General features: G+C 37.8%; 4 protein-coding genes, 1 long non-coding RNA gene and 1 pseudogene across 13 annotated transcripts; 3 read left to right on the top strand and 3 right to left on the bottom strand.

Annotated features, from left to right (window-relative positions):
• Positions 1 to 8,287: 8,287 nt before the first annotated feature.
• LOC131660286 (probable nucleoredoxin 2) lies at positions 8,288 to 11,720 on the top strand. The gene is made up of 3 exons (XM_058929495.1): positions 8,288 to 8,647; positions 9,965 to 10,465; positions 10,930 to 11,720. Exons 1-3 carry the CDS (start codon positions 8,507 to 8,509, stop codon positions 11,545 to 11,547), a joined length of 1,260 nt encoding a protein of 419 aa, XP_058785478.1. The 5' UTR covers positions 8,288 to 8,506; the 3' UTR covers positions 11,548 to 11,720.
• Positions 11,721 to 20,733: 9,013 nt separating this feature from the next.
• On the top strand, positions 20,734 to 21,734 carry LOC131654902 (uncharacterized). Its single transcript, XM_058924827.1, has 5 exons — positions 20,734 to 20,913; positions 21,000 to 21,110; positions 21,216 to 21,297; positions 21,391 to 21,486; positions 21,572 to 21,734. The coding sequence occupies exons 1-5, from the start codon at positions 20,801 to 20,803 to the stop codon at positions 21,668 to 21,670; spliced, it is 501 nt and encodes a 166-aa protein (XP_058780810.1). The 5' UTR covers positions 20,734 to 20,800; the 3' UTR covers positions 21,671 to 21,734.
• Positions 21,735 to 22,794: 1,060 nt separating this feature from the next.
• Positions 22,795 to 23,301, bottom strand: LOC131657530 (uncharacterized). Its single transcript, XM_058926916.1, has one exon. The coding sequence runs from the start codon at positions 23,299 to 23,301 to the stop codon at positions 22,795 to 22,797; it is 507 nt and encodes a 168-aa protein (XP_058782899.1).
• A 7,104-nt stretch (positions 23,302 to 30,405) lies between these two features.
• LOC131657529 (uncharacterized) lies at positions 30,406 to 68,206 on the top strand (annotated as a pseudogene).
• LOC131660282 (uncharacterized) lies at positions 50,149 to 57,263 on the bottom strand. 2 transcript variants are annotated; one of them, XM_058929494.1, is made up of 3 exons: positions 56,868 to 57,263; positions 54,345 to 54,413; positions 50,149 to 52,008 (listed from the first exon to the last, which is right to left on the bottom strand). In XM_058929494.1, exon 3 carries the CDS (start codon positions 51,961 to 51,963, stop codon positions 50,275 to 50,277), a length of 1,689 nt encoding a protein of 562 aa, XP_058785477.1. In that variant the 5' UTR covers positions 51,964 to 52,008; positions 54,345 to 54,413; positions 56,868 to 57,263; the 3' UTR covers positions 50,149 to 50,274. The 2 variants fall into 2 exon arrangements, with proteins under 2 accessions (XP_058785477.1, XP_058785476.1); XM_058929493.1 differs by lacking the exon at positions 56,868 to 57,263 and having other exon boundaries at positions 54,345 to 55,295.
• LOC131660285 (uncharacterized) lies at positions 61,177 to 67,443 on the bottom strand. 8 transcript variants are annotated; one of them, XR_009300786.1, is made up of 10 exons: positions 67,124 to 67,443; positions 66,803 to 66,903; positions 63,248 to 66,515; positions 63,065 to 63,167; positions 62,854 to 62,955; positions 62,613 to 62,725; positions 62,442 to 62,535; positions 62,281 to 62,346; positions 62,125 to 62,198; positions 61,177 to 62,017 (listed from the first exon to the last, which is right to left on the bottom strand). It is a non-coding gene; the product is annotated as an uncharacterized LOC131660285 (long non-coding RNA). The 8 variants fall into 8 exon arrangements; XR_009300787.1 differs by having other exon boundaries at positions 61,178 to 62,017; positions 62,613 to 62,719; XR_009300788.1 differs by having other exon boundaries at positions 61,178 to 62,017; positions 62,854 to 62,919.
• Positions 68,207 to 72,089: the final 3,883 nt, after the last annotated feature.

The raw sequence follows: 72,089 nt of genomic DNA, 5'->3' as shown, positions 1-72,089 counted from the left end.
ACTGCGTTTACTTCAGATTTCGACCTGGTAATTCATTTGTTATTTTGTTGCTTTATGTGGATGATATTCTCATAGCAAGCAACAATGTTGAAGATGTTACGAGGGTGAAGGCTGAACTCAATAAGGAGTTCGATATGAAGGATCTGGGAGCTGCTTCCAGGATTCTTGGAATTGACATTCGAAGAGATAGAAAGAAGTCGAAGTTATGCTTATCTCAAGAGGCATATCTACGGAAGATTCTCGAAAAGTTTGGTATGTTGAATTCGAAGCCGGTTGTGACTCCAACAAACCCTCAATTCAAGCTGAGTATTGATCAGTGTCCCAGTACTGATGTCGAAAGAGCCTATATGAATAGCATCCCATATGCTAATATAGTTGGTTCTTTGATGTATGTTATGGTCTGTACTAGACCCGACATAGCATATGCAGTATGTCTTGTAAGCAGGTACATGGCGAACCCTGGAAAGGCTCACTGGCAAGCATTGAAGTGGATTTTAAGGTACATAAATGGGTCGAGTCCTAATTTATGGTGGAGCCTTGGGTGAAGATAGTAAAGTAGTAATAGAAGGATATGTCGACTCTGATTATGCAGGTTGTATGGATTCCAGAAAATCTATTTCTGGATATGTTTTCATTATGTTTGGCACTGCAAATAGTAGGAAAGCAACACTTCAGAAGGTTGTTGCTCTATCAACCACTGAAGCGGAGTATATTGCCCTAACTGAAGCTGTGAAAGAAGCATTGTGGCTTGAAGGTTTTGCGAAGGAGCTGAAACTTCAAGGTCGAGGTATCACTGTTAAATGTGATAGTCAAAGTGCAATACACCTGTCGAAGAATTCAGCCTATCATGAGCGAACTAAGCACATTGATGTGAGGCTGCATTTCGTCAGAGGAGTAATCGAGCATGGAGAAGTCCAAGTGCTGAAGGTTTCGATTGAAGACAATGCTGCTGATATAATCACCAAGACATTGCCGAGTTGCAAGTTTTTCCACTGTATGCAGTTGATAAAGCTGCACGAAGAAAGCTAGTTTGTTTCCTTGATGTTGTAGAGTTAGATTCAAGGTGGAGATTTGTGAGATATTGGATCGAACTCTAGTATGGCCGAAGGGTAGCTTCTTGGTTTGAGAGGGTTAAGCATGAAGTCGAAGGTTGTTCATATGCTTTTGTCGAAGATGCTAGGGTTGTTAGCATGTTAAATTAGGTTTTAGTGTTTAAACCCTAATTTGTTAAGTTAGCTTGTTTATTAAGTTGACTTGTGTAATGAGCCTTGTGGAAAAAGCCCATTAGTTAGTATGTTAGGTTTTATTATAAATAGCATACTAGTCTCTCATCATTGCTAAGATGCAAATCCTAATTTAGGGTGAGAGAGGTTATTTGTTATTCTTGTAAACTTGTAATCTTGTTTTAAGAGAAAGTAAAAGAATAGCAGTTATAACCAATATTTGTGTTCTCCTCTTCTACCTTGTCCTTTATTCATCCCTTATTTTATACTTTGTTCATGGCATTGAATTCACAACAGGCCTAATTATTGGTTGCTAGTCACGGGTGCCATAGATCATGTGTGTCAATCCAAGCACGTGTTCACTTCTCTTAACACAATTTTTCCTATCTACATATGTCTCCTCAATGAGACTTTAATCACCACTGATAAATCTCGATCTGTACATATTTATGATAATTTTCATATCCATGACGTTCTTTACATCCATACGTTCTTTACAAACATTATATATGTTTCCAAGCTGTGTAGCTCTTTAAACGGTACACTGCAATTCACTTCCATTCGTATTGCCTCATACAGGGGGTCCGTACCCTGATGATGATTGGTGCAGCTAGGATGCATCACAAGCTTTACTCCCTCTTATTACCTAGCTTATAGAATAATTTTCCCATTGATCATGTTCCCCACCCCCATAATCAATCGCTAAACTCTCTCTGGCACAATCATTTAGGTCATAATTATGAAACATTGCAACATATTAATAAAAGTTTTCAATTTGCCTCAATTATCTAAATCTAAACTGCCTTGTGATGTTTGCTTCCATGCTAAACAAAACGCATATCTTTTCTTGATAGTCACACTAGTAGTGATAAATGTTTTGATCTTGTGCATATGGACATTTGGGGTGCTATCTCGACCGTTTCCCTTCAAGTACATACATTTTTTTACTGTCATTGATGACTATAGTAGATTTTGTTGGATATTTCTCATACATAATAAATCCGGTACTTCAAATTTAATACGTTAAACTCATACAAACTCAATTTAATAGCACTATCAGGATTCAAGACGATTTGATAATGGCCTCGAGTTTTTTTTGAAACACTTTTACCAAACATAGGGCATTCATCATCTAACATCATGTGTCCACACTAAGGGTGACAAAACTGACTCGGCCCGCGGGTAAAGCCTATTTTGCCCGCATTTTTTTGCAAGGCGGGACAAGGTTTTAGGCCTGCTCTCTTTAATGTGTCTGCCTCGCCCCGCCCTGTTTTTTGCGGGCTTTTACGGGCATGCATTTTTTTCATACACTTTTACTATTTGTATGCCTAAAAGGTTCAATGTATTGAAGAGTAATTCATATTCAGAAGATGAGCATCAGAAGTTATGATGTGGGCTGATCTTCTGATGGTTACTCAGAAGATAGTGTTGACTAGAAGTTCTAGCTTCTGGGTCCAGATAGCGTAGCTATTTATTTAGAGGGTACTTTAGTATTTGTTAGTTTTGTACTATGTGTACCTTTAGACTTGTTCACTAAGTTTACTCAATTAGGGCTTATGTGGCAAGATTTTCTTTTATATAAATAGCCTTGTAGTAGTTATCTTTTATCATAACAAGCAGTAGAATATACAAAACATTTATTCTCTCATTCTCTTTGCGCTGTTATTCTTTTATTTATTCTCTTTGTTATCATCTTTGATTCCTGTGCACCAACAATTGGTATCTAGAGCTCTGGTTCCAAACACAGGGAAACTCGAGTGAACGTGAGTTTGTGTGACTGTGTGATTGATTTTGTTTCTGGGAAACAAAGTTGTGTTGAATCACATTTTTCTTGGTTGTTTGTGGGTTGGGAAACACTGTGTGATTGTGAGTGAAATCTATTTTTCTGCACAAGTTTAAAGATGAGTGGAAGCAACTTGAATACCAAACTTCCAGTTCTTGATGGTAAAAACTAGAATAGATGGATGATTCAAATGTGTGTATTATTTGGTGCTCAGGATGTTCTAGATCTTGTCACTAAAGGATATGCTCCGGTTGCAGCGAATGCAACGGAAGTACAAAGAGAAACACTAAGAAAAATGAACAAGAGAGATAAGAAGGCGTTGTTCTTCATCCACTAGTGTGTGGATGTAAATGTGTTTGAGTAGATTTCTGATGCTATGACGTCAAAGGAGGCGTGGGATATACTGGTCAGGTGTTACGGTGGTGACGTATCTGTGAAGAAGGTGAAGCTTCAATCCCTGAGAAAGCAATATGAGAATCTCAACATGAAGAACAATGAGAAAGTTTCTGAGTATATCTCTAGAGTGATTGTGATCACTAATGAGATGAAGGCTTGTGGAGAAACCATTTCTGAACAAGTAATCATAGAGAAGGTAATGAGGTCACTTACTCCTCAATTTGATTATATTGTTGTATCTATTGAACATTCTAAAGATCTGGAAACCATGAGAATAGAAGAGTTGCAAAGCAGTTTAGAAGCCCAAGAGTTGCGTCTGACTGAGAGAACTTCTGAGAGAGAAGTTGAGCAAGCTATAAAGGCTTCTTTTGTCAAGAAGGACCAGAAGCATAGACGTGGTGATAGATTCCATAAGGAAGCCTCAACTTCTTATGAGAAGAGATATCATAAGGGAAAGGATAAGAAGAAAGTTCAATGTTACTGTTGCAAACAGTTTGGCCATTTTGCTAGAGACTGTTTGCCAAACAAAGGAAGGAAATCAGAAGAAGTAAACATAGCCAGAGGTGATTCAGATGATGAACTTGTGCTATTGATGGCTTCAGAGTCTGACGGAAGATGTTTGTCAGAGTGGTGGTATATGGACACTGGGTGTTCAAATCACTTGATTGGAAATAAACAATGGCTGATAGATTTTGACTCTGAAAGGAGGACTAAGATCAGATGTGCTGATGACAAGTACCTTTATGCAGAAGGTATGGGAAATTTCAAAGTCAAAGTGAAGAATGGAAAGACTTTTCTGATCAAGGATGTTTGGTATGTTCTTGGAATCAGAAGCAATCTGATGAGTGTAGGTCAGCTCATTGAGAAAGGTTTCTCAGTTGTTATGAAGAACAGTCTCTTGAAGTTGTATGATTCCAATCAGAAGTTGATTATGCAATCTGAACATGGAAGCAACAGAACATTTAAGGTGAATGTAGAAACAGTTGAAACAGAGTGTCTAAATGCTGAAGGCTCAGAAGGTGATAGTAAGTTGTAGCATAAGAGGTTGGGGCACTTGAACTATAGAAGCCTGGGGAATCTAAGTTCTAAGAAGCTTGTACATGGCATTCTAAAAATTGTGAAGCCTGAGAAGTCATGTGAGGTATGCATGAAAGGCAAACAACCCAGATTGCCATTTGTATCAAAAGTTGCTCCAAGAGCAAAGCATGCTCTGGGAGTAGTGCACTCTGATGTGTGTGGACCATTTCCAGAACCTTCACTTGGAGGAAATAGGTATTTTGTGTCTTTTGTGGATGAGTTCACAAGAATGACGTGGGTAACACTTATCAAGTTTAAGACTGAGGTGTTCACAGAATTCCAGAAGTTCAAGGTGAAGGCTAGGAATCAGAGTGGTCAGAAGATAAAGATTCTCAGAACGAATGGTGGAGATGAGTATAACTCTACAGAATTCCAGAAGTTCTGTGATGATAATGGAATTGAGCATGAGGTTACTGCTCCTTATACTCCTCAACACATTGTTCTGGCTGAACGTAGAAATTGTACTTTGCTTGATATGACGAGAAGTATGCTAAAAGAGAATAAGCTTCCTCACAACCTCTAGGGAGAAGCTGTTGCTACTGCAGCATATGTGCTCAACAGGTGTCCAACGAAGAGGCTGAAGGAAATTGTTCCTTTAGAGAAGTGGACTAAAGAGAAGCAAAGTGTTAGTCATCTGAAGGTTTTTGGTTCTGTGTGTTACAAACACGTTCCAGAAGCTAGAAGGAAGAAGCTGGATGATAGGAGCAAAGTGATGTTATTGGTGGGGTACCATAGTACAGGTGCACACAAGCTCTATTGTCCAGAAACTAATAGAGTTGAAGTCAGTAGAGACGTCATTGTGAAGAAATCAGAATGTTGGGATTGGAGAGAGTCTCAACCAACTTCTGATGTAGAGATAACTTTTGAAGAAGAGTTAGAGTCAGAAGATGAAGAATCTTTTGAAAATGAGTCAGATGGTGAATTTGATTTTTATCCAGATTCTGATGATGATCCAGAGTCTGGTGGTAGTCATGATTCTGGAAGGGAAAACTCTGAAGATGTAGAGTCTGAAGGACAAGCTTCTGGAGATGATCATGAAGGTGGTGACTCTAGAGTAGTTGACTCTAAAGTAGCTCAAAGGCCACAAAGAGTCAGAACTATACCTTGAAGGTTTGCAGATTTTGACATGTTGCAAGACACAGAAGTTGACTCAGAGGGAGATGTCATTCAGTGTGCCATGTTAGTAAACTCTGAACCAGTGAGTATTGAAAAAGCACTCAAGAAGAAAGTCTGGCTGAATGCCATGAAAGAAGAACTTAAGGCTATAGAAAGAAACAAGACTTGGAAGCTGACAGAACTTTTAAAGAAGAAGAAACCCATCAATATCAGATGGGTTTTCAAGGTAAAGCTGAAGCCAGATGGATCTGTTGGTAAGCAGAAAGCAAGGCTAGTGGCCAGAGGTTTTCTTCAAAAACCTGGACTAGATTACTTTGAGGTATTTGCACCTGTAGCTAGACATGAAACAATCAGACTGGTGATTGTGTTAGCTGCAAACAGAGGTTGTTCCTTGATGCATCTGGATGTAAAGTCTGCATTTCTGAACGGTCCATTACAAGAGGAGGTATACATGTCACAACCACCTGGCTTTGTGAAAAAGAATCAGGAAGGGATGGAGTACAAATTACACAAGGCTCTATATGGATTAAAGCAAGCACCCAGAGCTTGGAATTTGAAAATTGAGTCATTTTTCAAGAAGCAAGGGTTTCAGAAGTGTGAGATGGAATATGGAGTTTATGTGCAACATTCTGGAAGCAATATGATTCTGTTGTGTCTTTATGTTGATGACATATTGCTTACAGGGAGTTATCCAGAAGATCTGATGAAGTTCAAGAAGGTGTTGATGAATGAGTTTGAGATTACAAACCTTGGCAAAATGTCATATTTTCTAGGGATAGAGATTCTGTACTCAGAAGATGGTATCATTCTGCATCAGCTGAAGTATGAATTAGAACTTCTGAAGAAGTTCAAGCTGGAGAATTGCAAAGTTGCTGTTACACCGTCAGAAACGAATCAGAAATTGGACTCTGACTCTGAAGGTGAAGATGTTGATGCTACGATATTCAAATAGCTGGTTGGTTCTCTAAGGTATTTGTGTAATACCAGACCTGATATATGCTATGCAATTGGATTGGTTAGTAGGTTCATGAGTAAACCTAAGTGGTCCCATTATCAAGCTGTTGTCAGAATCTTGAGATATGTCAAGGGAACTCTGAAGTGTGGCATATTGTTTCCTTCTGGGAGAAAGGAAGAATCAGAGTTATTGAGTTACTCTGACTCTGATTGGTGTGGAGACAGAGTTGATAGAAGGAGTACCTCTGGATATTTGTTTATGTTTCTGGGAGGTCCTATTTCTTGGAGTTCCAAGAAGCAAGCTGTTGTTGCTCTATCAACATGTGAAGCTGAGTACATTGCAGGCGCTGTAGCTGCATGTCAAACTGTGTGGCTTCTAAACTTATTAGAAGATCTGAAGATTAAAGTGAAGAAGCCTCTGAAGCTGATGATTGATAACAAGTCTGCAATCAACCTTGCCAAGAACCATGTGTTACACGGAAGAAGCAAGCGTATTGAGACTAAGTATCATTTATTGAGAAGCCAAGTACAGAATGAAACATTAGAGGTTGTGCACTGTAGCACCCAGAAGCAGATGGCAGATGTTCTGACGAAGGCAATCAAGACGGATCAATTTATGCTCTTAAGGAATGGAATTGTCGTTGTCAGCTTTGATTGAAGAATATGAATTAAGGGATGGTATTGAAGAGTAATTCATATTCAGAAGATGAGCATCAGAAGTTCTGATGTGGGCTGATCTTCTGATGGTTACTCAGAAGATAGTGTTGACCAGAAGTTTTAGCTTCTGGGTCCAGATAGCGTAGCTGTTTATTTAGAGGGTACTTTAGTATTTGTTAGTTTTGTATTATGTGTACCTTTAGACTTGTTCACTAAGTTTACTCTATTAGGGCTTATGTGGCAAGATTTTCTTTTGTATAAATAGCCTTGTAGTAGCTATCTTTTATAACAAGCAGTAGAATATACACAACATTTATTCTCTCATTCTCTTTGCGTCGTTATTCTTTTATTTATTCTCTTTGTTATCATCTTTGATTCCTGTGCACCAACACAATGCTCGCAGACTTTTCTCGCCCCGCCCTCATTTTTTTGCAGAGCAAGACAAAGTTTTAGACTCGCACTATTAAATATGTCTGTCGCGCCCTATTTTTTTGCGAACGTTTACGGGACATGCATGCCTGTTTACACACCTCTGGTCTTCATTTTTCGTAATGTTGTGCATTTTGAAACCATATTTTCCTTTGTCACGTCCACAGGTTCGAATTCCCCAGTCCCTTAAACCTATACAAAAACTTTATATTAAATGAAATTACCTAGTTTTGTGGTTGTTAAAAAACACATTTATTTTTGGGTAGCAAAAAAACACATGTATATATATTTAACAAATTTAAACCAACTATTTTTGGTAGTATGAAATATGAAATCAATTTTGCAAGTAGGTGTCACAATAATAAGGAAAGAAGGAATAGTCCCTACACACAACACAATACAACATAGTACGGCATGGGGCATGTCTTGACAGCAATGAAAGCTTTGGCAGAAAAGAAAGTAAAGAAGTGACCAGGTGTCGATACATTGAGCCTTGCCGTATCAAGCACAATATTCAATCATTCAAAGGTCTTTTATGACAGCACGAACCTTCCTTTGAAAAATCACAACCACACACGTGGCACATTCTAGTAGCTACTCTTCATGTGGATGCGTTGTATATTAGTATTATCTCTAGGAATGCTATATGCTACGTGTGAAGGTTTTGTTTGTGGACGTATATCGATGTGGAAAGAATGTGATTCTAATGAATACTGCTATATGTGTCGTTGTGTGAGTGAGTGACTGAATATGAGTAGTGTACTATACTATCACAGACTCTTGTTGAGTTTTGGTTCTTTTATTTCTTCACTCGTATACATAATAATAGTAATAGTATAAAGAAAGAAAAAGAGAGAAAAAAAAGAGGTTCATGAAGATGGAGATGAAGCATGGAACTGAAACTGTGGTGGTTAATAATGGTAATTTTGTGGAAGAAGAAGAAGAACGTAAATTCTCACATCTTCTTGCTTCAAAGGATCGTGATTTTCTTCTATCACCAACTGGAGCTCAGGTTTTTTCTCCTCTTTTTTCCTTCTGTTACTTGTTAAGTTGTTAATGCTTCTGATTTTGTTTTGGTTAGGATCTGTTGAAAAAAATTATTTTTTATTTTTTTTTAATATAACTTATTTTGTGTACTTTAAATTGTGTTTAGTATATACAAACAAGAATAGTTATATTTTTTTAATAAAAAAATATTGATTCTTCTTGTGTCCTCATATTTCTACATATTCATATATTATTTGAACATGTAACTTGTCCACAGATTTCTTGACATCAATTTTCTGAATGAAAAGAAATTACACAAGTTTTAGGGTTTTTAGAATTTAAGTATAAGTTAAGTTATAATTTTAAACTTTAAATTTGCAACCGTTGTTCTAAGTTCTAACTATCACAATTGTTGTGTCGGATTCCGACACAACAATTGTGATAGTTAGAACTTCGGATTGTGTTAAGAATTATATTAGTTAATAATTTCACCGGACAATATATAATTTGAAAATGAGTTTATAAGTGGGCATAATTTTTACCTTACAAGTGTGTTAAACTTAACATGATATCAAGAGTATTCGATCTACTATTTGATTTTTGCTATTGAGTCACCTAATATTTATTTCTATATTCCAGATGTCTAAACCTATATCTGAGGGGTGTTAAAGAGTCTCAATATATGTTAACAGTATCCGGATTTGGGACCATCTTTGAGGATGTATAAGACGATCTATAGGATTAAGTTTCTCACTTTTACATGATTAAGTTATAGAAAAAAATAACTTTGATACACGTATTCCACAATTTTACAGTTAAATAGAAACTTCTAAAAAATTTCAAGAGTCGACCGAAGTTAATGTCAGATTTGCTCTTCCAATAGGAGTATCATTTAATGTTAGTTATGTTAGTTCAATTTTGTTCACAAAAATTTAAAAATTTCAACCATTTAACTTTATAACTAGTGTATATATTCTTGTTAGCTTATGAATTTGTTAGTTAGTTAGTTAGAAGAATATGAATTCATATAGATGGCAAACATTCACGAGCTACACATTGCAAATGTTTCCGTCACTTTCAATGTTTGGTTGTCGTGAAGAATCAAACTTCTCAAACGAAGGACAAGTGTCACCTAAAACCATTCTCTCTCTCTCTACCCTATAGTTCTATCAATTACCTTTAACACTACACACGTGTCCCATTAGCCCCTAAAAAGTGGGCCATTTTGGTGGCATGTCCATCTCATAATTCTATTCTCTTCCTACTATTTCTCTGTCGGTGTGATATCTTGTTATGTAATTTTAGAACTCTAATTCTATTTATATTTGATTTGATTCCAAAGGTAAAAGTTTCAGAACTTGAAGGAAAAGTAGTGGGACTATTATTCGCTGCCAACTGGTACCCACCATGCCGTGGATTCACCCAATTGCTCATTGGAATATACCAACAACTCAAAACAAACATCCCTCACTTTGAAATAGTCTATGTATCTTCTGATGAAGACTTAGATGCTTTTAATGGATTCTACCAAACCATGCCATGGCTTGCTGTTCCTTTCTCTGATTTAGAAACAAAGAAAGCGTTGAACCGAAAATACGACGTCGAAGGTATTCCATGTTTGGTTATGTTGCAACCTGATGATAGTAAAGGCGAAGCAACACTTCGTGATGGTGTCGAGCTTGTTTATCGATATGGTGTTCAAGCTTTTCCGTTTAGTAAAGAGAGGTTGGAGGAATTGCATGAGGCTGAGAGAGAGAAGCTTGAGAATCAGACTCTAGCTAATTTGCTAGGAAATAATCATAGAGATTATGTTTTGAGTCATACAAATGGATTACTCACACAGGTAAAATGTTTCATTCATCTTACTCATTTGCATGCTACTGTTTTCCACTATTCAACTTATTATATCATGTAAGCATTCAACTTGTTTTATACTATATTAATTTGTTAAGAATGGCTCATAACCATAGAGGAGGGCGAATGAAGGAGACGAAAGATAGCGTTGCGACGCGAGGCCTCCTCCTCCCTTTGCCCTTGCGTTTAGCCCAAATGCGCGTTAGACTCAATTGTTTGGTGTATCTCTATCACAATATCTTCACTGATAACGTTGAAACCCTAATTCATTTAAATGATAAGACGGATTTATAGATGCTATGTAGTTGCAGACGCAGGTGCATTTGACCGATATGCATAAATAAATATCATGTTCGATGTTTGCGCTCTAGGTTTATTCTCTTTTGTTACTAGTTGTTTTTTAATCTAATTTATTTATTTTGAAAAAAACCTATATTGTTTGTTTTTTTTCAGGTACCTGTTGCTTCTTTAGTAGGCAAAACTATTGGACTATACTTCTCAGCTGGATGGTGTGTCCCATGCACCAAATTCACTCCCAAATTGATATCTGTTTATCAGAAAATCAAGCAAGAGATAGCTAAGAAAGAAGATAATGAAGAAGGTTTCGAAATTGTGCTTGCATCGAACGATCGCGACCAAGAATCTTTCGACTCTTACTACAACATCATGCCTTGGTTAGCATTACCTTTTGGTGACCCAGAGATAAAGAACCTTGCAAGACATTTTGACATACAAGGGATACCTTGTTTGGTAATTATAGGTCCTAATGGTAAAACAATAACAATACATGGAAGAAACTTGATAAATTTGTACCAAGAAAATGCTTACCCTTTCACTGCTACCAAAGTGGAGCAGCTAGAGAAACAGCTTGAAGAAGAGGCTAAGGATCTACCAAATTTGGTGCATCATGAAGGGCACCATCATGGACTTAATTTAGTGTCTGATGGAAATGGTGGAGGACCCTTTATTTGTTGTGTTTGTGATGAACAAGGGTCCAATTGGGCTTATCAGTGTCTTCAATGTGGCTATGAAGTGCACCCAAAGTGTGTCACAACTGTGCATGGGACGTGACAAATTAAAGATGTTTGTGAGAATCAATTACCTAATGTAGACAAGGGGTTGGAATTCCCTTCACATTCAATTAGGTGGTTACATATTTAATGGCTTTCTACTTGTTATATGACTAAAAGAAAATGTGTGTGACAAATTATTGAAAGGGAAAGGAGACTAAAAAATTACATTTATGTTACCTCTTCAATATTCACTACGCCAAATATGATCTTTTGCAGCACCCCTACGAGAGCGCTTTTAGGGAAAAGCGCTCTTATAGATTTCGCTAAAAACAAAACAAAAAAAACAAGGGAAAAAGCGCTGGTAAATGGTGGGGGTACGAGAGCGCTTTCTAGAAAGCGCTGGTAAAGGGGGGGGGGGGGTACGAGAGCGCTTTCTAAAAGCGCTCTTATAGGGGGTGGGTATGAAAGCGCTTTCTAAAAGCGCTCTTATAGGGGGTGGGTATGAAAGCGCTTTTAAAAGCGCTCTTATAGGGGGTAGGTACGAAAGCGCTTTTAGTAATAAAGCGCTGGTATAAAGGGGCATATGAAAGCGCTTCTGAAAAGCGCTCTAGTAGCCTTTTTTTAAATTTATATTTCATAAAATTAAAACACCCTATTTGTTTCAGAAAACAAAAAAGGGTCTTCTTCTTCCTCGCTCATCACCCAGTCTCTCACATCTCTCGTTGTCTCTCACAAACCTTTAACTCTCTCTCTACAACACATCTCTCGCCGTCTCTCACAAAACAACTTGCCGCCGCCTCCGTTCGTACTCCCTCCGCCGCCCACTGTTCGTATTCCCTCCGACGGTTGCAGTTGCAGAGCTGCCGTTCGTACTCCCTCCGTCGTCGTACTCCCAAAACAACTAGCCGCCGCCGCCGTTCGTACTCCCTTCGAGAAAAAACGCAGGTTCGAACCCTATCCCTATGAACTGATTTTGGATTTGTGTTTGGTATTTCATACCTTGTTACTTTCTGATGGCAATGTCAAAAAGAAGTTCTGCTATTGTGGTTTTGTGGATTGTACTGCTATTGTGGTTCTGCTATTTTGGATTTGTATTTGGTTTTGTGGATTTGTATTTGTGGATTGTACTGCTATTGTGGTTCTGCTATTTTGGATTATACTGTTTTGGAATTCTTGCTGGCTAGAGTTGGAGGACAGATTTTTGTTTGTTTGAAGGGTAGAGAGTGTTTCTAATGCAGGTTGATTGTTGTTTGTGGTACTGCATTTGGGATAAATTCAATTCTATCTCTTTGCTCACTTATTTCTAATGTTTGCAACTTTTCCTATTTATACTTTAGAGTTGAGCATTTGAGTGCAGTATTTCAGACTTGTCCTCTGTTGTTTTTTCCACTACTTTTAACTCATAAAAATGCTTTGAAATGTGGTTGTACGAAGGTATATAGATGCAGGAATTTTGGTGTTGCTTTAGTGATTGATAATGTGAATTGTATTGCTTATTTGGTGGACATTTGATGCTGGAAATTTCTATGATGGTTGGTGGTGTTGTTAACATGTAAATTGAGAGAATGATGAGTTTCAATGGTGTTGAAATGCTGGAAATTAAATGGACAATTGATAATAGTGTTGTTTTGAGTTCATTGCAACTTGTTAGAGCATGAAAAATGGTAATGACATTAGTGTTTTGGTGCTAATTAGAGCAGGTCGAGCAGCTGAAAATTAATTGGTACCATGTTTATGTGAATTATTGTGCATTTTAAATAATTGAGTTCTAGATTGGGTTTATTTTGATATTTGTTAGTAGTGGTGTATTTAACTGCATCGTGTATATGTTTAATTTTACAGTTACTTTGAAGTCTCTGGTTTCTACTTGTACAACGCCGATTCAAACCTACCCATCTCCCACATCAAGTCTAACTCAGGTTACTATCCCTTTCTTCTTGCTTATAATTTGTTGTTTTCTGCTTAATTTCAATTTCAATTTATATGAGAACCATAACTTGAAGATGATGGATTATTATATTAGAGGGTATTTCTCAACTGTTTCTACTTTTTATTTTTAAAAAAATAATCTTTTATACTATATTACTTTCATATTTTATGATATTTTTGTAGTTTAACAAATATATCATTTTTTTCTTACGCTTTCCATTCAATCATGTAGGAGAGAGAAAGTTCAAACTTTCTTGAAAAACAATATTGATTAGATACTAATTTTAACTAAACAATCGATTTCAATTAAACAAAATTATTATATTGCTTATAAAAAATTATTATTATATCAATTACAACTAAATTAGTTATACAACTATCAATTTCTTCCTATCTAGATTTCCTCTTTTATTTATTTTTATAGATTTTTGAGCAAACAATTTGCTTTGGGAGATTTGACCCAGTTTTGACGTATTTTTTGCAATTTAGTGTCTCTCAATCCATTTTTTGGTTTGTGAACTTATATTACCTTGAAATAAGGTAATGTCTTCTTTAAGAAATCGGGTATTCTGATTAGGTATTCTGATTAGGTATTCTATTATTCACACTTTATAGGATCTCACTAGGTATTTTGATCAAGACATAATGATGATAGCTATTTATTATCTTGACAGAATTCCTTAGTACCTGAGAGAAACCAAGAAGCATTTGTTTAGCTTAATTAAGTCATGGATAAGACATGGATGAGATCAAACCGATTGTCGAAAGAGTACGAGAAAGGGGTATGGAAATTCGTTGAGTTTGCGGTTGCGCACTCCGAAGACCCGCTTCGAATGCCGTGTCCTTGCTTGGGTTGCTGTTATGGGGATAAGGTTGACGGGAAAAAGTTGGGATCCCATTTACTAAGGTTTGGAATTGATAGAAGTTATACATGTTGGACAATGCATGGTGAGAAAAGTAACGGGAATGCTGGGTCGAGTTGTAATAGGAAGTATGCTTCAAACGACGATTGCACAGACACATACGATTGCGATCGAGTCGAAGAGATTGCAGAAGCGCTTGAAGAAGATCTTGCGGATTGTCCCAAAATGTTTGAGAGGTTGGTAAGCGATGCAGAGAAACCGTTGTATGATGGTTGTTCAAAATTCACAAGATTGTCTGCGGTGTTAAAGTTGTACAACTTAAAGGCGGACAATGGATGGTCGGATAAAAGTTTCACAGAGTTATTAGCCCTTATGAAAGATATGCTACCAGAGGATAATGTTCTTCCCAATCGAACGTATGAAGCCAAAAAGATGTTGTCCTCTATTGGCATGAGCTATGATAAGATACATGCATGTCCAAACGATTGCGTTTTGTTTCGAAACGAGTATGCAGCGTTGAATGAGTGTCCTAAATGTGGTGCCCCTCGATATAAGAAAAAGTTGTCTCCTGCTAAAGTCTTATGGTATTTTCCTATAATTCCGAGATTTAGACGCATGTATCGTAGTGAGACCGATTCAAGACACTTGACTTGGCATGCAGATGAAAGAATTATTGATGGAAAGTTGCGACATCCGGCAGACTCACCACAATGGATGAAAGTTGATACTGAATATCCTGAATTTGGAAAAGAAGCAAGAAACCTTCGGTTGTCATTGTCTACTGATGGAATGAACCCGCATGGTATTCAAAGTATCTCGCATAGCACATGGCCTGTGATTCTTATGATCTATAACCTACCTCCGTGGCTATGTATGAAGCGTAAGTACATGATGTTATCTATGCTAATTTCTGGGCCTAAACAACCAGGGAATGACATAGATGTATACTTGGCACCCTTAATCGAAGATTTAAAGTTTTTGTGGGAGAACGGTGTGGAGGTTTACGATGGGTATAGGAAGGAAAGTTTCAACTTGAGGGCGATGTTGTTTGGAACAATTAATGATTTTCCAGCATACGGAAATCTATCCGGGTACAGCAATAAAGGTCAAAAGGCGTGTCCCGTTTGTGAAGATGAAACCGATACGACACGATTGGAGCTTTGTCAGAAGAATGTCTTTCTCGGCCATCGTAGATTCTTAAATTCTAATCATCACTACCGTGGGTGGAGAAAAGCATTCAACGGAAAGGCCGAACACGGTACAGCCCCGCCTTTTTTGTCAGGTGATCAAATTTTTGAAAAGGTGAAAGATGTGAGCACTCAGTTTGGCAAGCCTTTTGCACATTCACTTGTCAAGGGTGGGTGGAAGAAGAAGTCAATTTTTTTTGAACTTCCATATTGGAAGACGTTGTACGTAAGACATTTCCTAGATGTTATGCATATTGAAAAAAATGTATTTGACAGCGTCATAGGTACGTTACTCAATATACAAGGAAAGTCTAAGGATGGCCTTAACATAAGGAAGGACATGGTAAACATGGGAATGAGAACTGAATTGGGACCCGTGACGAAAGGAAGACGAACATATCTGCCACCTGCTGTTTACACTTTATCTAGAAAGGAGAAGAAAACATTGTGTAAGTTTCTCAGTGAAGTTAAAGTTCCAGAAGGCTACTCTTCAGATATTAGAAGACTTGTGTCCATGAAAGACCTCAAGTTAAAGAGTTTGAAGACGCATGATTGTCATGTTATAATGGAACATTTTTTACCAATAGGTATACGTTCTATTCTTCCAGAAAAAGTAAGAAGCGCAATAACTAAGCTGTGTTTCTTCTTCAGGTCAATTTGCAGTAAGGTGGTCGATCCCGCGATCTTACCAACATTGCAAAAAGAGATAGTTGTTACTTTATGTGATCTTGAAATGTATTTTCCTCCCTCGTTTTTTGACATAATGGTTCATCTAGTCGTGCATCTTGTGAAAGAGACACAATTGTGCGGACCAGCTTATATGAGATGGATGTACCCTGCTGAACGTTATATGAAAATATTAAAAGGGTACGTGAAAAACAGAAGTCGACCGGAGGGCTGTATTGCGGAACGATACGTTGTTGAAGAAGCGGTTGAGTTTTGTACTGAATATCTGTCAAATGTTCAATCTATTGGACTCCCTAAGTCTCATATTGTCGAAAAAAAAGAAGGAAAAAGGCTAATTGGAAATAAAGTTGTGACAGTATCAATGGTCGAACGGGATCAAGCGCACTTGTATGTTCTGCACAATGAGATTGAGGTTGAGCCGTATGTTGAAATGCACAAGATTGTTCTCCGAGATTTAAATCCAAATAGAAATGAGAACTGGATAGTACGAGAGCACAATCGAAGTTTCATACCGTGGTTTAGGGATCATATTTATTCAAAGTATCGTTCAGATCCTGCTTCAGTAACAGAAAGGTTGAGATGCTTAGCCTATGGTCCAACTGTAATTGTGCTTTCTTATAGCGCATACGCAATTAATGGATACACATTTTATACCAAAGAACAGGATGATAAAAGTACTATGCAAAATAGTGGTGTTACCTTGGTGGCTGAAGCAATGCACATATCAAGTGCGAATGACTTAAATCCGAAATTTGCAAATTTGTCATATTTTGGGGTTATCGAGCGCATTTTGGTGTTTGATTACGCGAAGTTTCAGATTCCTGTATTTGGTTGCAAGTGGGTTGAAAATAATAGTGGCATACGAATGGATAAGTCAGGATTTTTACAAGTGGATCTCAATAGGGTAGGGTACAAAGATGAGCCTTTCATTCTAGCCTCTCAAGCTAAACAAGTGTTCTATGTCAATGATCCTTCAAGTACGAAATGGTCTATAGTGCTTTTATCTAACAAAATAGTTGATGAAAACATTGAAGATCAAGGTGATATTGGTGTTGGCATTGATTCTTGTACAAGAAGCGATCAAAATGAGAATGAATCTTGTACTAGAAATGATCATAATGAGGGTATTTGGATTAATCCAACCGTCCGTGTTGTTAAGAGACGCGTTGAACACAATCCTACCAAGAAAAGAAAGAGACGTTAGTGATAAAGGTAATAGTTTTATTCACTTTGTACCGATTGTTTTATTCAATAGTATAGTACTTATTCAATTTGTTTTATTCAATTTGTACCGATTGTTTTATTCAATTTGTACCGATTATTTTATTCAATTTTTACCGACTAATTTGTTTTGAACCATGTATCCGTTTGTCGACTTCTTTACATGTAAATATACTATTTTGACGACTCCGGAGCTGCTCATGCACTTATCTTTACATTTCGGGACTGTTTTTTTATCGGTTTTGCTTCTGCCCGTAATCAAAAGTCGGGCTTAGGGTCTGAATTTCGGAAAACCGACTTTATTTTTGAGTCCGTGGGGACGTTTTACCATAGCCATGTAAATTTCGTTCAATTCCGACAACTTTATTTTTTGACGCTTATTTTGATTTGTACCGATTTCGTTTCCGATTTACTTGTACATGCATGGTTTGACTTCCATTTTACTTGTATAGATTGTTAGCTTATTAATAGTGTACTAATGTGCTTTAGTTTGTTTGATACAGGTTAAATGGCTCCGGATAGAGATGCTCCACCTGAAAACTCACAAGAAAGAGATGCTCAAGAAAGAGATGCCACGGATACAAATGCTCCACCTGATACTGAAGCAAAAGAAGTTGCACGAGGCATCACTATCATGAAGGGAATCGTTCGACATAGAGACCAAGGATTAGTATACCGATTGGAATGGAATTCTGATAAACAAGCAATTGGTCCTAATTCTCCAAAGTTGACAAGTTATATTGGTACACTTGTTCGTATGCATATTCCGGTCTCCGTAGCTAGATGGAATATGAAAAGCAAAGACTTGGATGAGAAAAAAGACGCGATTTGGGACGAGCTTCAGGTATATATCATATATGGTTAATTGTTGTTATTATCTTGACGATAAATTGTTTAAATTACTTATACTAACACACTATGCGTATGTTTTTTTGCAGAGGACTTTTGAGATACCAGATGATCGTAGACGCTACATACTTGGTTTGGCCGGCAAAAGATATAGAGGGTGGAAAGCTTTTTTGACAAACACTTATCTTAAGGATAAAGATGGAAACTTTCTTGAAGAGGCACCGGGACGGCCAAAAAAGTATGAGATCTTCATTGGTGAAGAAGATTGGGCTAAGTTTGTAGAGCAAAGAGATGAAGATTTTCGGAAAAGGAGTGCCAAGAATAGTGAGAGAGCATCCAAACCCGCATATCCATACAAAAAAGGGCGTTTGGGATATGCACGCTTGGAGGATAAAATTGTAAGTAAATAGAAATGCGTTTTAATTAATTGTCTAAATGTGTTTTATTTGATGATTTTATCATTTGTGTCAATGCATAGTTAGAGGAGACTAAAAGTGAGGAAACCTCACTTCCTGAACATGTGTTGTGGAGGGAAGCTCGTGTGGGCAAGGATCATGCTGTCGATCCCGAAGTTCAGAGAGTTTTTACTGAATGTGTAAGTATAATACTGTGTCTTTAACTAAATCAAATGTTTTTTAATATATAAATGATTTTTTAATGTAAATGAATTACAGGAGACCTTGTCGCAATCGGCATCCACCGGTGAGGGGAGCATACTTAGTAGAGCACTAGATGCTCCTGAGTATCCCGGTCGGGTGAGGGGTAAGGGTCATGGTGTGACTCCAACCTCTTTTTACAAGAGTCCTAGGAGAAGAAATCCTTCAAATGAAGAAGTGTTGCAAAAGTTGGCGGAATTGCAAGCACAAGTCTCTGAATTGCAAAGAGATAAAGAGGCGTATATGAGAGAAAAGTGCAACACTTCATCGGTGAAAGAAACTAGTGATAAGGCTAGTATCAACTATCAAAGGAAATTTCCCGAGGTAATTATAATTTTTTTTCCTTTTAAATTGTTCTATTTTATTAATGATAATGACTTTATATTTACTATTGGTTTAGGGCATTTCATCTTGCCAACTATACTTATCGGAACCGAGTTATCGACTAGTTGGCAAGGGAAAAGTGCACAACACTTTGGGAGATTTACTTCACCATAGACCGCTCCCGGATGGACACCTGAAAGTATCGGTGGATGTTGTAGTAGATCATGATGCGATGCTACCGGTACCTGACATGGTCTCAGAGACGACATTGCTGCGAGATGCAATAGGATCATTTGTTGCATGGCCCTCGGAGCTCATTACCATTAGTGATGAGGTATATTGAAAACGATTATGAATCATTTAGTTTTCGAATGTCAATTCTAAATCGTTTATTAATTATTTTTTACATTTTAATTTTAGACTGCTCCTATAAAACCCACAGTTAAGGGTAAAGGGATTTTACAGGAGGAGGAGTCCGTTGCATCACTAAAAGAGGTACATTTAAAGTGTTAATAATTAATCTGAATCTAAATCTGCATGATTTTATATTTTACATAACTTATATGATTTTTAGGCATCCGCTCGAGAGTCACAACAAGTGACGCAGCAAGTTCGTACCGTACCACCCACTGGTCCTCCGAAGCCAGCGGGAAAAAAAGGCGGTGCTTTTGTGCCTCGGTACCGGTCGACGCTCGCAACAATGGTTGATATGTCCGATTTGACGGATGGTGCTGCACGTGAAATCGTTATGGATGAGAGTGTCTTCGGTATTGAATTCAAGTCACTTATTACACTTGATTAGGGGTGGCAAAACGGGCCGGGGCCCGCCGGGCCGTCCGCGCACCCGCCAAAAATTGGCGGGTTGGGTTGGGATTTTAGGCTCGCCGCTCGCCAAAGTCCGCCCCGCCAAAACCCGCCGCCCGCCATACCCGCCCCGCCAAAGCCCGCCGCTCGCCAAAACCCGCTCCTCCTCCAAAACTCACTCTTTTTTTAGTTAATTCTAGTAATTGCAATTCTTGATGGTTTATTTTATACATTTATTTATAAATATATGTAATATTTTTTAGAGTTAATTTGTTAAAAAATTACTTTTATAAAAAATTGTATTAAAAAATAAGTGAAAAGTTTAATTAAAAGGTAAAAAAAGCATATTAATCTATTAAAAAATATATAAATAAAAATAGGCGGGTAAGCCCGCCGCCCGCCAACCCGCCATCTTGGCGGGGCGGGCATGATTTTGATGCCCATTTTACTTGGCGGGCATGCCCGCCCCGCTCGTTTTTTGGCGGGCATAAGGCGGGGCGGGCGGCGGGCGGGGCGGGCGGCCCGTTTTGCCACCCCTACACTTGATGACTTGGAGGAGATTTTTAAGCATGATCAACTAGGCGTCAATAACATACACTCATACATTCGGTAATATTCCCTCATCCGATATATTATTTAATTAGTCCCACAATATAATTTATTTACACATTTCAATGAAAATAATCTAATGTTTATTATGTTTTTATTTAAGGTTGTTGTATGACAGAGTGTTGCGCGGGACTCCGTTGTCTAACAGATTCCGTTTCGTGTCTTCCGCCCACTGCAGCGGAATGGCAATTGATTCGGAACCGGAATCAGTTAGACAGTGCTTAGTAGATAGATTCATGTCCACCGGCAATACAGAATGTCTGCATCTTTGGGCGTATAATACTCGACCAGTAGGGTTAGTTTCTCATTCTTTGTTCATCTAATCTCTGTTTCTTTTGTGTATAGCAAAATTTTCATATAACCTATTGTTTTTATTTATAGAGCACACTGGTTGCTGCTTGCTATCAACCCTATAAGGGAAGTCGTGTATTATCTGAATTCGGTAAATGGTGAATGGACCAATTATCCGGCCATGAAGGACATCGTTGATTTGTAAGTGGGATCGTTCTAAATATATATTCGTGTATATTTATATATATATATTTACTTATTTGTGGGATTGATCTAAACATATGCTTTTATATATTTGTTAATTAGATCAATACAAGTGTTCCGAAGTCAACGGGACGCACAGGTATCCCGAACTAAATCTAGCAACATTACTTGGATCCAAGTGCAGGTACATTATTTTTCACAATGTTGCTTATAATATATTTATGCTACTTGATAAAACAATGCACAACTATAGAATCTTATTTGTTTTTCTATGTAGTGCCCGCAACAGAAAAACAGTTACGATTGCGGATACTTTGTATTGAGGTTTATGAAAGAAATCCTTCAGGCAAATCAATTAGAGATTCCGATCACGGTATGAATTTATAACTTAAGATAATTTCATATAATTTATTACATTTAACTAAATGTATCATTCATATTTTGTTTTTGTTTTGTAGTACCTTGACGAATTCCGTGCCACTGGATACCCGAGACTTAAGTTGGAAGAAATAAAAGAGGATTTGTGTCATTTTTATATTAAGCGCTTTTTCATGTAGGATTTGTGTCGAATTGAAGTACTATAATATTATTGATGTTGTAATGATGTATATATATAATATTGGATATTATAATGGTATTATATTAGTATATATATATATTGTCTTACTGATGGCTGAAATAATATCGTCGAAAATAAATTACAGGTCGAAAATATTACAGGCTGAAAACATATTACAGGTCGAAAATATTACAGGTCGACTGGGAGGATTAAATTACAGGCTGCACATTAAAATACCTCATTTAGCTACTAAAGCGCTTTTTAAAAAAGCGCTCTTAAAGGACAACATACTAAAGCGCTTCTATTTAAAAGCGCTGCCAAAGATTACTAAAAAAGCAAAAAAAAAAAAAAAACAACATACTAAAGCGCTTTTGTAAAAGCGCTCTTATAGGGGGGGCTATAAGAGCGCTTTTTCTGGAAAAAGCGCTCTTAAAGCCCACCCTATAAGAGCGCTTTTACAAAAGCGCTTTAGTATGTTGCGTTTTTTTTTTAATTTTTTCTCTCACAGGTGGGCCTATCACAGCGCTTTTCTGGAAAAAGCGCACTTAAAGGGGGGCCTACCAGAGCGCTTTTACCTGAAAAGCGCTCTTAAAGGGGGGCCTACAAGAGCGCTTTTTCCAGAAAAGCGCTCTTATAGGGGGGCCTACCAGAGCGCTTTTAAAAGCGCTTTCGTAGCCTATGCCAGCGCTGGCTTTGGCAGCGCTTTAAAGCGCTGTTAAAGGCCAAAAAAAGCGCTTTAAAAGCCCTTCCTCGTTGTAGTGATTCTATTTTAATTCTAATGAATGTAAATTTGATCAACCTATTAAATTTGATTAAACTATTGAAGAGTGCTTTAAATTTAATTAGATTTTTTTAAAATGTGATTCATAACATATTTATTTATATATTTATATTTGATTTACATCTTTAATCAAAGTGGTGGATAACTTGATTAGAAATTTTATTTGATCAGCCTATTTTGAGTAGGGAGAATTTGTGATAGTCTTTATAGCATAAAGTTTGCTCTTCTATGGTAGAAGACAGACTTGGTTTAAGATTCATCACCGATATAAAACCTTCAATGGATGTTGGAGTTCATTTTCTAAGAAGGAGTGTTATTTTTTTTTTTTGACGGTAACAAATTCAACTGCTTTCATTAATCAAATGGAAAGTAATACAAGGAGGAATTACATCAAACAAACAGCGTCGAGACCAAGAATTGGCCGCCTTGGCTAAAGTATGGACAACCATATTCGCTTGACGCTTTATGAACTTAACTTCAAAGTTGGGAAAATCTAGAAGTAACGACTTAATAGAATTAATAATAGTGATAAACTCCGAACTACCCTTCGAATTGGAACCAAGAGCTTTGACCACCTGTTGGGAATCACTCTCAAAAATCATTGGAGCATTGTGAAACGAAGAACTAGCTTGGATTGCTTCCTTAACAGCTAAAGCCTCCGCCTCTAGCACCGAGAAATTACACATATCCCACGCAGTACCTGCGGCAATAAAATTACCATGATCATTGCGAATACACCAACCACGGTTCGTAGATCCGACACGCTGATTAAACGCTGCATCGACATTACATTTAAAACAACCAGAAGAAGGAGAAGGAGTGTTATTTAAACACTCAATATTTGACATCGGATATCATGCATATACTAATGTTTCTATCTCTCTTCTACTTTTTTATTTCATACACTAATTTTAGTAATACACCATTACACCTAAAAATTACACTTGACCCCTTTTTGATACCTAAATTTAGATGTTAAAATATCTTCTCTTTTCTAAGAGTCAGAACTATGAGAAGACATGGTTATATGAGATATCACATTGACTTTTCTATTTGATTAATTATTAAATGTAAATTTCAATTTATTAATGAGCATAATAGGTGACAATTCGAAGATAGATTATTAATTAGTTAGAGGAACTTTGATCTATATGTTGTTGCAACACCCATGGCGACATCCCTAGAGCGTCATCGTAAATCGCATGGAACAAGTGATATTCATTAATGAAAACTTATGTAAAATTAAACTGACGATATTTTAGTAAATATAATAATTTTTTAAATATGAAAATTCATACCTCCCCTCCTCTCTAAATCCTTTCAATTCGGAGAGACGCAAAAAGTATGGTCTATAGAGATTTTGCTCTTCTCCCCTCCCCGGCCTTTTCTTTCCCTCCTAAAATTTGAACCAAACATATTTAATTAAAAAAAATTTCTCCCCTCCATCTACTCTAACCAAAGACACCCTTAGTGTCAATAATCTACGGAACAAACAAAATAATTTCAACATATGAGTATTTAATATTAGAGTTACTACTATATAAAAAGGAGAATTTTACAAAGAATATTTTTTTGTCCAAATTTTAAGAATCTGTATGGTAAAAATAATATATGATTCTAAATGGGACCAAATCTTTAAAGATTCTATAAACTATCTCAAATTCCATAAAATAAAGAATATAAATTTAGAATACAAAAATATTCTTGAATTATTTATATAAGAATTAATATTCTAGATATAAATTATATTATGATTTTATTTCAAAATTATAAAATATTAAATAAATTGAATATTAAAAAACTTATTATTTAACGACATGTTAAGTTAAGAGAGCGACAATGTTGTATGTAAAAGTGTCACAAAAATAGTAAAAAATATTCACAAAATAATTTAGACAAAACAATTGAAAAATACATTTTTCCCCTTGGCTTGGGAAAAAGTGTGTGCCCCCGAGAATAAAGAAGGTCTAAATATTATATCCCTCAATGAGTGGAATAAAGCCTGTTTAGCAAAGAATCTTTGAAACTTATCAGGTAAGACTGATAGTTTATGGATTCCTAAAGGCAAGGATATTATTACTATGGAAATTAAGAAATCAAACTCCTGGATCATAAAGTCTGATGAAAGTAAGAGAGGTCGTCAAGGATCTACCTGACTGGATTAACATGAAACAAAGTTACAAATTTCAAACCAGGAAAATTTATTATGCTGTATTGAAAGCTGGGAATTTTATACCTTGGAGATCCATTATGTTTGATAACATGGCTAGACTGAGGGCTATCCACACCCTATGGATGGCATGTCACAAGAGCCTAGCCAGAAAGAAAAGACTTATGAGGTTTGGTATGCTTAGTAATGCTGACTCTTGTTTGTGCAGGAACATTGAGACCCAAGAACATTTGTTCTGTGTCCTGGTGTGCTCCCTATTTGGACCAAAATGCTCAACTGGATGAAGGTCCATCATAATCCAGGTGGCTGGAATCAGGAAGTTGGTTGGATTACCAACATATGTAAACAAAAAGGTTGGAAGAAGAAGATTGTGCAATGTGCTTTCACTGAAAACAATTCACGAATGCTGGAAATTCTGAAACTTGATGAGTTTTGAGGGGAAGATTGAGGACAGCACTGTTGTTAACAACATTGTTGATGCAGTAGTGTACCCCCTTATCTTATCTAGATTCTGTTAATAATCCCCTCAAGTGCCACATTAACCTCTCAAGTGCCACATGTCTTCAAAGATTCTTATTTTTCCAACATGGCAGTCCATGTGGATATTTATTTTAAATTTTAAATTTTTTTAATCCAGGTAGATTTGTTAAATTTTCTTAAATTAGTTTTATAATACTTTTAATAAATAAATGTTTTTAATAATTATATTTAATTTTTATATAAATTTATTTATGACTTAATTATTAGAACATTTTAATAGGGCCTTAAGCCTTTTAAAAAATTACCACGTAGGCTGTTAGATAGAATCTTTGGTGCAATGTGGCAGTTAGAGGTGTATCTAAGGGAATCTAGAAATTGCAATGGGGTTTTAAAAAAATCTTTTACAGGGGCCTAATGCGAAACTCGCTAATATATTTAACCCTAATTTTTATATAAAAATAATATGACTTTATCGTGATATATTTGTGAAAGACACGCATAGAGCGACACAAGGACCAACTCGTTGTAGGCGCCCGCCTAAGGTTGTGTCACCTATAAGTGACTCCCTCCACCGATGGCTTGCCTCAAGGAAAAAATGTGGATAATGACGTCTATGCTTTTCATAACTACATGAGAAGTCGTCGTGACCACAGTTCATTAAAAGTAGGCATTCCACAAGCTTCATGGTCAAGGTGGAACGATTACTACTTCTTAAGATCCCCCAAATTCAGACCTATAGACCTCTATAAATATTTCAACCTTAGGGTTGAAGGAGAACTGAGATACAATCTGATACACATACATAAAATATACCCCTGAAATAGAGTTTTTCACCTTCGTGAGCTTAGGGGTGTTTATTAATTTGGGAAAATCCAAAACCAAACCGGAATCTAAACCAAACCAAGGTGTTTGGGTCTGATATTTTTTTAGTTTGGGAAAAAACCAAACCAAACCAATGAAACCCGATGTTAATTGGTTCGGGAAACGAATGTCAAAAATTCTACCCGCGAGCTCGTCTATCCAAACCAACTATATTAATTCATATAATGTATATCATAATTATCATGAAACTAGTATAAGATATTCCACTTCAAGAATAAAAAATGAAACTTCATTTGTGACATTCATGACCTCCTATATGGAGAAATAAAAAATAAGGAATTTTATATTATTATAGAAAATTAGTTGATGTAAAATAGATATTTTAAAAATATTTTTGCAAATTTTGTTTATAATGTATTTGATCAATCCAACCCAAACCAACCCGTTATTTTTCGGTTTGGTTTGGTTTGTGTTTTGCTGCAAAAAAGAGAAAATCCAACGCAATCCATATATTTATGATCGGTTTGAGCATCAGATTCTTTTAAAACTGAACCAAACCGGCCCACGAACACTCCTATGGGAACTTACACTAAAGCCTTTGGCAACCCCTATAAGCTTAGGATTGTTACGCATCTATACTATTTTTAGCAAGTATGTCATCTATGAAGAATTGGCGCATTCATCAAATTGATGTCAATAATACATTCTTGCATGATGTCTTACAAGAGCATGTGTATATGTCCATACCAAATGGAGTCATAACCAAGCATAACCAAGTTTTAAAGTTGTTGAAGCCTATATGGATTGAAACAAGCAACCAATAATGGTATGAGAAATCAACCCATCTTCTCATGCAAAATGGATACCACCGGTCATCATTTAATCTCTCTCTATTCACCCTTAAGCAAGGAGAAAATTCACTATTTCACTAGTACTTGTTGATGACATTATACTAGCCCGAACCCCACTTGATGAATTCACAAGGATAAAAGGCATTTTGGACAATAACTTCAAAATTGAGGATCTTGGCATTCTCATATATTTTTTGGGACTAGAAGTTGCACACTCTCATAAAAGGATATGCATTTCCCAAAGAAGTATTGTTTGGACGTCTTTCAATTATTTAGTATTCTTTTTGACCCTTTACCAAACTTCAACAAGGTGACAACCAACCTTTTGAAGATGTATCAACTTACATACGACTCGTTGAAAGATTGTTGTACCTCAACACTATTAGACATGAGATTACGCTAACTACACAACAATTGAGCCAATTTCTTAATTCATCACTTGTTAATCATTACAAAAACTACTTCCATGGTCATTATATATTGAAACAAAACCATAGTAGATGACTTATGTTTCCTAGAAAATCTTAGGCATAGATTCTAGGATATGCAGATGCAGATTCAACAGGTTATACTGATTCAATAAGGTAAACCATTGGCTTTATTTTTTTCCTATGTAATTCCTTCATATCTTGAGAGCTAAGAAGCAACAAAATATTTCAATATCTTCTTTAGAGGTAGACTATCATGTCTTATCCACTATAACATGTGAACTACTATGATTTTTTTTATCTTTTGAAGAATTTGAATATCAATTGCAGTAAATAACCAATGATATATTGTTATTCTCAAAGTATAATTCATATTGCATCAATTCTTATCTGACACGAAAGAACAAAAAATTTGGAGATAGATTGTCATTTTATGAGAGAAAAGGTCCAAAATAATGAGTCAATACATATGTTTATATCTATACAAGAGCAATTAGTTTATTTCCTAAAAAAGGGATTTGCTCTTCCACTGTTTAATTCTTTTGTATCTAATCTTAGAATGATAAACATTTATCATGGTATAACTTGTGGGAGGGTGTTGAATGACAAAGAAAATGAGAATAAGGCATGGAAGTTAAGCTAACGTAATATATGAAAAGAGAACATGGAAGCTAAGCTAATGTAACATATGAAAAGAAAACACGGTGACCACCAATGACATGCACCATAAGCTATCGATACCTAAGTTGAAAATTTTGCCATAATTGTTATGAATTCGGTTGAGATAATTAGTTATGATCATATACATCTAAACCTAACATAGTTATTTTGTAGTTAATTGAAGTAAGTATAATGTTCAATCTTCCATCGACACTAAAGCCAACATATGTTCTGGTGTACGGTTAGGTAAGAGGGAAACATTAAATCTATATTTATTTCAACTTGATATGCATAATGCATTCCTTCATGGAGATTTGGATGATAAGGTTTACATGTCCTTACCTCAAGGCATCACTCCATCTTATCCAAATCAAGTTTGCAAGTTATCCAAATCGATTTATGGATTAAAATAATACAGTAGACAATGGTTTGAAAAATCATCTCAAGTTCTTTTATCCAATGAATTTCACCAATGTGCTGCTGACCATTCACTTTTTATCCATAAATCCACTGATACTTTTATAGCCTTACTAATTTATATCAATGATCTTATACTTGTAGGTAACAACATGGAAATCATCAACAAAACCAAAGCCAAATTAAAGGACCAGTTTCACATCAAGGATCTAGGCAACTTAAAATACTTTTTGGAACTGGAAATTGCTCGAAACTCTCTAGGAATCAACATCTACCAACGCAAGTACACACTGAATCTGCTCTCCAACATAGGAATGTTAGCCTGCAAGCCCGCTTCCACACCCATGACCAGAGACACAAGACTTAAATCTAATGAAGGAAAACCTCTACAAAATATCACTGCCTACAGAAGACTTGTCAGCCAACCTATCTATCTACTCAATACGCGATCAGTCATATCTTACTCAGTACAGCAACTTAGTCAGCATATGAGCCAACCAACTGACCTCCATTACAACGCAGCTCTTCGTGTGCTACAATATCTCAAAAATAACCCAACACAAGGCCTCTTCTACCATAGCAACTCTCCCCTATAACTCAAAGCATTCTCATATTCGGATTGGGTAACATGTCCAGATACACGCAAATCAATCATGGGCTACTGCATCTATCTTGGAGATTCCTTAATTTCATGGAAATCAAAGAAGCAACCCACCGTCTCTCGTAGTTCTACAGTATGGGAACTTCAATGGATTACAAACATCCTGAATCAACTTCCCATCACCACCACAAAATCAGCTCTGCTCTATTACGACAACGCCTCCGCATGACACATTGCCAACAATTCATCTTTTCACGAACGGACAAAACATATCAGCCTCAACTATCACCTTGTCCGTGAAAAACTTCGCCTTGGCTTATTTCATCTTCTCCCTAATTTCTTCATCACAACAACTAGCCGACATCTTTACCAAACCTTTGGACCTTCAACCGTTTCTCTCCAACATTTCTAAACTTGGCCTCACTCAGTATACCTTCCAGCTTATGGGGGATATTAACAGAATAACTACATTCCCTTTTTAACTAGTAGTTTAGTTATCTAAGTTTTTGTAACATTTGAGTCTTCATGACTTTCTTTGTATTTGAGGCTCTTCCTTCACTTATATAAGAACGACCTCTCTATACTTTTGGAAGGTAATTCAATTTTTCTTAATGAGCAAGAAAATATTGCAGGCTCATTCATATTTCTTGGCCTGTAATACATATCACATATGCAGTTGATTTTTCATAAAAGTTAACGAAAATGACTAATTCGATTAACATGTAACAACTTTTAACTTAACTTTTAGATAAGAAACTAAAATGAAACATTAAATTAATATAAGAAATTTCGTAACTAATTATGTCTAAAATTGATGCCTAAAATTTATTACAGCTCTCTTTTAACATTTAACATAATACTTAACAAAGTTTATAATTTGCATATTGCATTTTAAATGTAAGGGAAATGCTAACAAGTGCCCCAGGGCATTCTAAATGTAAATAAGGCCAACTCATCGAGCACCATCCAACCGAAGGAAACCGAACCACTGTGCATCTATAATTTCCTGTCATGCCGCCATAGCATATCTAGCTAGCTAGCTGTTGTTGTTTTGGATGAATAAGACCAGAATAAATTATAAAATAAAAAATTCAAAATCACACTGCTTCCTTGTGACTCTTTTAAGAAAGTACATGAAATGAAACCGTTCACAATTTCACATGATCCACTCTACTAATCTACTAGTAATAATAATAATAATAATCGTATGAGAAAATCATACAAGTAAAAATAAACTTGATCATTCAGCATGGAGTTTCAGAATTGAGAATCTGAGTATCAAGTTTGGTTCTACAAAGAGGACATACAGCGTGTTTGCAAAGCCACGTATCAGCACATTGGAGATGAAAAGCGTGATTGCAACCTGGAACAAGACGAGCCAGTTGTTCGTTATCGATTTCGTCGAGGCAAACGGCGCATTCGGTGGACACGGCCAATTCTTTACCGGTGATTTTCGGAATCTTTTCAAGATCTAAAGAGGAGAGTCCCTTACCGGTGACCGGTTTCAACGGTGGATTTAAACGATGGCGGTAAGCGGTGTACCAAAGAAGGCACATGTAGAGGATGAAGATTGCACTCATGCCTATGCAAGGAAGAAAAAACGCCATAAGAAGTAGTGAATCAAGCATCGTAGTGATGCTGATTAGGATTTTTTTAATTAGACAAATAAATTCACACACATAACCGTCGTAAATATCAGAATTCAAAAACCAGATGATGACGTCTAATCTATCAATATCGATTCAAAAACCCGATGATGACGTCTAATCTATCAATATCGATTTTTTTGTCGACTAGGGAAGGAGAAATTAATGTGGTGCGGGTGGTTGGTGAAGGAGCACCATAGAGTGAACGTGAAGGGGGGTCATCAGTTTTTTGTTGTGAATTGTGTTATGGTGAGTAGAAGATGTCTAATTATATATGAAAAGGTTTCTAGAGTTTTTCTAGGTTGCGTTTGATTATGGGAAAATATTTTTTATTACAATTCTGGAAAAATATTTAGGTGAAGAAAATTGAAAGGATTGAGATGAAGTTGAATTGGACTCATTTATTGCTTAACAAATTTTGAACAACAATTTAAATTTCACAGCTGTGTTTCTAGTAACATAAAACATTTCACAGCTGTGTTTCTAGTATAGTAAAACATTTCACAGCTGTACTTTGTCAAAATATAGTTTCTAAAATTAAATTAAATTTTCCCATCTAAATTATTTTTTTGATAACTTTTCCCATGTAAATTAGTATAGTATTAATTCATTCATGTAAATTCAAATTTATTTGGAGTACTTATCTCGATATAATTACTCGTGTCCTTCATAAATGCCACTTTAGAGCATCCACATCCATACCACCCAATTTGGTGGTATAAATGGACCCCACTTAATATAATATATTATTTCACACTTCTCAATTATTTAAACCACTAATTAAAATTTGTAAATATTCATACTACCCATCTAAAAACTTAAAATGGGTCCCACTAATCACACAATATACACTAAAAAATTGAAAAGCACCGTAGCATTATTTGGATATGGTGGTTATGTAATACTACACCATTTGCATTCAATTATCCATACTATTATGACACAAGTGGTACATGTGGCAAATACCACCCCTATATTTATGCTCTTAGAGAGTTTTTAGACTTCAGGGACACGTGTTCTTGAATTTTTTTATTACCGATAAAATAGGTTGGTTGAGAAAATTATTATTTTATTTTAGAAATAGTATAATAATTATATATTTTTTAGACAAATATGAATAAAATTAAGTGTGAGATAAACAAATGAAAAGAATATTATATGTATTTATCGGAAACAAAAGTTTGACTATATAAGGATATTTTTCTGTTTTAAAATAATATTTTTTTTAAATGTTTTCATATAAATTAAAAATTACAATAATATTGTTATAAAATATTATATTTTTTATTAAATTAATATTATTTATATGTCAGTAGTATTTATAAGTAATAACTAGAATATAATCGGTGGCGAATCTTGTAGGGGGCGGACAGGAGCAGCGGCACCCCTCTTTTAAATTTTTTTTCATTAACCAAGACGATCGTTTTGGAATAAGAAGAAAATAGATGTTATTTACTTGGCTATCTTAATTAGAAATTTAGGATTACGTTTTAAACTAAGGTAATAAAAATTGTAAATGTAAAAGTTATTCATTTTGTGTACTTTTTCTAATAATAATTTATTTGTGTACTTTTTAGGAGCTATATAATGGTTAAAATTAAGAAAATTGATGCTTTTTTCAAAAGGAAAGTTTTGGATAAAGATGAAAATTGTATAGCTTCATCATCAATACTTGAGAATCAAGTTTCCGATGATCAAACCATTCAAGTTCAACCATATGAGCAACATTGCAAGATTCAAAAAGTCAAAATGGAAGCATTTGATATCAGTTGTTTAGAACGTGATCCCGGTAAACGTCTTCAAATTTGGGAATATCCAGTAAATCAAAGAGATGAAGTTCAAAGAGCTTATCTTAATTGGGGTCCCTATCAATGTCAAGTTGAAAATTTTCCCCTAAATAGAGATAAGTATCCAAGAAGATTTCAAGCATATTGGTTTAAAATGTTCCTTTCATGGTTAGAGTATTCTCCAACTAATGATGTTGCTTATTGTTTACTTTGTTACTTGTTTAGTAAGAAACCAAGTGGGCATCCCGGAGCTGACGTCTTTACTAGAAAAGGATTTAAAGCATGGAGAAAGGTCAATAACGGGAAGAAATGTGCTTTTCTTATTCATATTGGAGACAGTCCTTGTTCCCCTCACAATAATGCTTTGAAATATTCTCAAGACATGTTCAATCAATCAATTCATATCAGAATTGTTCTTAATATGCAGTGTGCCGATTAAGTAATCCAAAATAGACTCCGTCTCAAGAGCTCTATTGATTCTATTCGTTGGCTCGCATTTCAATCTAGTTCTTTTAGAGGCCATGATGAATCACTTGGATCGAAAAATAGAGGTAACTTTCTTGAAATGGTAAAACTCTTAGCATCATACAATGATGAACTTGCAAAAGTTGTACTAGAGAATGCTCCATATAATTCAAAGTATACCTCTCATTCAATTTAAAAGGAAATTTTGCATATCATGTCTAGTAAAGCGAAAAGTTATATTCGAGAAGAGATTGGGGATTCTAAATTTTGCATAATTATTGATGAATCGCGTGATGAATCTTTGAGGGAGAAAATGGCTATTATTTTGAGGTTTGTGGATAAAAATAGGTGTATTCAAGAACGATTTTTTGAGCTTGTGCATGTTAAAGCCACTGTGGCGATCACTCTTAAAAATGCAATTTGTGATGTTCTTTCTCGACATGGTCTAAATGTTTCAGATATTTGTGGGCAAGGTATGATGGTGCTAGTAATATAGTGGAATGGATTGCAGGCACTATTTCTCAAGGATTGTCCTTATGCTATTATATACATTTTTTTGCACATAGATTACAACTTGCTTTGGTTTCTTCTTCAAGAGAAGTTTTTACTGTTCATGATTTCTTTTCACACTTGACTCTTATTGTCAATGTTGTATGTTCCTCTAGTAAGCGCCATGATGAATTGCAAGATGCCATATTAGAGGAGATTTCAAATTTGCTAGAGATTGGTAAGCTTGATAGTGGTAAAGGACAAAATCAGATTGGCACTTTGAAACGAGCCGGAGATACACGTTGGAGCTCACATTTCTCTTTTGTTCGTAGTATGATAGATTTGCATAATCCAACTTGTGTGGTTCTTAAGGATATTAGAAAAAATGGAAGAAGTTGTGCTACACGTGGGGATGCTAATGTTGCCTATAAGTTTATGAAATCATTTGAGTTCACATTAATTTTGCTCATGATGAGAGAGCTTATGGGAATTACAGATCGTTTGTGTCAAGCTTTACAACAGAAATCTCAATATATACTTAATGCTATGCAGTTAGTCTCCACTACAAAGATATTAATTCAAAAGTTGAGAGATGATGGGTGTGATGATTTATTGAAAGATGTGATATTGTTTTGTGAAGAACATGATTAGGGGTGGACAACGGGTCGGGTTGGGGGGTTTCGGGCCCAAAAGTCTCACCCAGCCGAACCCGCGGTTCAGTTATCAAGGCCCATTTTTGCCCAACATAAACACGGTTTGTGCGGGTTCGGTTTTGTCGCACGCTCGCGAAAAATGAACAGAGTCGCCACTAATATATTTATCCCATAAGGGAAAGGAATATCAGGAAACCTAACAAAGGAAGGAACAGGGTCTTGCGACCAGAGAATCAAGGTACGGGAGTCGGTTACGCAAGGGGAAGGTATTAGCACCCCTCGCGCCCATCGTACTCGATGGTATCCACCTATGTTTTTTTCTATCTAAAGGGTGTATAACTATGTCTATGTCTAAATGCGAAATGAATGCAAAATGTAGGGAAAATAAAGAATTGTACTCGCACGGGCCCTACCCCGCTGCCTACGTATCCTTTTCAGGAATCAGAGTTACCGTAGCTCGGCTCAATAGTTTCTGTTTGTTTTTGTGTTTTTTAGTTGGGCGGAGTTAACGCTCGCACTCTTGCATAAGGGATCGACCTAGGATGCAATAGAGCGGAGATAACAATGCCCTTAAGAAAAGAGAGAAAGAGAGAGAGAGTTTGAGTGTTTCGAGGAAATCCCTAATGCAAGGGAAACTCGAGTTACTCTTTGGTTTGTGTTTTTTTTAAAATTTGGGAACTTACGCCCGAATGGAACCCTAAAGCAAGGGAGATCCAAGCACTCGAATGATTCCCTAAAGCAAGGGAGATTCAAGCTTCCATTCCCTTTTTAATGATTTTCACTTTTTTATTAATGTTTTAAGTATTTTCTTTGTATTTTTTATGGGGATTTTATTTTGATATTCTTAGATGTTTTAGTGTTGAAAAAGAAAAGAATGGAAAAGAGGGGGGACTAGCCTAATCTCTAAGCCTAGTTATTATTGTTTCTAATAGAAGTGAGTGAAGCAACTGGAAAACTCATCGAAAAAAATACAATGAAGTCGCCATCGAACATCTATTTATCCTACAATAAGGAATGGAAAATATCGAAGAAAACCAAAAAAACAAGCAATGGTCTCAGAGAAAGGGTAAGGGTGTCTTTTACGTGAGGGGAAGGTATTAGCACCCCTCACGTCTGTGGTACTCCACAGGATCCATTCTTACTAGTTTTCTAATCTAAGGATGTGTGTGTGTGTATCATGCTATGTGTAAAGGGCAACATGCAATGGAAGATATACAAATAGGAGGAAACATGCAATGGAAGGAATAAGCAAATAAGCAAGAAAGTCGAACAAAAATAAGAAAAGAAAAAGTTCGCTCGCTAGGGTGTCCGTACCCTGTGCCTACGTACCTCCAATGTGCAATGGAGAAATCAGAGCGCCGTAGTTCGGCCCAAAAGTTTTTGTTTCTATCTCGATTCGCGTCTCCTAGAGAAACGGAACCGAGCACCCTAAGGGAGCATGCAAACAAGGAGCGTCACAAAGATCCTAGCAAACATGGCATGTGAACAGGCATCACAGATAAGAACATGCGAACAGGCATCGCAAACAGAAAACAGACGTGTAACAGGCATACACGAATGTGAGTGTGTGAACAGGCATCACAAGTGATATCATACTAACAGGCATAGCAGATAAATGACATACACGTAACAGGCATACATGCACGACAAACATGTAACAGGTATACACGTCAAATGTGAACAAGGATCATAAACAAAAATGCGAACAGGCATCGCAAACAACATGTAACAGGTATACACGTCAAATGTGTGAACAAGCATCACAAAAATATCATACTAACAGGCATAGCAGATAAGAAGATAGTGAACAAGCATCACAAGCATATGGCACACAATCGAGCTCTGCTCGAGAAACAAACAAACAAAGTAGTAATCAATGCAAATGCAACACACAAACGAGCTCAGCTCGTAAAGCAAGCAAACTACCGAAGTAGTGACCTGGGGACAGGGGAAATGCTTTAGCTAGCGGGGAAAGCCACCCGAAGCCGCTATCAACGGGGAAAGCCACCCGAGATAGATACACTAAAGACTCTTAGCTAACGGGGAAAGCCACCCGAAGCTACTATCACCGAGGAAAGCCACTCGAGATAAACACGCCACAATCTGTTAGCTAACGGGGAAAGCCACCCGAAGCTACTGTCAACGAGGAAAGCCACCCGAGACAGGGACACCACAGACCATTAGCTAACGGGGAAAGCCACCCGAAGCTATTGTCAACGGGGAAAGCCACCCGAGACAGGCGGAAAGTAAAAAAGAAAGAAGCGGAGAATAATAAACAAACAAAAACAGAGCCTCTTTCGAGGGCTTGGCCAGATGAATGTCTACCCTACTTCTCATGTTATGAATGATGTTGCATGCCTACCCTACTTCTCATGGCAAGATATGGTACTTGAATAAGTAAAAGGGAAGGAACGGTACCGTACGGATAGCAAGTCCGCAATGAGCTGGCAAACGTAAGCAGAGAAATCCGAGAATATCGCGTAGCAACTGTCCACAAGCAATAAGCAACATCAGGAATCCGTAAAAGCAAAAATATCAAAGCACTACGACGTCGCAAAAGTAAATCGCGCGTCGCGTGGAGTCATATATCAGCACCATCGACACCTACAAGCAAACACACGGTACATATAGACAATTATCAAAGTGTCGTGTTCCACAAATAAAGTGGAACACGAGGCAGCTCGCATCAAATAAGGAACTCCCGGATGTACCTTGCACATACTAGCAAATGCGTCAAAGATAACAAAAGCGCAACCTGAAGTTGCGGCAAAAATTGAAAACGATAGAACAAAATCACATGCACACAAATGATATGCAGAACTAAACCTAAATAGCCTACGTGATAGGAAGAGTATGCAAATATTAAAAGAATATGAATGTAAATGAAATTTGAAGAAAAATTACGCATGTCAATTGTATCCGGAAACTAGTGAAAACGGTATGAACCACTAAAAAATAAAAGTCATCGGAATTAAACAAAAAAAACTACATGGTCACCATAAAAAGTGTCAAGGAATTCGAAAACGCATTCGAAAATCAATAAATCGGCCCGGAGGCGCGACTTCCGAGACGGGGCAGAAGCAAAATCAATGGAAAAGGTCGGCCGAAACCGAAAATAAAGCATTTAAACAGTTCCAAACAACATATTCTACTCAAGAAACACTATTCATACGCTAAAAAACACTAAGCGAATCAAAAGATGTGGTGTTTTCAAGTAAAGCCGATGTATCACGTATTCACTTTGCAAAATTGAGAAAAAGAGAGAGAACAAATACACTTAAGAAAAACCAGCACCTATTACTAATGATTAGCATTCATATAAAGTCTATTTTACCTATTGAATTTACAATTAAACACTAAACAGCAAGCACAACAATTATTTTTCTTTCATATCTTTAGGAAACAAAACAAAATGAAGAGATGCACTAACAAGCACATAAACAAAATTCTGCATTAAGAAGTTCTAAAACAGCCCCAAAAAAGTTCCTTAGAAACACACCTAAACACAAGAAAGTGGTTCATGGTACCTTGCACAAGATAGCATATAATTGACATGTTGAAAATTAGAATCAAGCATAGTTTCAAGTAAGCACAAAGTATCAAATCCTCACAATTAGAGTTCTCAACAATTAAACATAAGGTGTTAGTAATATTCAAGACCAAGTCAAATGCACAACAATTCACATAAGCATGGTACCATTTAATTTTCAGCATTTCTACTTGCTCTAATTAGCACCAAAACACTAATATCATTACCAATTTTCATGCTCTAACAAGTTACAATGAACTTAAAGCAATACTATTATCGACTGTCCATTAAATTTCCAGCATTTCAACACCATTAAAACTCATCATTCTCTCAAATTACATGTTAACAACACCTCCATCCATCATAGAAATTTCCAGCATCAAATATCCACCAAATGAGCAATAAGATTCACATTATTAATCACTAAAACAACACCGAAAATCCAGCATCTATATACTTTTATACAAACACATTTCAAAGCACTTTTATGAGTTAAAAAGATAACCTGCAACCACAATTAGTTCCTAAAAAAAAACTGCATTATGTAACTTCCCAAAAACAGTCCCTAAAAAACACTTAAACATACACAAACTCAAAGTATTAGCTCATGGTAAATGATACACAAAGTAAAGAAATGAAAATTCATCTATGACATGGTTCTCAAGTAAACACAATACCTTCCATCCTTAACAATATCTTTCAATTTAGAGCAATCCAACACAACACAATCAACAACTCAAGAGAACATCTTTATGTAAAAAAAACATAAGCAATATTAAAGAGTCAACAATTAAGCTACACAGTCGGTTCCACATATCCATGACAGTGAGTGCCAAATATCTAACATGTACTACTAGCACCAAGCTACACAAGTTAATCACAAACAAACAGTATCCTTCCTCATTAACATCTAGCTTAAGCAACAATCAAGAATTAATCACAAATGGATTTCTACTCATGCTGTTTATTCCATGATCGAGAATACCACTAATGTCATAATTATTTATTCCATTGTCGTCAAACAAATCCTCAAACCAATTTTCATCATCATTCATTGTTCAAACTTGCAATTAAACATCGATATCCTCACTGATTAGTATCATCATCAACACTATTTTTAATATCTACTTCCATTCAATTGCTCATCGTGATAACATCTCATAACAAAAATTCAGCAACAATTAGACTTAATCAATGCGACGGCATCACCGAACTCATGACACAGACACTAACAAGAACACCAAAATTATCATAGACAATGAATCGAACACCTTATATGCACATATTTAGTTTATAGAGTACTGTAAACGAATCAACAACAATTATATCCTCTACAATGATTCCAGAACTAATCACAATCATCATTCCGCCTTATACTCGAGTCACGACAATTAGCAAGATCAGGGAGTTACCGAAAATGAGAAGGAGATCGGAGAACACGGATAGGAGGAGATACGTCGTGCCGGAGATTGATCGGAGGAAGAAACAACCGAAGTCGCGATCCGCAGAGAAGTTGGAAGAGCGTCGCGGCTAGCAGTTGCGTGACGGAAGAAGGCTGGCGAGCTCGGCTGGTGTGGAGGATTGAAGCCGCCGAAAGTGGTGATCACTGGCTAGTAGCAGTGCGATCCGAAAAAAGAATCGAGAAGAAGATTTGAGATCTCATGTTTTTGTGCTTTTGTGGAATGCTATGAAATTCATAGTGTTCTTGAGTTTTTTCTATCTTTTTGGTATTTTGATTCTAGAGAGAAGTGAGAGAGAATTGGTTTTTTGTTTGTGTAGAGAGAGAATGGAAATTGATGAATGAATGAAAATTGGGACAAAAATGAATATATAGTGTAAGTATGAATTGTCCGAAATACCCTCAACGTATCCCTTTTTAGCTAATTTTTGAGGAAATATTATTTGATGCGAAATTCGGAGATGAGACCAATTCCACTGTGAAGATGACCAAATTTGTGACTCGTAGCCGCGAGAATCGTCTCAATCCGACGAACGGTGAGGAAATTATGCGCGTTTGAATGACGAGAAATATCGGTTCATCTGGTACGACTGTACAGAATTTTGTGAGTATCGCTCAAAGAACTCGATAAAACTCCAACTTCGGCTAAGAGTCTGAACAAGCATGTGTGACGAAGAATCGAAACTAACGAAATTTCCAAGAAAATGCCGCCAGAATGGACTTCATACGATCAAAATCGAAGAAGTTATGAATTTTCGAACTCGGCGCGACGTATTCGAAAACACACTTTTTACCGAAAGAATGCGACGTTCCTTAAAATGCTGGGCACTTTTGGTGCATAATCGGCTGATGGTCCGAACATATGAAATTTTGGTAATGATGGCACGGATCCCCAGTTAAATTTTCAAGCGAATCCGACTGGCGAATTAGGAGATATGAATTGTTTTACTGTCCGAAAACCTGCGGTTCAGCACCATTTTTCACTGTGAAACCTCGATTAATTTGCAAATTCGACAACCTTCCTCATGGAATTGATTTCTGAGTCAAACACGGAAGTTGTAGATAACGTCGAAACACTAGGGGCCACGCGGGAACCAAGCTTAAATCACTTTCCAAATCCGACTTGTGATTTTTCTCGTATTTCAACTGTTTAAACCATATTTCACACTATATCTTCTTAAACCCATGAAAACTTTTTATTATTTTTCTTCTTTTTTGAATGACGAAATAAACGTCTTGGATAACTTATGGCTCGAATAAAGAGGGCAAATTTTGGGGTGCAACAGCTGCCCCTATTCAAACTTCTTGAACCTGACGAGTGAGAAACGAAAGTTTCGAACCGTTGAGGTGGAAGGAGATTGAATACCAGAATGAACTCGAAAATTTGCGCTCTTGATCAACAGAAGACTCCGTCTTGTAATAAGAAAGAATGTATCACCCCGCAAGTAGGGAGAAAAAACTTCAATTGAACTAGATAATTAAGTAGCTCCAACTTGCGATAAGAAGGAACACGTAACCCCACAGGCAGGGGAAAAGACTTCAATTGATCTGGGCATCAAGAGAAGGCACATCTTCGAATGATCTGGGTATCAGACGTAGCAGATGTCTTCCGAACAGGAATCGGGGATAGATGTCTAAGTCGATCTGGGCATCGAAATGAGATACTCCGGCTGATCTGGGCATCAACGGGTAGTAAGTATCTCTGGTCTGGGTACCAATGCGACATCTCCATCTGATGCAATTAAATCATCAGGCAGATATTCCTACTAATCTGGGTATCAGCGGCTTGCTCCTTCGTAAGATCGACGAGATCCGGAGGCGGTTCCCTCAACTGAAAGTCTGGTTTATCAGGACAGGAACAATATCTCTTCCGAACTGTGTACGTCGGGAAAGGAAGTCTTTAAACTGATCTAGGCTCGATGCTAGAAAATAAGTAGAACAATCCTCTTCTGAATGACAAAGTCAATCAGGCAGATATCTCCATCTGATCCGGGCATCAGAGGCTTGCTCCTTCGTAAGATCGATGAGATCCGGAGGCGGTTCCCTCAACTGAAAGTCTGATTTATCAGGAATAGGAACAAATATCTCTTCCGAACTGTGTGCGCCGGGAAAAGAAATGTCAGAAACGGGCAGACAAGTCTTCTTCTGAACGAGAATAAATCGTCAGGACGTAGATATTTCCAACTGATCTGATGTATCAGAGGGCTCGCTCCTTCGGAAGATCGACAGAGACCCGGAGGCGGCTCCTTCACTGAACTGGAATCAGGATAGGAACAAATATCTTCAACCGATCTGAGGACGTCGGGAATAGGAATATCTTCATCAGGTGAATTGACAATCCTTTCCTGATATGTACATCAGGATAAGCGCATGTAATGATTAGGCGAGTTGCTCTCTGGGAGGCATTTGAGTATCTTGATGACCTTCCTGTAGAACGAAACAGAAATGATATGATTTATGCATGATGCATGTATGAATGTGCATGGATTCCCGATTAGGGAAGACGATATGCGTTAAGAGAATGCAATGCGAATGATGCATGATTCGGACGCTGCTTAGGGCAACAGCGGTGGAGCACTGACTTGCTGAAGAAGTCTCGGAGAGAGTATGGAACTCTGCGGGGAGGACAAGATGAATGACCAGAAGTCACAAACTGCGAGCTGGCAAAGATGGATCGGAAACCTGTTGGAGATGACCAAATCTGGATGCGAGCTCTGTTTGGGGAATAAATTTTGCTTGGGAAATATGAACATCCCAATTAACTGCTTGGGAAATACCCCGGCAACTTCATTGGAGAAGCAAATTCTCGGCACACTTGGGATGAGGAGATAAGAAATCCGCTGGGGATAAGAAACTCGGCATAAGAACCTCTGGTTAAGATCACTCCATTGGAGAACAAGATGACTCTCCTGGGGAAAATGAGGCATTCGGGCAAGAGACCTCATTAAGAGCCGGCTGGGGAATCAGATATCGTCCAATCGTGACTTAACTGGGGAGAAAGCATTCCGTCGAGGAATAAGACTTCTGGAGCATGGAGAACACATAGAAATGTGCTTTTCTGCGGATATGAGAATCTTGGAACAAAGAAAATCTCATCTGAATGTACTCGGCTGGGGAGTGGGAATCTCTCCCAGCGCCCGTCAATATGCTGATGTGGAACGCTTGCAAGCATGTACCTGCGAGATCAACCAAAGAAAAATGCCCCAGGATATAGCACGGCATTTTGGCCTGCCACCCTAGTTACACAAGACTTCGAAGTAAATTCAAAAATTTTATCATTTCTAATCATGTATTGTAAAAGCAATGCAGTTTTCATATACATAGTTACACAAATTCAGGACGTTTTATGCAAACAAATCAGTAAAAGAAAACAACCTTTGAGATAGAAAGATCTTTATTAATCGAAAACAGAATGCTCGTAACAGAGCGAACATATTTCAGAAGTAGTTCCTAGTAAGAGGTAACCACCCCTTTTTTTTAATACAAGAGAAATGGCAATGTGAAACGGATATCCATTGGTTTCGATCCCGCTATCAATTTTATAACCTCGACGTTCTCATCTCCTTGCTCTAGAAGACCGTACTCATTAGGATTGATCACTGCCCGATTAACAAACTGATTGGTGACATCACCGAACTTGTGGACCCGACGGGGTTTGCGAGTGCTTTTAGGGATTTGAGTTGCCAGGTGCAAACTCAAGAACACGGAGTCTTGCTTATCCCTCGGTCGGGAGCCCTAAGTATGTATGAAGAGTGATTGCCAAGGTGGCATGCGAGATGTAGTCATTCGCTTTTGTCCCTTTTTTGCCTAAGCCGCCCTTTCGGGTTTTCAACTTAGCGGGTATATTTGTTTCTTTTTCATTCTTTTGCCTGATTCATTTTCTATTCTTTTTTCTTTTTCCTTTTTTTTCTTTTTTTCTTTTTTTTCTTTTTTCCTCTCTTTCTTTTTATCAGGTCTATGCGAAGTATTTTTTGACTACATCTGCGTTCACAGGGTGCGGAAAGTCCTCGCCATCCATTGTTGCAAGCATCATGGCACCGCCAGAGAACACTTTCTGCACAACAAAGGGACCTTCATACGTCGGAGTCCACTTGCCTCGTGGATCTCCTTGAGGGAGAATAATTCTTTTGAGTACCAGGTCACCTGGTTTGTAGCTTTGGGGTCGCACCCGCTTGTCAAAAGCTTTTCTCATCTTCTTTTGGTATACCTGACCATGACCAATAGCCGCTAAACGCTTTTCATCAATGAGATTCAACTGATCCAATCGATTCTGTACCCATTCTGACTCGTCAAGCTCGACGTCTTTCATGATCCTCAGGGAAGGAATCTCAACTTCAACAGGCAATACCGCTTCCATACCATAAACAAGTGAGAAAGGGGTTGCCCCAGTCGATGTACGCACAGAGGTACGATAACCATGCAAAGCGAAAGGGAGCATCTCATGCCAATCTCGGTAGGACACTACCATCTTTTGCACAATCTTCTTAATGTTCTTGTTGGCCGCTTCAACAGCGCCATTCATTTTTGGACGGTACGGAGAAGAATTGTGGTGCTTGATCTTGAAGGACTCACAAAGCTCCTTCATCAACTTATTATTAAGATTCGATCCATTGTCAGTAATGATCTTCTCAGGAATCCCATAACGACATATTATGTTGTGCTTGATGAAGCGAGTAATCACTTGCTTGGTGACATTCGCATAGGATGCGGCTTCAACCCACTTGGTGAAGTAATCAATGGCAACCAAAATGAAGCGATGTCCATTGGAAACAGTAGGCTTAATCTCTCCAATCATATCAATGCCCCACATTGCAAAAGGCCACGGAGAAGTCAAGACATTCAAAGGCACAGGCGGCACGTGCACTTTATCAGCATAGATCTGGCACTTGTGACAAATTCTGACATGGTTATGACAATCGGTTTCCATAGTGGACCAATAGTAACCAGCCCTCAAGATCTTCTTAGCCATCGTATGCCCACTAGAATGGGTACCAAACTCGCCTTCGTGCATTTCCTCTATGATTTTCGAAGCTTCTTCCTTCACAACACATCGGAGCAACACACCGTCATGATGCCTCTTGTACAACACCCCACCGTTGAGGTAAAACTTAGCTGCAAACCTTCTCAGAAACTTCTTATCAGTCACCGACGCTTCGGGAGGATACTCTTGAGTTTCGAGGAACTTCTTGATATCATGATACCAGGGATTACCATCCAATTCAACATCAGCCTCAAAGCAAAATGCAGGTTCGTCCAACCTATTGATGGTGATGTTAGGCGCTTCATTGGCCCATTTCACTTTGAACATGGAAGCCAAAGTAGCGAGAGCATCAGCAAGATTGTTTTCTTCTCTAGAAATATGCTCGAATGTGATCTCATCAAAGTATGGAATGAGTCTCATCACATGCTCCCTGTATGGAATCAGATTCTGATGGCGAGTTTCCCAATCTCCATTGATCTGGCTAATGACAAGATTGGAATCCCCATAAACCTTCAAGTATTTGATTCGCAAATCGATCGCAGCTTCGATACCATAGATGCAAGCTTCATATTCAGCCATGTTATTAGTGCAATCAAAACAGATTCTGGCTGTAAACGGAATATGAAAACCTGATGGAGAAGTAATTACAGCTCCCACACCATTCCCAAGTGCATTAGAGGCACCATCAAACACGAGCGTCCATCGCGATCCTGGTTCAGGTCCTTCCTCTGGTCCGGGAATGTTGCAATCTCTGATGTACAAGACATCCTCATCGGGGAATTCAAACTTCATCGATTCATAATCTTCGACCGGCTGATGCGCAAGATAATCTGCCAACACACTACCTTTGATGGCTTTCTGAGTAGTATACTGGATATCATATTCAGTCAAAATCATTTGCCACCTGGCTACTCTTCCGGAAAGAGCGGGCTTCTCAAAGACGTATTTGATAGGATCCATCTTGGAAATCAATAAAGTGGTGTGAACCAACATATACTGCCTCAGCCGGCGAGCAGCCCACACCAAAGCACAGCAAGTTTTCTCGAGCAGTGAGTATCGGGATTCACAGTCGGTAAACTTTTTGCTAAGGTACTATATTGCGTGCTCTTTTCGACCAGACTCGTCATGTTGACCCAGCACACATCCCATTGAATTTTCAAGAACTGTGAGGTACATAATCAAAGGTCTTCCTGGAACTGGAGGCATTAGTATCGGAGGTTCCTGCAGATACTCTTTCACTTTTTCGAATGCTTTTTGACAATTGTTATTCCACCTGACCGTCTGATCCTTTCTTAGCAATTTGAATATTGGTTCACAAGTGGCCGTAAGATGAGAGATGAATCTAGCAATATAGTTCAACCTCCCTAAGAAACCACGAACCTCTTTTTCTGTTCTCGGCTCAGGCATCTCTTGTATAGCTTTTATTTTTGCAGGATCAACCTCAATACCTTTTCCACTAACAACAAAACCCAACAACTTTCCAGATCGCACTCCGAAAGTGCACTTATTTGGATTCAACCTCAGTCTGAATTCCCGAAGCCTTTCAAACAACTTCTGCAAATGAACCAAATGCTCTTCTTCAGTATGAGATTTTGCAATCATGTCGTCAACATACACTTCAATCTCTTTATGGATCATATCATGAAAAAGAGTCACCATGGCGCGTTGATACGTTGCCCCTGCGTTTTTCAACCCAAAAGGCATCACTTTGTAGCAGAAAGTTCCCCACGGCGTGATAAATGTTGTTTTCTCCATGTCTTCTGGTGCCATCTTGATCTGATTGTAACCAGAGAAGCCATCCATGAAGGAAAACACCTTGAAAGGAGCGGTATTATCCACCAACACATCAATATGGGGGAGAGGAAAATCATCCTTCGGACTCGCCCTATTCAAATCTCTGTAATCAACACACATCCTGACCTTTCCGTCTTTCTTAGGTACAGGAACAATATTCGCAACCCATGGCGGGTAATTCACCACTTGCAAGAAGCCAGCATCAAACTGTTTCTCAACCTCTTTCTTAATCTTCTCCGACATATCTGGGCGAGTCCTTCGAAGCTTCTGCTTGACAGGAGGACTATCTTCCTTGATAGGTAGACGGTGTACCACAATATCTGTATCGAGACCAGGCATATCCTCATAGGACCAAGCAAAGATATCTGCGTACTCTTTCAACATAGCAATAAGCCTCCGTTTCACACTATTCTCCAGCGCAGCCCCTATCTTGACTTCTCGGACTTGCTCTTTAGTGCCAACATTTACCATCTCGATTGCTTCCTGATGCGGCTGTATCGCTTTCTTTTCTTCTTGTTTCAACAATCTGGCCAACTCATCGGGAAGGTCACAATCTTCATAAGCTTCCTCCTCGGCTTGGTAGATCGGATTGTCAAAATCATAATAAGCAATAGCGGAACTGTTACCAATGGAATCCGTGGTGGTGGAACATCTGCATGATTGACGCTTTTATTTTAGTTAGTTTTTTTTTTATTTATTAAGCTATGTGCAAGTGGGTGTAAAAGGAAACATTGCCATTTAAATAAAAACATTTAAAAGAAAGACAAGGAACAAAACATTTGAATGCAAAAACGTCCTTTTATTTCATGAATACTTTGAAAATGCGAACTGCATGGCCCTACAAATGATTCACTACGCCTTGGGCAGAGCGTAGGAATTATTGCATGATAAGAAAAGTAAAAACAAGAAAATTACTCCCGAGCCTGCGTGACTTGAATGACATCTTCAATTGTCCAGTTGTTGAGCTTTGTTCCAGGAATACTTGGGCGGATCCAGCTATCAAAATCACAGTCACTATCCACCTCTTCACCCTTGACAATGGCATTGACCTTACCATCTTGGATGATGCCACCCCTCACAAACCTGACTGGAGTGAAACTTGATGTTGGAGACGTAAAGCTTTGCCTACCAGGGTTGAAACCGAGACCATTTTTATTGAACTTAGGGCGCACATCAATCATCTGTCCCCACCCCTCACTTTTACCAGTTTCCACAACCACCCGTGCATCCTTCAAGGAAGACATAATCGTTTCCGGCTTCTTTAACTCACAAAGAGGGCTTTTCACAGCATTCACAGCCTCAAACGCTTGGAACGGCGTCTCATGTATTTCACCTTCGATCTCTACATATTGGAAAGAGGACAAGTGGCTCACGATATAATCTTCTTCACCACAAACCGTCACCACTTTACCGTCAACCGGATACTTCAACTTCTGATGAAGAGTGGATGTCACAGCACCAGCCTTGTGAATCCATGGTCGTCCCAACAGACAGCAGTAAGCGGGTTGAATATCCATCACATAAAAGGTTATGGTAAAGATCTGAGGACCCACTTGGATTGGTAGATCTACCTCTCCGAACACAGACCTCCTTGAACCGTCAAACGCGCGCACCACCAATTCACTAGGCCTTAACTCCACACCAGCATAGTCAATTCTCATTAGAGCTGATTTGGGAAGCACGTTTAAAGAAGACCCAGTATCAACCAAAACACGGGACAAGGTCGTCCCCTTACACTCAATCGAAATATGCAAAGCCTTGTTATGGTTTCTCCCTTCTGGAGGAAGATCATGATCCGTAAATCCCAAACCATTTCCAGCGGAGATATTATTGGCTACCGCCTCTAGCTGATTCACAGATATTTCATGCGGCACATAGGCACCATTCAGAATTTTTAAGAGAGCATCTCTATGACCTTCCGAACACATCAACAATTGCAAGATTGAAATCTTTGATTGGGTCTGACCCAACTGCTCAACAACTTTGTAATCAGACTTCTTGATGATTCTCAGCAATTCTTCCACATCCTTGGAAGGCACAGTATTGTCAGGTGCCCCCTTCTGAGTCGGAGGATTCTGGTCATCAGTCACCACTTGTTTGCCTTTAGCCTTAGCCAAAGCATCTGTATTATTTTGCATTGGCTGAGGGGAGAACACCCTACCACTGCGAGTGATTCTACCAGTACTGGCAAAATTATCAGTGTTTGCAACTGCAGCTTCCACAGACTTCTCTTCGGATAGCTCGCCCTCCTCCTTCGTGCCATAGTAATACACATCTGAACCATAATGCCAAGGGATGGCCTTCTCACTCTCATATGGAATAGGTCCTGGCACGGTAATCATCAACGCCACTGGTTGCTCCTCATATGGGATACTAACAGGTATCTGAATAGGCACTTGGATACAGATTGGAACAACCGGCTCATAAGGAATTGAAATCACAGACACTTCACCATTCTCATTTTTCGCACCTCTCGACCTTCGATAAAATTGAAGAGGACCCTCATCAATCAGTTTTTGTACCATACCTTTTAAATCAGCACAACCTTCAGGCTGACTCTTGCAATTCTCACAATCCACACCACAACCCGGGAAGATGCCGCTATTGACCAGATGTTGCTTCACTGACACCAGAGGAAAAGTCAAACAACCCACGTCGGATACAACACTTGTCTCTTCACTCTCAATGGCATTCACACCCGAACCTCCATGAGTAGGCATCGGATTATTGACAATATTGGGTGTAGGAGTGAACTGAATTATCTTTTGATCCAACAAGTCCTGGACCTTATTCTTCAACGCGATACACCTCTCTGTATCATGTCCAGCAGCACCGGAATGAAAAGCACACCGCGCATTCGCATTATAGTTCGGAGACTGACGATCCGGAGCATTCGGAGCATCTCTCAAAGTGATCTTCTCAATCTTGAGCAAGTGTTGTAGCACTTGAGCATATGTCATGGGAATCGGATCAATCTTTCTATCCCTTCTCTGTCGATACTGGTTATTCTGATATTGAGGGCGCTGCCCCTGTTCTTGTTGTTGTTGCGGCACAGGAATAGTAACAGCATTGACTTGAGAATTGCCTCTTCCTTGGCCACTTCGCCCATACACCGCATCCGTGTTTCCTTCTTTCTTTCTGGTATAACCCTCTGACGGTTTCTTTCCACCAGTAGAACTAGCGACACCACCCAACTGTATCTTTCCCATTTTCAAGCCCATCTCGACGCGTTCACCACATCTAACCATTTCAGCAAAACTTGCAGACGTGCTACAAGCCAAATAGTAATGTCCAGACAGAGTGCTTGTGAACATATCAATCATCTCGCGCTCAGTCATTGGTGGCTGAACTCTCGCAGCTAGCTCACGCCACTTCTGGGCGTACTCCTTGAATGAATCTTTAGAGCCTTGAACCAAGCTCTGCAACTGAGTTCTATTCGGTGCCATATCAACGTTATACTGATAATGCTTAATGAAAGCCTCAACAAGATCTCTCCATGAATGAATGTGAGCACGCTCAAGTTGCATGTACCATTCCAAGGAAGCTCCAGCCAAGCTATCCTGGAAGAAGTGCATCAAGAAACCTTCATCCTCTGAATAAACTGACATCTTGCGATAGTACGCTTTGACATGCGTCATGGGACAGGTAGCTCCATTGTACTTATCAAAAATCGGCACTTTGAACTTTGGAGGAACCCTTACGCCAGGAACCAATCCTAGATCAGTGATGTCCATACCAAGCACACCCTTACCCTCAACAGCTCGGAGACGTTCCTCAATCAGACGAATCTTACCACCATCATCCTGCACACCCTCAGCACTGTGCCTCGATAGTTGATCCACATTCTCGAAATCAAAGTCTTGATTTCCCCGATTATAATGACCTCTTCCTCCAAGGAGACGAGACAGAGGCGGCGGCGGAAACCCCTGATTCTGGTTGAAAGGATTATAAGGCACATGGGCAGGCTGCCTGAACTCGTTCTCATCATGGTTGTTCTCAATCCGTCCGGATACGTCATCATATAACCCATATTGTCCTCCAACATTCTCAGTTCTCCTAGAATTCTCGACGAGAACTCTCAAATCCTCTTGACCTCTGGTGACGTTAGCCAACGCCTCCATAAACTGAGTCATCTGCGTGTTCATCTGTTCCATCAGCTGAGCTCGCATTTCAGCCATCTGTTCGTGTATCTGTTCCATTTGTCGCCTCTGATTGCCTCGAGTACCGTAACTGTGTGAAGAAGCAATTGCTGTTGAACAAAAGCCCAATCAGTTACCAAGAAAACATCTGGAATACCTGTTATGCATGCATGATAATATATGAAGTGCATGAATATGAATGCAAGCGACATGTTTAATATTTCCAAGTGTTTAACACATTGATTCGTAATTTCCAGCAAAATATAAGACCAAGCAATGGATTCCGCACAAGAACAAACATATCATGTAATCATCAAAGTACGACATACAAGAAGTTCATTACAAATTTTCAAACAAAGATCCAGCCCAATAATCGATCCCATCAACAAGCCTGATGGTGATCAATAACAAAATAACCAGAAAACAAACATCGAACGAAACTCCCGAACATCACTGATTTGGCTTCTGAGTGAGCCCTCGAATGATCTCATCTTTCTCTTGAAGTTGATCTCTTAGAATCTGATTCTCTTTCAACACTTTGTCTAACCGGGCTTGACTTCCTTGGAGGTGACATTGTAGCCTCTTTCTCTGTGCATAGCCTTCATCGATTCTGTCATCACTGCGTTGAAGCAATGACGTTAAACTCGCTATTTCCGCCTCGTGTTGGATTTGCAACTCCTCTTTGGAAACCGCCATTTCATCAAGTTCCCGCTGTTTTTCTAAATACCTGGCTTCAACCTCTTCTAACGCCTTCTTTAGTTCAGTAACCTCATCAGCAACAGTGATACCACCGTGTTGTCTCTTTTGTGCCTTGGCCTTCCTGCCAGAACCTTCACCGATCATCCTCAATTTACGGCTTAAGTCCTTCTTCTCTTGATTGACATCAAACAACTTCATACTTAAATCCAAATTCTCTTCACGAAGTTGTTCATTGGCATCCGCTGTCTTTAGAAACTTTCCCACCGACATATCAACAGGAAAATCAGGACCATGCGTGTACAAAGGGTCCTCAAAAGGGAAAGGCAACCCATTGTCTTTTGCTCTCTTCTCCACCCACTCCGTATAATCAGGATGAGCAATGCAATCTCTCTTCCCCAAATCCGCTTTGATTCTCACTCTGACATTAAACCATGCTCTAACAGCCCTCTGCAATTCAGTGGTGTCTTGCAATACATCATAGTACAAGGATTCTTTCACGAATCTGTCTTCGGGAGGACTCACCAGAGCAAAACCCAACTGACGCACAGCGAGACGTGGGTTATAATTAATACCACCTCTAACTCCTATAAGAGGGACATTATCAAAATCCCCACATTCAGACACCATCTCGTCATCTTTCCAATCTAACTTTGGAGTATACCAGCGAATGTCCTTAGCCCTTAATCCCATCAATCTTTTCGCCCAGGTCAAGGAATCTCGAGTAGCTACGAAAGCTCCTTTGCAAGGCATATGACTATTAAACCACATGTATAACAATGGAAGGCAACAGTTCACAATACCTCCTCCTCCCTTATGGTTTCTAGAATGCACTGAATGATACACGTCCCCTAAAAGAGTAGGAACTGGGTTTCCTGTTGTGAAGATACGAATGGCATTTATGTCCACGAATTCAGGTATGTTGGGAAACAAGACTATCCCATAGACACATAAAGCCAATACAGCATTGAACTCTCTCCAAACTTCCTTGTCAGCAGCATCATGGGCTTTCTTTAGCAGACACTTCAAAGAGAAACCAGAACGGTTAACCTTAGATTCAAAATTAGCTTTCACCCATGATTGGCTCAAATAAAGAGCAGACGCCAACCCTTCAGCTGATGGAACCTCCATGGTATTATAGAACGGAACCTGACGCTCGACAGGAACTCCTACCAGATACGAGTATTCCTCCAAGGTAGGCAACAACTGGAAGTCCACAAAAGTGAAACAACGTAAAGACGGCTCATAAAAGTGCAAGAGTGTATGAATTCCCCCTTCCTGGTATTCTGTCAAAGGCGAGTCTAGAATATCCAGTATCTTCCCATATTTCTTCTCAAAGACACCTTTGTTTGCAGACGAAGACCTCTCAGCTAAAGTTGGCAATGCCCCTAAGGAAATCTTCGCAAATTTGTAGCCAACGTTACGATTCTTGTGCTGACGCATCTTTGGAACACCTTTGCTAGAAACTAGAATCAATGATATGGACACCTGGAAATAAGAAACATGAATGTTAAAATGATGCAAAAAGAAAATAAAAACATGCTATGCACATCATATCTGGACAATGCTGCGCTGATTTGCCGATACCATCACAAAAGCGTCAGGATCAAAGGTTTAACACTGTAACGGAACACCAAGAACCAAATAAACACTGGTAAAACCACACCCATTGTATCACATATGAACAGAATCCAAGAGTAACAGAATCAAAGCTCCGCCGTCATTTCAGAAACACCAGAATATCGAGAACCCATGAGGACAAACCAAATAAAGGTCCCTCCTCATTTTGGAATCAACAATATATCAATCATAACGAGAACAGACCAAATAAAGGTCCGACCTCAAATTTGGAGAAGCAAATGGTAGGTAGGAGCCACGGTTTCCTGTCCCATCCCAAACCTCACAGGTAGAAATCCTAAACACACACAGGATGTCCCTAATGGTCGCCAGGAATTTCGAACAAACAATGAGAGCGCCTGCCTCAGGCAATAAGCATGCCGGACAAGGATCACCTCACCGAGTTCTCTCCTGGTTGTGGTATGTTATGCCAACTCTACGTGCCAGGCGCCACGAGAGCCAACATAACTATCCACTCTAATCTAAATGTGTACTTGGTCTGGGTAATGGACCTTTTACCTCATAGTAACATCCCGCCCGCCAAGCAAAACAACCAGCCAGCACAACAGTATATCCAGAATATGGAAAGCGGTAAACACATAGATGCAAATGCATGCAAGCAGTATATACAATGATGCTAGCAGTAAACACACAAACAACCACAGAAAAGGAAATCAAACAAGAACTAGGAACGACACTCGGATAGTCCCCAGTGAAGTCGCCAGCTGAAGCAACTGGAAAACTCATCGAAAAAAATACAATGAAGTCGCTATCGAACATCTATTTATCCTACAATAAGGAATGGAAAATATCGAAGAAAACCAAAAAAACAAGCAATGGTCTCAGAGAAAGGGTAAGGGTGTCTTTTACGTGAGGGGAAGGTATTAGCACCCCTCACGTCTGTGGTACTCCACAGGATCCATTCTTACTAGTTTTCTAATCTAAGGATGTGCGTGTGTGTGTATCATGCTATGTGTAAAGGGCAACATGCAATGGAAGATATACAAATAGGAGGAAACATGCAATGGAAGGAATAAGCAAATAAGCAAGAAAGTCGAACAAAAATAAGAAAAGAAAAAGTTCGCTCGCTAGGGTGTTCGTACCCTGTGCCTACGTACCTCCAATGTGCAATGGAGAAATCAGAGCGCCGTAGTTCGGCCCAAAAGTTTTTGTTTCTATCTCGATTCGCGTCTCCTAGAGAAACGGAACCGAGCACCCTAAGGGAGCATGCAAACAAGGAGCGTCACAAAGATCCTAGCAAACACGGCATGTGAACAGGCATCACAGATAAGAACATGCGAACAGGCATCGCAAACAGAAAACAGACGTGTAACAGGCATACACGAATGTGAGTGTGTGAACAGGCATCACAAGTGATATCATACTAACAGGCATAGCAGATAAATGACATACACGTAACAGGCATACATGCACGACAAACATGTAACAGGTATACACGTCAAATGTGAACAAGGATCATAAACAAAAATGCGAACAGGCATCGCAAACAACATGTAACAGGTATACACGTCAAATGTGTGAACAAGCATCACAAAAATATCATACTAACAGGCATAGCAGATAAGAAGATAGTGAACAAGCATCACAAGCATATGGCACACAATCGAGCTCTGCTCGAGAAACAAACAAACAAAGTAGTAATCAATGCAAATGCAACACACAAACGAGCTCAGCTCGTAAAGCAAGCAAACTACCGAAGTAGTGACCTGGGGACAGGGGAAATGCTTTAGCTAGCGGGGAAAGCCACCCGAAGCCGCTATCAACGGGGAAAGCCACCCGAGATAGATACACTAAAGACTCTTAGCTAACGGGGAAAGCCACCCGAAGCTACTATCACCGAGGAAAGCCACTCGAGATAAACACGCCACAATCTGTTAGCTAACGGGGAAAGCCACCCGAAGCTACTGTCAACGAGGAAAGCCACCCGAGACAGGGACACCACAGACCATTAGCTAACGGGGAAAGCCACCCGAAGCTATTGTCAACGGGGAAAGCCACCCGAGACAGGCGGAAAGTAAAAAAGAAAGAAGCGGAGAATAATAAACAAACAAAAACAGAGCCTCTTTCGAGGGCTTGGCCAGATGAATGTCTACCCTACTTCTCATGTTATGAATGATGTTGCATGCCTACCCTACTTCTCATGGCAAGATATGGTACTTGAATAAGTAAAAGGGAAGGAACGGTACCGTACGGATAGCAAGTCCGCAATGAGCTGGCAAACGTAAGCAGAGAAATCCGAGAATATCGCGTAGCAACTGTCCACAAGCAATAAGCAACATCAGGAATCCGTAAAAGCAAAAATATCAAAGCACTACGACGTCGCAAAAGTAAATCGCGCGTCGCGTGGAGTCATATATCAGCACCATCGACACCTACAAGCAAACACACGGTACATATAGACAATTATCAAAGTGTCGTGTCCCACAAATAAAGTGGAACACGAGGCAGCTCGCATCAAATAAGGAACTCCCGGATGTACCTTGCACATACTAGCAAATGCGTCAAAGATAACAAAAGCGCAACCTGAAGTTGCGGCAAAAATTGAAAACGATAGAACAAAATCACATGCACACAAATGATATGCAGAACTAAACCTAAATAGCCTACGTGATAGGAAGAGTATGCAAATATTAAAAGAATATGAATGTAAATGAAATTTGAAGAAAAATTACGCATGTCAATTGTATCCGGAAACTAGTGAAAACGGTATGAACCACTAAAAAATAAAAGTCATCGGAATTAAACAAAAAAAACTACATGGTCACCATAAAAAGTGTCAAGGAATTCGAAAACGCATTCGAAAATCAATAAATCGGCCCGGAGGCGCGACTTCCGAGACGGGGCAGAAGCAAAATCAATGGAAAAGGTCGGCCGAAACCGAAAATAAAGCATTTAAACAGTTCCAAACAACATATTCTACTCAAGAAACACTATTCATACGCTAAAAAACACTAAGCGAATCAAAAGATGTGGTGTTTTCAAGTAAAGCCGATGTATCACGTATTCACTTTGCAAAATTGAGAAAAAGAGAGAGAACAAATACACTTAAGAAAAACCAGCACCTATTACTAATGATTAGCATTCATATAAAGTCTATTTTACCTATTGAATTCACAATTAAACACTAAACAGCAAGCACAACAATTATTTTTCTTTCATATCTTTAGGAAACAAAACAAAATGAAGAGATGCACTAACAAGCACATAAACAAAATTCTGCATTAAGAAGTTCTAAAACAGCCCCAAAAAAGTTCCTTAGAAACACACCTAAACACAAGAAAGTGGTTCATGGTACCTTGCACAAGATAGCATATAATTGACATGTTGAAAATTAGAATCAAGCATAGTTTCAAGTAAGCACAAAGTATCAAATCCTCACAATTAGAGTTCTCAACAATTAAACATAAGGTGTTACTAATATTCAAGACCAAGTCAAATGCACAACAATTCACATAAGCATGGTACCATTTAATTTTCAGCATTTCTACTTGCTCTAATTAGCACCGAAACACTAATATCATTACCAATTTTCATGCTCTAACAAGTTACAATGAACTTAAAGCAATACTATTATCGACTGTCCATTAAATTTCCAGCATTTCAACACCATTAAAACTCATCATTCTCTCAAATTACATGTTAACAACACCTCCATCCATCATAGAAATTTCCAGCATCAAATATCCACCAAATGAGCAATAAGATTCACATTATTAATCACTAAAACAACACCGAAAATCCAGCATCTATATACTTTTATACAAACACATTTCAAAGCACTTTTATGAGTTAAAAAGATAACCTGCAACCACAATTAGTTCCTAAAAAAAAACTGCATTATGTAACTTCCCAAAAACAGTCCCTAAAAAACACTTAAACATACACAAACTCAAAGTATTAGCTCATGGTAAATGATACACAAAGTAAAGAAATGAAAATTCACCTATGACATGGTTCTCAAGTAAACACAATGCCTTCCATCCTTAACAATATCTTTCAATTTAGAGCAATCCAACACAACACAATCAACAACTCAAGAGAACATCTTTATGTAAAAAAAACATAAGCAATATTAAAGAGTCAACAATTAAGCTACACAGTCGGTTCCACATATCCATGACAGTGAGTGCCAAATATCTAACATGTACTACTAGCACCAAGCTACATAAGTTAATCACAAACAAACAGTATCCTTCCTCATTAACATCTAGCTTAAGCAACAATCAAGAATTAATCACAAATGGATTTCTACTCATGCTGTTTATTCCATGATCGAGAATACCACTAATGTCATAATTATTTATTCCATTGTCGTCAAACAAATCCTCAAACTAATTTTCATCATCATTCATTGTTCAAACTTGCAATTAAACATCGATATCCTCACTGATTAGTATCATCATCAACACTATTTTTAATATCTACTTCCATTCAATTGCTCATCGTGATAACATCTCATAACAAAAATTCAGCAACAATTAGACTTAATCAATGCGACGGCATCACCGAACTCATGACACAGACACTAACAAGAACACCAAAATTATCATAGACAATGAATCGAACACCTTATATGCACATATTTAGTTTATAGAGTACTGTAAACGAATCAACAACAATTATATCCTCTACAATGATTCCAGAACTAATCACAATCATCATTCCGCCTTATACTCGAGTCACGACAATTAGCAAGATCAGGGAGTTACCGAAAATGAGAAGGAGATCGGAGAACACGGATAGGAGGAGATACGTCGTGCCGGAGATTGATCGGAGGAAGAAACAACCGAAGTCGCGATCCGCAGAGAAGTTGGAAGAGCGTCGCGGCTAGCAGTTGCGTGACGAAAGAAGGCTGGCGAGCTCGGCTGGTGTGGAGGATTGAAGCCTCCGAAAGTGGTGATCACTGGCTAGTAGCAGTGCGATCCGAAAAAAGAATCGAGAAGAAGATTTGAGATCTCATGTTTTTGTGCTTTTGTGGAATGCTATGAAATTCATAGTGTTCTTGAGTTTTTTCTATCTTTTTGGTATTTTGATTCTAGAGAGAAGTGAGAGAGAATTGGTTTTTTGTTTGTGTAGAGAGAGAATGGAAATTGATGAATGAATGAAAATTGGGACAAAAATGAATATATAGTGTAAGTATGAATTGTCCGAAATACCCTCAACGTATCCCTTTTTAGCTAATTTTCGAGGAAATATTATTTGATGCGAAATTCGGAGATGAGACCAATTCCACTGTGAAGATGACCAAATTTGTGACTCGTAGCCGCGAGAATCGTCTCAATCCGACGAACGGTGAGGAAATTATGCGCGTTTGAATGACGAGAAATATCGGTTCATCTGGTACGACTGTACAGAATTTTGTGAGTATCGCTCAAAGAACTCGATAAAACTCCAACTTCGGCTAAGAGTCTGAACAAGCATGTGTGACGAAGAATCGAAACTAACGAAATTTCCAAGAAAATGCCGCCAGAATGGACTTCATACGATCAAAATCGAAGAAGTTATGAATTTTCGAACTCGGCGCGACGTATTCGAAAACACACTTTTTACCGAAAGAATGCGACGTTCCTTAAAATGCTGGGCACTTTTGGTGCATAATCGGCTGATGGTCCGAACATATGAAATTTTGGTAATGATGGCACGGATCCCTAGTTAAATTTTCAAGCGAATCCGACTGGCGAATTAGGAGATATGAATTTTTTTACTGTCCGAAAACCTGCGGTTCAGCACCATTTTTCACTGTGAAACCTCGATTAATTTGCAAATTCGACAACCTTCCTCATGGAATTGATTTCTGAGTCAAACACGGAAGTTGTAGATAACGTCGAAACACTAGGGGCTACGCGGGAACCAAGCTTAAATCACTTTCCAAATCCGACTTGTGATTTTTCTCGTATTTCAACTGTTTAAACCATATTTCACACTATATCTTCTTAAACCCATGAAAACTTTCTATTATTTTTCTTCTTTTTTGAATGACGAAATAAACGTCTTGGATAACTTATGGCTCGAATAAAGAGGGCAAATTTTGGGGTGCAACAGTGAGGGAAGAGGTTTATCTAAGCATTTCACAATATAAGAAAATATTCACAAAAATGAAAGAAACAACATTTTGAACTATTCACAAGCAAATGCATTTTATGTTAGAAACCAATTTGAATTAACAAAGAAAACTATTTATTTATGGTTAATCAACCAATCACAAATCAAAGAAATCGATCAATTAGGATTCAATTAAAAGAAAATAAAAATTCAAAAAGTTCTAATTGGGTGGAAAATGTTTTTAGTCAATTTTATTTAAGAAGAAAAGAAATATTAATTTGCAAAAAGGAAGGAATTAAAACCTAAGAGAAAATATCATTTTATTATTTGTTTTGTTATTGTCAGGGGGTGCAGAAGTAATTTGAAAAGTGAACTAAATTCAATTAAAAGCAGAACTGGGCTCAAAATAAAGGGGGGTGGGAGTAGCAAGGGCGCTCAGGCCCAGTTACAAGGCTGTAGGTGCACTAATGAAACAGGGGTGTGGTTCTGAGAACAAGCGAGGGCCCAAAGATGTGTGAGGCCCAACGCTGCACACCTCCATCTTTGTCATTTGTTTTTTTTATTATCAGCATTTATCTCACTATACAATATGCATTTATTTCACATTTACACTATGGTAAAAGCGTGACAACACTTATATCAATGGGGCATGGTTCACTTAAGTCACTACATGACAAAATAATGTCTGGGCCAATCACAGCCAAACAACACGCAAGCTAATCATTGAAATCATGCCAAAATTACAACAAGATTGGAAAATGAGCCACTAACGCGCTGACACGTAGGCAGCCTGAAAAAGAAAAAGAAAACTCACACAGACGCCGGAGAACCACCTCCGGTCGTCTTCTCCGGCACACATGCTCACCGAACATCCCCCAACCGCTCAGATGTATGAATACAGACCATTGCCCCACTCGATTTTGCGCACTGAACACGAATCCGCCCTCGGTTTTCATCAACTCTTCCTCTAGTCACGAAATGAACATGATTTTACGAGCCCTAACATCTAACCTCTTCACCAAAACACAAGGCAAACACATCCCCACACTCATACGTACTCACAGGATTCAAGCATACGATTCAAACGAGTAATCTACATGCTTCTTGCCCAAACAGAATCAAATGCAAAGATCCATGAAATGGAATGTGAAGCAAAATAAGATTCTACATCTAGGAATGCATCCTGCATGTTATTGTTGCCATACGAAGAAAGGTGTGAATGCTTACCTATTGGTGAATCTTGAACAATGAGACGAGGAGAACTTCACGCTTTGGATCCGAGCTATATGCGTTCCATGGATTTGGGGAGGCTGAGGATGAGGCTGCTTTCTTCAAGAAGCCATTAAAGTTGTTGAACTTGCTTGAAGATGAGGGAGATGGCGGTGATGATGTTGTGAGAGAGGTTAGGCTATGGCGATGATGATAGTGGTGAGAAATTGAGGAATGAGGGAGGTTCGGTGGTGGTGAAGAAGAAGGTTGGTTATGGTGGAGGAGAAGGGTGGTTGAAGAGTTAGTTATGGAGGTTGGAGGTGGTAGTTATGGTGACCGGAGGTGGTGGAAGGAGTGACAGAAGAGAGAGAATCGAGGAGAGGGAGAACGAGGAAAGAAAGAGTGTGAAATGAGAGTGAGAGAGAGGAGAGTGTGTGTTGGTGAGAATGCTGCAACAATGTTTATATATGGCTAATGATTGGTGAATGGCGAGAGCTTTTTGAGTGTGGGACTCTAATGCACAGCTTTGCAACAACTTTTCTCATTTTTCTGAATGTGGGACTTGGGATGCAATGCTTAGTGAACAAGTATATGCATGTATAGTAAGTCTTCGATGAGCTTTTCTGAATGCAGGTTCTGCCTGGGCCTTTGTAGCAATGAGTGATAATGACTTGTCAGCAACATCTTCATGCAACACCATCCCAAGACACCATCTTTAATCATGTGAAACTATGGCTATAGCTCACCATCTTTCTTAAACTTGGAGCCAATTTAGAGAGACCATAGCATAGTTTAAATTTGAAGTTGAAGGCTTCTTGAGATGATGCTTGGAAATGTAGAACAGTGAACTGGAACATGGTGGGTTGTTGCTGCATGTGGCTTGTGCGCGTGGCTTGGCTTCTGGCTCGTGGTCCTTGGCAAAATAGCAACTTGAGCAGGGCTCGACTTTGGAGTCCTATTTCTCATTCCCCTCTTATCCAAAATTAATGATCTTGATCTCATTGGATAGAGGGCATGACATAGAACATTTAGAGATCAATCTTGCTCAAGGTGGAGACTTGTGGAGGAAGAAATTCGAATCTGAATCTAGCCCACCATGTGCTTGATGATATGCATGCGTGCCCAGAATTTTATGCCCAGCCTTATGCTGCATTCTGGCCAGTGTGAGGGCATGACTTTGGGGGCTTGCCATTTATTCAATATTCATCCAATTCACTCAATTCTTGTTTCAATGGATAGAAGAGATGGCAAGGAAGAGATGCATACCAAGTTTGAACTCATGGCACTTCTGTAGAGCTCTAAAAATGGCTGGAGATTTGGCATGCCATGTGTTTGTTAAAATGTCAGGTCATGACCTGACTTGTGACCTGGATTGTGACTTGGTTTGAGTGAGTTTTCAGAAACTTCTCAACACTTTAACTCTTCATACAAGCTTCAAATGAAAAAGTGTCCAACTACAAAGTTGTTCTCCTCCATGAGAGGAACAACTTTGATGTTGGGGGTTTCTTCAAGAAATGTCATTTGCCACGTGTAAACTAGTGCTGAAGTGGACTGCTCACCAAGACCTTAAGGCACCAAAAATTTTCTAAGTGTTGAAAATTTGCCTTTTTGCTATTTTTTGCAACTTTTTGTCGTACTCCCAATTTTATCCATCCTTCGACCTTTCTCGATTAATTTTCCACCAAAAGTCAATATTTGAATAATTCTTCTGATTTTGACCCAAAAGTCAACTGTTCTGATTTTTCCGACTATTGATGAAATTCCCGATTAAATCTCTTCTAGCCAAATCCAGTCAAACAAACACATCCACATAGTCGGTATGAGAAGCTTTTCACACATAGAAACCATTCCTGATTAAATGTTGACCAGAAGGTCCACTGGTTGACTTTGGTCAAAGAAACCCTGATTTAAAGAACCGGATGATTTGCAAGCCAGTATCCTTCAACCAATGCCTTGGATTGAGACTGAGAAAAACCTAATCCAGGAAGACTTCCGTGAACATAGAGCCACCTGATTACCTCAGATCCACACATCTGGTAGGAGATTCCTTGCCACAAAAGTTCTTTCCTGCTGGTCTTTGATTGATACTAATGATATGAATGCATGAGTGTGAGTTATGACCTAAGTGATGTATGTACATGAGTGCAAAGCCTAAGCCAGTTAGAAGTTAAAGGGTAGGACAAATTTGGGGTATGATAGGTTTGTGCGGATGGCGGGTTAATTGAAACGGTTTATTCGGGTTATTGGGTTGATTCCTTTTAAACCCAATAACACATTTTGAGCATTTTCAAAAATTGAAATTTTATTTATTCTTATCACAAAATGATATAATTAATTATAGACTAAATATGATGTTAGACCTTAATTAAAAATGATACAAGATATGATCCAAATATTCCATCCTTACAAAACAAATACCAATTCTCGATCAAAGAATTCTTCAATTTACTAATAATATGGATGATAGGACAAAACAATAGCATTTAAGTAAACATCAGCATTCAATTAAACATCAGCAAGTTGAAGTTGAACTGCAAGACTATCAATTCCATTATCCACTTCATAAATCCCCCAAATAAGCTGCAACAAGCAAGCACTGCCTTCTTTCCTGGATATAGTAAAAATATTTGGAATTGATAAATATATAGTCAAAATACAAGAATCCAAACCAAACATAACACTTTGCAAATTTAAAGCCATAAGAAAAGTAAAGACCTAGGAAAAGTATATGGTTGGCTTTCATCTACTTTGACATTCATTAGCCAGATACCATAATACATGTCTTCAACCTAGACATACCAGAATGCACAAAATCAGCAAACCACTAGTAATTCAATGGAAAAAAAACAAAAATTAAATGGGACATATTACCATGTAAGAGACATAACAGAACTACGAGTTTGGGTTCGTAGAGATTGGAATGTCAGAGATTCACCACTAAAACACACCAACAGAAAAGCCGATTGTTGAATTGGTAAGCATTAATTTATAAACATGGAGAACATAGAAGAAAATAATGTGAGTTTAATTACCTCAATGCTTGGGCGATGAAGTTACTGATAACATGTTCCTCATCGATATTCATGTGTGACACATAGGTGTTGAAGATTCTTGCATTACGTTTTTCTATGTTGAAAACAATATAAGTTCTGTTAAATTATTAAACAGATGCACGGTAAAACAGATGCAACATTCTAACTTACATAAGAGAATTAAACAAATGCACAGTTAAAGACCCAAGTGCAGCATATGGGACTGTTTGATTCATATCCATGTACTTCCCCGACAAGAGAAAAGATTGTCCTGGTGCCTGTCACTACAATATCAAGTTCAGATTATAGACATGGGTGCCATTTTGTTACATAAATTTAGTCATTTTAATGGAAAAATGAAATTAACTACTCTTGATTTCAAGAAAACATCATATTATCTAGTTTGAATCACCTCTAATGTCACTGGTAAAGCAAAAGTGAAGCAAAATACGATGGATTCTTTTGCGTAATAGCCCAGCTAGCCATTGAGTAGTAATATTTAAGTCATGTATGACTTCAAAAAAATCAAAAAAACATAGTTGATTTGAAAAATTGGATAAAAAAACATTAATATCACAGTGTTATAGCATAATACTTGAGCAATATATAACATAATAGAATACCTGAATTTTCAAGCACAACCAGAAGGTTGTGGCTGAGAGTGTGATGACGAGACACCTGAATTCCCGGATCCTCCTCTTGCTCTTGAAGACATTTCTTGAAACTCTAAAATAATGACAACCAATTTTTTAGTAAGACACCTGAATTAACATCTTATTTCTCCAATATAAAGTTAAAAAATTTACCTGTTACAATATCTTCTGAAGGCTCAAAATCTTCCATGAGGTTCATGTCTTTGAAATATGTAAAAGAATGCCTTAACCAATTATGGGTGCAAATTAATGCCTCTGCCATTTCAGCTGTTAGAGAGGTCCTGTAGGTTTCTATGACTCTTCCTCCCGTGCTGAAAGCACTTTCAGAAGCAACAGTAGACACTGATGTGGCTAAAATATATTTAGCCATTGTAGATAAAATAGGATATTGAGCTGAATTGTGTTTCCACCACACAAGAATGTCAAAATTAGGATCCTTTTTAACACACTTAGTAGAATTATAACCCTCAAGCTCATTTTCTTGATCAATCGAGTCTTGTTCCTCTAAATGTTGCTCAAAAGCTTCAACTCTAGCCATAACTGAAGAGCATGCAACAGTAACATTTATTTCAGAATTGGATGCTTATCCACCACTACCAAGAGGCTGTCCAGAATTGAGTTTTTGGTCATAAGCTTGCTTATACCAATCTTACAACTTTTATAAACTCTTTTTTAAAGATTTGAGCAAGTCACCACCAAGCTTGGATCCAACTCCATACATATCCTTAAAAGTCCACTCAATAAATCTCAACTTGTATCTTGGATCAAGAATAATACCAAAATATATCATTTTGTTCATCTTATCAGCACTCCCCTGATACTTATTATACTTTTCCATCATATCCCCACCCACACTTGCAAAATTATAATTTAAGTTCATAGTAGCTTGCTACAACTCACAATAAATGGAAGACACTTGGTGAAAATAAGTATGCAAACTCACATTTTGAGAGGTGGAAAAAATCTTAGTTGCGTCATAAAATAACTTTAGAAAATCAAAAAAAGCCCTAGCAATGTCCCAATCATCACTACTAGAGGGTTACCTTTTTCAAAGAACTCCCTATAGCTCAAGTCTTCGTCCTCAAGTTTTTCAAATGCGAGTTGAAACTTCTCCGCAGCCTCTAGCATTAAATATGTCGCATTCCAACGAGTTGAAACATCGAGACAAACCAATTTTTTACAAGTTATTTCAACAAATTCAATGCATTCTTTAAACTTGGATGCCCTATGAGGTGATGACTTGACAAATCTAACAGCATCCCTAGCACTAGTTACAGCTAAATGTCTATCTTTCAACCCCTCATTTACCACCAAGTTCAAAATATGAGCAGAACACCTCATATGAAAACATTTTCCATCCCCCATCAACCCATTCATATTTGTTATTTTTTTCTTCAGATATGTCACAGCCACATCATTTGCAGTGGCATTATCAACAGTTATGGTTGACACATTCCTAATCCCCCAATCTTTTAACACTTTTTCAATCTTCCTACCTACAGTGTCTCCCTTGTGGTTTGGAATTACGGCAAAGCTTATAATTCTTTCTTGATACTTCCATTCGTTATCCACAAAGTGTGCCGTAAGGGTCAAGTAGTTAAGATTTTGTATAGAACTCCAACAATCGGTAGTAAGTGCTACCTATTGCACTCAGACTTAAAAAGGCCTTTAACTTTTGTTTTTCAACCAAGTGTAGCTGAAAACAGTCCCTAGCTACTGTACGCCTAGATGGGATGGAAAACTAGAGCTGCATTACTTTAGAATAAAATTTAAACCCTTCACCTTCCACTGCACTATATGGCTGCTCATCTAGCACTTCAAAAATTGACAAAGGACTTCTACAAGCTTTCTTGTCAAATCTAGAGCTAACTTGAATCAGGTCACCATCTACAGTTGGGTATGTTAGAATAGCCTGCGTGGGGTCAGTTGACACAACAAGTGACATCTTAGGACATTTTTTAATATGATGGTTCAAGTTAGTGGTGTCGTGACTCCTGGGTCACACAAGTATTTTTTGTGGCAGTGTTTGCAAGCTGCAGTGGGAGCATCAACTAAGTCATCGGGTAACCTAATAAAATGTTCCCAGCAAGCAGATGATTGCCTAGAACCACTTGCACTAGATTTCCTTTTTCTTGAAGGTTGCACATTAACTAATTCAGGTGCAACAGGTGTAGTCGTTGCAGTTGAACCAACTTCATTAATTGGTAGATTTTGATTAGGCTGAACCCTCGCTGAAAAAGTGAAGGAGCCATTATCAACAACTACCAGTCACATTTCATACACTAAGCAAACAGGATGGTCAACATTTCAAGAAAAAGAGTGTTTTTCAGTTAATAGTGATTTACAAACAGTGATGATTGAATGGTTAGTACTAAGATAGTAAAAAAATAAAATCTAATCCTTCTTTAAAACTTTACAAACAGAAAAGGAACAAAATGAATCAACAACTATACTCTATAATTTATAGCTATAATCAATAGCTAAAGTTTAATCCTTCTTTAAAATTTTACAATTAATAAATTTTACAGACAGTGAATCTAATCCAACCACAATTTGAAAACAGTTTCAAAACAGCTAGCATGCAATTAATTATCATATTAGTTTCAAAAAAACAGCTAGCATACAAGTAGCCTAAGACATGTATTTGATAATTTGTTTGCAATTTTTCAATTTTCAATTTATCACAATGTGATAACATGTCATAACTTAGTTTATTCTTACCACACATGAATGCATACACAATTTAACACACATTTCAATTAATAGTCATTTACAAACCAAAAATAAGTTCAGTGTGATTCATTTACACACATGAATGCATACACAATTTAACACACATTTCAATTAATAGTCATTTCAATTTAACACACGATGTGATAACATGTCATAACTTAGTTTGTAAGTTCAGTGTTGAAAACAGTTTAAAAAAATGTCTAACACACATTTCAATTAATAGTCATTTACAAACCAAAAATAAGCCCCACTTTGGAAAAGAATTAAACTAAGCCACAGTTAAACATACACAATTTAAAATAAGTCACAGTTTCAACAATTAAAATAAGCCATAGTTTCAAAAATAATGACACTAAGCCACAGTTTCTAATATAATAGTGTAATTATAATCAGTTTTAATGATCTTCCTGCAAGTGGCAAAAGAAAGAGCTCTACCTATTTGAAGTAGATTTAAATAAATCAGGCTAATTTCTTCATTTATGTCATTACATTCAACCTAAGACACTTCAAAACACTTTGACAATACTAAGCCCAAGATACTTTGAAAACATTTAGCTAAGACACAACCAATCACACATAAAACACTTTGAAAATCAGCCTTAAGACACAACCAATCACATATAAAACACTTACAGTTACATTTCCCTTGCTATAATACTCCTTCCATGCTATGTTGACCTTGATCCATCTATACACAAGAAATTAAACCAGTTAAAGATTTTGGTTAACTATCAGCCCTACTCTTATAATAAAACTCAAGAAATTACATGTAACAAAAAAATACTAATGAACTGAAATGTCAAAGTTGAACATCAGTGGCATTGTAGATTTGATTTTTACATTATCCACAATAATCTATAAGTATCTTAACTTAAAACATGCACATGATTCACAATTAGTAGTCAGTTATTTAGAATCAGAGACATTTCAAGCATACTTAATATTTATGATAAGAATATATAATAAGCTTTTTACCTGTTATGGGTGTTTCCAGATGGTAGAAACAATACAAATGAGAGTCTGGGTATCCAAGACTTTAGCAGGTATAAGAGGAAGCTTTTTCGAAAGGGAAATATCTGCAACTTAAACATATACTGGTGATCAAAACAATAGGAAAGAGAAGTAGAACAAGAAAAAAACCTAACTCAGTAAAGTCCTAAACCTTAAACTTATGTTCTTTAGAATATAGAAAGGTTGACTATAGAGGAAGTTTGTTCACGAAAAACGCATGATTCAAAATGAAAATGAACAAATGTTGGATTCAAAACGAAAACGGAAAACGAAAATGGCACTTACCCGTGTTTGAAGAACAGATCTACATGAACAACATCCCTAATCTACAGCGGCACAAAATGGAAAGGGATGAACGGAAGGGCAAAATGGAAGGAGATCTACGAATTGTATTTAGGGTTCATCTTCGTCACATGAAGAGATGAGAGAGGGTGAAATTCTAAAATGCTAGGTTTGTGTTTGTAGACTGCTACCAATAATGTTAGGTAGGGTTGAACAATATAAACGCTGCATTTTAATAGTGCCATAGCTACGGGTTGGTATGGGTACTTGCAGGTTCAATATGTTGAACCGGACCCGTCCAACTATACCCATTTGAAACCTTCAATTACACTTGCAAAACCTGTAACCCGAGTTAACCTAAACATGATATTGATCCCCCTGATGGTAATGTTGCGGGTTGGGTCGGGTTTCGGGTCCTTGTCCACCCCTAAACATGATATTGATCCCCCTGATGGTAATGTTGTTTATATAGAGCGTGAAGGTTGTGCACGTCATCAAATGGATCACATCACAGTGGGTCAACATTTTAGAGTGAAACTCTTTTGTGTTACAATTGATCAACAACGACAGGAATTGAATCATAGGTTTTGTGAGCAAACAATGGAGCTTTTAAGTCTAAGCAACAGTTTGGTTCCTAAGGATATTTACAAAGCATTTGATATGAATAATATATGTGCTCTTGTAAAGAAATTCTATCCTACGGATTTTAGTGAGCATGAGAAAATTAGTTTGAGATACCAACTTTAACACTTTCATCTTGATGTTGTTGGTCATCCAGATTTAAATCGCTTGTTAACTATGTCTGAATTGTGTGAAGCTCTAAAAAAGACAGGGAAGGCGGATACATATTATTTGATAGATCGACTAATCCGTCTTATTTTAACTCTTCCAGTTTCTACAAATACTACAGAAAGATCGTTCTCAGCAATGAAGATAATCAAGACAAGATTGCGCAATAAGATGGAGGATGAATTTCTTGCTGACAATATGATGCTTTACGTTGAAAAAGAAATAGTTGACCACTTCAGCACTGATTCAATTATTGATGAATTCAAGTCTTTAAAAGAGCGGAAGGCGGTACTTTAATTCGAGGATGGATATCTCCTTTTATATACTCTATTTTTATTTTGTGTTGAAGTTATTTTGAATATTTGGAAAAATTGTATTTGAGTTTTATAAAATTTTAGTAAATTGCAATTATAATATTTTAGTTAATTCTTGTCGCCCCTAATATTTTAGGCAAGATACGCCACTGAATATAATTTATTTTTTTTGGAAGAAGAAAATTTTATTCAAAATCCTAAAAATCAATACAATTAAAGTGATCCAACGGATACAGCTAATCAAAGATCTTATGACACTGGCTAGCCCAAACACCTAAGGCATCATAATCCTCTCAATATGCTTTCTTAACTTAGATTTTGTCCAAAATCTATACACAATATTATCTATGATTTTGAGATCTATAGATGTTTCTTTTACATTCTTACTGAAGCAAATAAGGTTCCTATATTGTCAACTCTCATAAATGGTTTCAGCTAGTGCACATTTAAGAATACTATTTTCCAACTTTTCCTTTCTAGTTACTAGTTATCCATCTTAGCTCCTCGTCTCATATGCTTGGTGTATGATTGATTTGTAACCAATTCAGGACATGCTTCCATATGACATTTGTATTGGACAAAAAAAAAGTGATGTATTGTTTCACGTGCCTTGCAGAAACAACAACAATCATTACCAACCATTTCAAAGTTTAGCAATCTATCCTTTTTGGGTAGTCTCCCATGGCAAACCATCCATAGAGCGAATAAAGCTCAAGGAAGAGCAACATTGTCATTGATGATTTTGCTCATATTCACCTCTTGATATTGAATTTTAACAACCTTGTAAACTCTTATCATATCAAAATTTTCACTTTGTAACATAGTACTGTTCTAGATTTTCAATTGTTGGATCTCTTGTTGCTGCTTCATTATCGCCTTCATAATCCAAGAGCTATTATTTGTCAATAGCATTATCATGATATCCAGCTGTTTCATATAGTAATAGTGAGTCCACTTGATCCATAAGCTGTTAGCTTTTTGATCTGTTGTCGCGCGCGGATCAAAAGCGATTATTTTTAAAACTGAAATATAGCGACAATGGCTCGAGTCGTATCGCAGGGATTCTTGTTTATTATCAACTGAACAAAATCGATTGGGGGGGGGGTTTGGTTTAAGTTTCAATTAAACAAAATAAGTGATTATGAATTAAGTGATTATTGAAATAAGCCAATCTACCGAATCAGTTCCTACTATCATCGATTATTATAATTTTAATACCCTAAGCGGATTGTTTATTCCTATTTGGATACAAACTCAGTGACAAGCGCGGTTAAGTTCGTGAGATGTATGATCTTATTGTCCGAATTAAGCAAACAGGAAAAATTTTCATGGATTAAGCAAACATGATTGATCAGGCACAAAAACGAATTAAGCAAACGTGTCGTGCCTAGGTTAGGATCATACAATCAACCAAATTTAATCAATCTATTTCATGTAATTGAATTAAGCATAAAAGAACACAAAACATCATTGAAAGGAATTAAACTATAATTAACATTATAATAATCTCAAGTATTGGAATCTGAATTACAACAGATCGACTCAAAGGCGATTAGTTCTCCATGAGTTCGTAAAAGCTCTCAACCAAAATCGTGAACAGTGTAAAACGATGGTGAATAGTGTTTTCGTGGCTGCCTAACCTAGGTGAGAACACCCAAACCCTTTTCACAACTTAACCGGGTCGACCTGACCCATTACAAATGACCCAAACACTAAAATAAAAAGTGTTGCAACTTTAAACGCAAAACTGGGAATTATCGGATCCGAATATGACTTCGACTCCAACATGAAAGTCGTATCTCTCTCTTTTAGCTTTCCGGCGATTATTAGAACGCCTCAATCGGACTCATGGAACTCCAGTTATGATCGTTTTCGTGCAGACTGCTAAGGCTGAAAAATAAAGTGCGAAAATTAAATAAAGCTAATAATAAAATAAATTATAAAAACATATTAAAACATAAAAATAATTAAAACAAATGGAAGAAATGCTTGAGTACAAACATGGAAAAACGTGCATCAAAATGCACTGATCACTTTTCCATTCAGATTCCAAAGTAACTTGATGAGGCTAGCTTTGTGTTCAATCTTCAATAATGATTTTGAGCCCACCTTGTTTCTTGGATGAGCAAATCCTCTTCCAAGCAACTGGATATTTTCTTGTTACATTCTCGCTACCAGACCAAAGAAAAGACCTGAAAATAGCCTCTATATTTCTCATAACTTTCTTAGGAAGGGGAAGACATTGCATCAAGAAGTTCGTAATCGCAAAAAGCACACTTTTGATTAACTAAAATCAACCTCCAAAACTAAGTAACATGGATATCTAGTGTTTAAATCTTGCCACAATTTTATCCATCAAAGCCAAACAATGAGTAATAGACAAATTACAACTTGTCAAAGGGATGCCAAGGCATCTAAACAGAAGGTCATCTTCCCTAAACTCAAAAATATCATGAATTTCCTGCTTGACCTGGTTGCCTATATTGCCAAAGTAAACCATACATTTGTAAGGGTTTACACTTAATCTAGTAGACCTTGGGAAAACATTGAAAGCTTGCATGACCATTTCCACAGATTTCAAATCTCCTCTAATGAACAACAACAAATCATTTGTGAAACTTAAGTTGATCAAATTCAATTTCTCACACTTAGTATAAAAGTTGAAATTTGATTTGAACTCAAGCTTTTGGAAAACTTTATGCATATACTCCATTACTATAACAAACAACAACGTGGAGAGAGGATCCCCTTACCTAAGACCTCTACTAGCTTTCAATCGAAATCCCAATGTCAAGTTTCATGTAATTGAGGCGGGAGCTAACCTCTCTATATTTACATGCATTTAATGCACCATACTTCAAATTTCTTTTCGGAGATATCATCATTACGACTCTTCGGGAACTGAAACACATTAGTGTTGCGTGCAAGTGATTAGACGTGTTTGGTGAGATCCCTTTGCATGTTAGAATATAGTTTCCTCTAGAAGGGTCAATGCTATTTTCTTTTGTATCATTTTCTGAAGCCTAGAAATTATCTACATCTTTAGCGTCTCATTTTGTTGCAACCATAAAGTTACCGTAATTTTGACAAGAAATCACATAAAAGTATTCACAATTCCTAGAAGGATACTCCATCTTCTTGGGTAGATCCTGTTTACTATTTTATCGTTTCTACTTTCTCTAAGGTGGGCAATATTGATGACGCCTTCACTGAAGTTGGGTCACCTTCCTACTAGGGAATTTTAAGTCTCGTTGAGGATGAAAGAACATGTAGTAAGTATGGCGATTGCGCCATCCCTTTCTATGAGTGTACTTTCTCTGTCTTGGGTCTTCATCCCCCTTTTATTTTTTTGAGGTAGAAGTTTTGAAGCACATAGCAATGGCTATTTCTCAACTTCATTTTGCAAGCTGAGCCTACGTGAAGTTCTTCCAGTATTGGTGTGAGTACCTGAAAGGAAAATCCTCGGTGACCCTTTTCTTTCATTTGTTTAAATATCGTTGTAGTCTTGCGATCGTTGGCATAATCGAGGGTTGATATATTTGGATCCGACTATGCATGACTTTAGACCTCTCCCAGAGCTATAGTCTTAAATAACATGAGAGATACCTAGATAGTAAGCGACGAGGACTCATGGACAACATGTGATCGAGTCCGTCTCACTTCCTCCATGATGTATCACGTTGAACAACGTGTGGAGCCACATACTAATTGAGTTGAGTGAGATTCCCTCAATGGACAACTGAAGTATTTATTCAATTGATCTCACTCATAACATAAAGAGATGATCCACCCTAGTCATTCTCCTAATGAGTCAAAGCCGTAAGACATGTAGTCAGTTTTGTAAGCATGCTAACTTGTTTATACAA

Source organism: Vicia villosa, linkage group LG3 (assembly GCF_029867415.1).
Source record: "Vicia villosa cultivar HV-30 ecotype Madison, WI linkage group LG3, Vvil1.0, whole genome shotgun sequence".
NCBI lineage: Eukaryota > Viridiplantae > Streptophyta > Magnoliopsida > Fabales > Fabaceae > Vicia > Vicia villosa.
This window is presented reverse-complemented; position numbering and strand designations above follow the sequence as displayed.

What these genes read in the sequence shown, in the direction of transcription:
- LOC131660282 (XM_058929493.1), bottom strand. Translation starts at nt 54,437, where the DNA reads ATGTTGCTTATTGCTTGTGGACAGTTGCTACGCGATATTCTCGGATTT. An exon ending in GCGGACTTGCTATCCGTACG is followed by an intron (nt 52,009 to 54,344) that starts GTACCGTTCCTT and finishes TCTTATTTCCAG; the next exon opens with GTGTCCATATCATTGATTCT.
- LOC131657530 (XM_058926916.1), bottom strand. Translation starts at nt 23,301, where the DNA reads ATGTCAAATATTGAGTGTTTAAATAACACTCCTTCTCCTTCTTCTGGT.
- LOC131654902 (XM_058924827.1), top strand. Translation starts at nt 20,801, where the DNA reads ATGGCAATTGATTCGGAACCGGAATCAGTTAGACAGTGCTTAGTAGAT. An exon ending in TATAATACTCGACCAGTAGG is followed by an intron (nt 20,914 to 20,999) that starts GTTAGTTTCTCA and finishes TTTTATTTATAG; the next exon opens with AGCACACTGGTTGCTGCTTG. An exon ending in TTACTTGGATCCAAGTGCAG is followed by an intron (nt 21,298 to 21,390) that starts GTACATTATTTT and finishes TTTTCTATGTAG; the next exon opens with TGCCCGCAACAGAAAAACAG.
- LOC131660286 (XM_058929495.1), top strand. Translation starts at nt 8,507, where the DNA reads ATGAAGATGGAGATGAAGCATGGAACTGAAACTGTGGTGGTTAATAAT. An exon ending in TATCACCAACTGGAGCTCAG is followed by an intron (nt 8,648 to 9,964) that starts GTTTTTTCTCCT and finishes TTGATTCCAAAG; the next exon opens with GTAAAAGTTTCAGAACTTGA. An exon ending in CAAATGGATTACTCACACAG is followed by an intron (nt 10,466 to 10,929) that starts GTAAAATGTTTC and finishes GTTTTTTTTCAG; the next exon opens with GTACCTGTTGCTTCTTTAGT.